Below are 72,089 nucleotides of genomic sequence, written 5' to 3' on the forward strand. Positions count from 1 at the left end.
AGATTTTTGGTTGTAGCAAGGTATATGGCTATAGCAAATGGGATAGCCGGAAATGGACGTAGAGTATCCCGTATGTGGAGCATAAAAATGAAATAGACTTCATATTATGCGATAACCCTGTCGTTGTGCAGGATGTGGAAGTGCTCGGATGGTTTAGGTGTAGTGGTCATCGTAAGCGAAGATCTCGAATTAGACTAGATTAGAGGGGGGGAGCATAAAAAGCCAGTACAAAAGAAGTCGATCAAAGAGCTAACAAGGAGACGGAAATTTCAACAATTCAGGATCGCGCAGCAAAACTGATATTCAGCTCTAACCGAGAAAGCAGCCTTTACGACACAGGAAGCCAGCGACAATCTTACACGAATTTCCACGGAGAGTGCAGTAGAAGTCGGAGGTTAGACAGAATACCGGTAACTTTCCCCGGAGACGAAAAATTTAATTAGGAAACGCCAAATCATGACATTATCCACCCCAGCTGACAGAACAGAACTAGCGGAGCTTTTGAAGTTAATCAATAAGTGTTACAGAGCTGACATACGCAAGTATTTTCGAATGCATATCTGTCACCTCCTTATATGGTTTTCACCAAGAACAGCTTAAGCTTCCAAACACAAAATTCATTTACCGCAGACAATAATTAGAATACCAAATTTCCTTTCTTTTAAATATGGTAGGGATGCAAGCAGATTTTAAAGAGACGATATCGAATCACACATTTAAAGCTTTAATAATAAAAGATAACGTTCAGTGTACCTAATTTGTCTCTACGCCTTGTATCTACTTCACATAGGCCGACTAGTTCCTGTGCTCGCAAGTAAAACTGGTATTTTTGTGGTCATAATTTCGTGCGCTTATCCTGATCTTACCTAATAATTAAAATGACGTTTTGTTATGTGCCTTTATTTTCAATATGCAGCGGTGTAGTTTTGTCCTGTTTAGAGTGTGGCTGTAATTAAATCAATTTTCTTGAAATAAATTTGCCTAACACGTTCTGCTTTGAGAATTCATTGCCATGTTTTGTTTTGTTTGTATAAAAATGTACCTGCGTGACAACTGTACACCGAGAAAAGGCCTCTCTCAGGGTAGCCGCCTTTTGCCTTCCTCTGGTTTTTTATTCAAAAATTAAAGTTCAAATAAATTCAATTCAATTCAATTAAAGTAAATTTCGATAGCAGTAACTCGAATATGCATTACGGTATGCCTATTTTTACGAATCAAGATGTTGGACGTGGCCGTCTGATACAAATCTTGATTTCAAATTTATTTAAGGCCTGGAATGCCTCTCTGATTTGGCATTTGAACCGTCGTATTATTCTACTTTCTAATTGCCTCATTTGCAAGAGTTGGCGTGTTGTCGTGAACACGCTTTCAAAATGCACAACCGAATACAATTTTCGACCGAAATCCACTTTTGCTTATTATAAAGCTGGTCCCAGTGGAAAGATAGCTCGTGTTTTGGTGTTCTCAGGGGTATAGAGTTGACGAATGATTTGCAGAATAAAAGTCCAATACTAGGTCTACAAAATTCCGAATATTTTATTTTGTGTTCCAATACTAGCCATGTACAAAAGTACTTCGAGGCTCAGTAGTGGTCGTCAAAAACCCCTCGTAAATACAAAGAATATTGTGTGCCGTGAAAGCACGTTGTTATAGACATCAAAGATCGTAGTGTCGCATTTAACAACCTTAGAACGTCAATTACTTTATTATACAATCAACGCTTTTGATACACAGCTATTTGATGTGTTAAACCTTTTGAACAATGCCTCTGATTCGCTTCTAAACCACTTTTTTATAGAAAATATGTGGATTCATTTGGGATGTCTATTTATATTTTTAAACCACAAGAAAGCCTTGAAGCTCCCGCTAAAAAGTTTTCAAGTTTCCAGCGTTGGCGCGAAAGCTTTGATACGATTCCTCTGAAACAGTTTCTGCACTATCGGTCATGGCATATCTGCATAACGTTTTCTGAACAAACACCTTCAAAAAGAACGCAAGTATTTTTACTGATGGAGCAGAAGGAGGAATATTGCGGTGAATACGACAAACCAGAAATTAAAATACTGAATTGATTCTTTTTAAAACTGGTTAGGCAATGTAGTTTTTGGTGAAAACTGTCTAAAATGTCGTTTTATTTTACTGCCTAAAAGGCGCAGATGTGGGCCTACACGTTAGGACTTTAAGATACAGGGTGTTGGGTTACTGGCCACTGTGGCGCTGGAGGTAACAGCGCCGAGGACCGAAGTTTCGCCGCGACTGTCGCGGAAGGCTCAACAGAAGTAGATAACTTCCAGTACCTAATGTCGTTGGCCCTTTCAAACGTAACAGCTTCGACGAAACTAAACGTATGAGACAAGCTAAGAACAAATCGCCCGCAATAAAACCCATCTTATGGGAACACACATCAAGAAAAAATTCCCTCGCACTTCCCCGAGGGGGAGAGTGTATAAGTGCGAATGCATGGTTGTTGATTGCGCGGTTACGGTGGACATCGTGATCTTGGAGTTGAGAGGAGGCGCCCAACACCCGCAGTCACTGAGCGGAGAGAGGAGGAGGAGAGCCGCGCCCGCCGTTACGGCGAGGGCTACACGAGCGCCCTCACGCGTCGGAAAGCGGAGCGCCCGCTACGCGAGCGAGAGCTCTCCCGCCCGAAGTGGAGAGGAGGCGCCCAACACCCGCAGTCACTGAGCGGAGAGAGGAGGAGGAGAGTAGCGCGCGCCCATCTCCCCCCGTTGCTAGGGAAGACGAGGAGGAAGACGAGGAGCGCGCGTACCCGCAGCTGTTGCTATGCGGACGACGGCGGCGGTCGATTCAGGCTCGCTTAAGAAGTGCATTCGCACTTAAAAAAACATGTGTGCAAGAAGTTATTGGCAGATTCTAAATAAGGCGCATAGGTGCGTCGCAGTCGAATATTCTCACTGGTATGCAGGAACGAGTACTCCGAAGACCTGTGGTACAACCACGCAATTGCATAATGATCTTAAGCCGTAGTAGCTTATTGTAGCATCATGCCGAAGTAACCATGCGGAGAGATTGAGCACCAACTGTCTTTAAACCTATTATATGGTACGACTTTCGACACTCTTTTTTTGAAAACCAGCCATTCTTGTAGTCGGAAAGGTATGCTAAATTGTGTTCGGCGATGTTAAACTTTTTCGTAAGACTAAATGACCCTCATTACTTCAGCCTGTTTCACTATGTTCAGGGTGGCGTAATGGTTATCGCGTCGGCGCAAAAGGCAGGCGGTCATTGCTTTTAGATTTCGTTGGGTCAATAATGTCACCCCTAAACCACTGGCTTCCGATAACACGTGGCCATATGAACGCATGAGTTTTCGTTTTGAGAGACCCGAATAATTTATTTGAGGTGTTTAACGCTACTCTTGTGCCTTAAAATGAATATCCGCATCATCATCATACGTGTTGTCATTCTGGACTCATGGCTGCTCGGCGGTGTTTCTTTTCACAGCGAAGCTGTTTAGAAAATCCCTATTTTACGTGTCCGCAGTTAAAAGTACAAAAAAATTTCCGATCGCGAGCACGTGTGCGCGGTCTTCAGCGAGAGCTCCCGGAAGCTAACAAAACTAAGAAAATGGGCACCAGTAATGCCTGCGTATTTCGCGACGGCCTCCAGCGTCCTCTGCACACTTTTATCAACTCAAGCATACCCACTTAGGGAGATTGCTCATGATTGGCCAAAATAAACTCTAGCGTTCGCCGTAATCGTGGCAACCTTTGCTCGGAATCAGAAAGACTTCAGCGTTAGCCACAATCGTAGCAATACTTGCTCGGAACAAGGACGACACGTCATAGCTAGCGTACGCCCCTCCAAGTTGATGAACAATATTATCACTTCCATAAAATGAAGGAAGCTCACACTTACACCAGCAATGATGGAGTAACAGTTGTTGCGCCAGTGGAAGCCATCGTTCACATAAATTGTCCTGATGGCCGTTAAAGGAGCAGTGACACAAAAATTTTATATTCCACTATTATTGTTTTTATCGGTGCTTATCGTCTCGCGAACTCAAAACGCCACTTTAAATATATCAGCGCGCAATAATTAATTACATTTACCGGCCTCAAAATTGTTTGTTTCGACTTCCCGCGCTTTCATCCAGAAAGGCGCATATGACAGAATCTGGGTATTACGTCACCGCTTTGTGCGTACGTCAAAACACTGCGGAGACCGGTGGGGGCGTCGCTTCGACCGCGCCGCCGCCGGAGCTGAACGGCTGAGCTGCCTGAAGGTGCTAGGCCTACCACTGCGGCAGAAACTCGATGACCGCTTTCAATAAAAGTCCTGATAGTGACTTCTGTTGCGATTCCAGGCTATATTAACGCTTCCTTTCCCGTGTGTGGAACTTTATTTTTGCCAACAGTGCCTTTCTGGGCAGCGGTTATGCATGTAGCTCTGGCTACGTGCACTCGTTTGTGAATGCGCCGGCGCCCGCTCGCCGCTCGCGGGGCTGCCCGCGTGAAGTGACGTCACGAGTATTTGACGAGCGCTGTCTGGGTCAGTTCTTTTGGCTATCACGGGATAATGTCACGGTGATGTCCATTTGCTGAGTGCCGCTCCGCGTGCTGTTTTGTCGGCGCGATAAATGAGATCCAATTAAAGTATGTTCTTCACGTCGTATGCCGCTCATATTTCAGCCAGGGTATTCTCTTAAGTAAAGGAAGCGAACTGTGCAATATTATTAACGCCGAAAATGGTGTGAATACTCCTTTAAGGTTTCGTACACCTTGACTACTTTCAATGCGCGACCACCCTCAGTTGCTCGCTTCGGGAATACCCTCTGTGTCAAAAGAATACGGTTGAAGGTTATTTTTATAATTAAAAAGAAACACGGACAGCTGCAGCCGGTACGTCTTCATCAAAACGAGAATTCTAGGAGGCATTTATTTGATAATATTGTCACGAAGGCAAGGACGACGCAGTTGTCTTGAAGGCGAAACAAGTTTATTGGAGCGACCTTGTGCTCCCCTAACAACTCAAAAGAATACAGAGGCGGCGAAGCAGCGGTCAACAAAGTGACTTGCGTCGGCGAGCATTGCAGAATCGAATGCCGCGGCGTCTGCTGGGCAGGCGCAAGAGTTTCTGGAACCGTCGATTCGCATCCAGAACATTGTAGATCACAGAAGATTATGCTGGGCTAGCGGCGTTAGGGCGAAACACTCTGCTTATCTGAATGAGATAGCCCGTGCGGCATAAAAATAAAGAATGGAACACGCGCTTCGCATGGGACACAGATAACAGAGCCGGGCGCGGCCGGGCATTAAAAACAAACAATAAATAAACCAGTACATGGTTCGCGGCAATATTGTTGAACAACCTTTTTTTGCGCTGGCATTGAATAGTCGCTTTCTGTGCAAGTACGCGCGTAAATGAGGGTAAGCAAAAAAAACTTTTACCGTTCTTGAGATCATCCAAGCTTCTTCCGCTCGAGTACACGGTAACAGCCGCGCCCGCAAGGTCGTGCCAAGTTACCTTGGACCTTGCTTTTCTACACGACATGACCGTTTTTATAGTGAGTCCTGCAACTAAATGCATTAAACAATTTTATAAATCAAGATACGCAACGAACGCGTTACAACACATTACAGCCTTCACAAAGTTTGTATCCAAAATACCGATCGAGTTTTGGCACCAAATAGTTATGCATACATTACTAGCTTTCCTTTATAAAAGAAACGTAAACGATGTTCAGGTTAGGACTCAACATTAGAATAGCAAGGTACCTTCAGCTTTACGAGTGTGACCGCAGCTTTAAACACCAAAAAATGCCTTTCTTTTCCCATGCGATAGAAAACAACTGGTGTGGCACCACATACAGCGCGAATAAATAATTTTGAAATTGTAATGTTCACCGACTGCCACAATGTTAGGGTGATGGTGATGGAGGGCAAGGAACGGAACGTGGACGGGAGGGTGGGAGGACGTCTGGAGAGCCCCACCTTCTGTATGCGTCACGTTCGCAGAGCCTAATACAAGACACATGAAAACTTTGAACGTTTCTCTCGCATTCTTCATATGGCCTAACAAAAAATCAGCAACAATACCAAGTACAATAACAAAAAAATGCCACAAGCCCCCAGATCGTTTTAACCGACGTATGTCGCGACAAAAACTTCGCGTTGTGTAGGTTCCCAACCTACGAGTGGTATGCGCCAATTTACCTTTTTTAAGCAGTCAAACATATTTTGTGTGCCATGCTCCGACCACGTTTTGCACCACCAATCTACACTTTAATGTCCCCTATACATGCCACATTTTCCACTAACACAGATAATAGGGCACTTGCATAAAACATGTAACATCGCCTGCTCTTTTGCACAAGAGTTTCGTAAGTACATAATGACTTTTGAAAAGGCTTTAAGCAGTGTAGTATCCTTCATCCCAGTCATTGTGTTTGATTGGCAATACCCCGAGTTTCCTGCAGTTGTCTAGTCGTCCACAGAAATGGGAATGGCTGTAATCATGAATGATGCAGAGATTCAAATGTACAGTATAATATATGGCAATTTGCAGTCCTGCTCTGACTTTTGTACACCCTTGAAAACTTCTAGTTTCTTTGTACCGGCAGCACCAGGTGTTCATTCCTTACACCCACCACCAAGATATGCACGACATAAATATTGGCCACCATTTCAATACACGCCTTACCCATGTGTCTGGACACGATTGCACCATGTAGCTTCAATAAAACGTTTTCGGGAGGGTTTACTTCAAGACATAACTTTAACGATGAAAGTCTTGTCTATGAAGCATTTTTACCCGATACTTATTTCAGAGTTGGGCTGGGCTTAAGTTATCTCTAAAACCGCTAAATCTCCGCTATCAACAGCAACTTACCAATTGTGAGGACGAAAAGAAAAGTAAACCTCATACTGCTCGCTGTGCAACTTCGTCGGTTTCAGAAGCAGCAAATCAAGTGTTAAGAATCTTGGAACATGCGGCCTTTTTATTTCTAATGGAAGTTATTTTGCAGTCGTAACAGCTTTATAGGCTTCATGCAAGGAACGTACTCGAGCGTTCTACAATTCTTCACTTGAACCCTAGCAATGACGTTTTTATTTTTCGAGTTCCGAGAACAGCTTTGATGATATTCACCCGTTTGGCTGAAAATAAGCAAACAATTTAAGGGCTGCGGGCCAATAACTTGGTCGCCGGTATGAAATGCATTATACTCTGTCTTCTTTTTTTGAGCTTCGTGTTCACAGCCCACAGATGAATAACCACCAAAAAGAACAAGGCACGGGTGCTTTGGCAAACCGCTTGTTACAGAGAGAGCGCAACAATAGAGCCTCAGCTTTTCAATAATGAACAAGCCAGAGAACGAGTCAGCGCTATGTATTTTTTTTTCCTTTTTTTGGACTATTGGACATGTTTTCTCATACTACTTGAATTTTCATGTTTTGTTTACCTGTTTGCAAGGCTTCAAAAAGGAATATCATTACCTCAAAAAGGTGTCTCAGCATTCGCATGGTAACCTGGGGAAGGGCAACACCACGCTACGTTTTGATATAAAATATACCTGTGCGACGAAGAAGAACGTGTACACAGAGAAGGAACAGTACAAGGAACCGGACGGTGAAAAACGTTTAGAGGTATAGAAGGGAATTGAGGGAAAGACATCGTAAACCGGGAGGCGAAGATAAAGTGAAAATTCGGAAGGGAAAGATATGAGGTAGAGCAGGAATCGGAAAGCGAGAGCATTGAGAATGAAGCGGTGATAAGGTTTGGAGGAGCAAGAAGGAACACAAGGTAATAGGAATCAAGCAGTTCAAGAAGCGGACCAGTAAGTTAACTAGGGGATGTGTGTTGACAACATAAGACGGGACCGGAAGTGGGAGGACAAGATAAGTGGTGCTGAAACGGGAAGAGAAGATGGGGGCAAGCTACCACGTTGAAAAGAGGCACAAATTGACATATAGCTACTGTGGAAGTGAGAAGGTTGGGGAAATTGGGAGGGACCAATAAAGGCCTATTTAAGGAGAAATGGAGCAGCATAACCACAGCCCACAGTTATGTTGTGTAAACGAGGACTTCAGAACCCGAGGGTGAGTAAACGATGGGGAGGGCAGTAAGGGAAGAAAGGAAGAGCGGAAATGTACGATGCAGTTGCGGATAGTACCGGCAGAAGGAAAGAGCAACGAGGAGATAAATTTAGCAGAATTAAAAGTGGAGAAAGGGAGGAGTAGTTATTGCATGAATTAGACGATCTCACATCGCAAAGCTGTTCTGGACGATGTAGGCTTTCTCGTGATGAAAGAAGCACATACGCGACTGGTTTTCCGTGAATTTTTTCTCTTTCATTCAACGTGCAGGCTGTTCTCTTGGTACGATAAACTGCGATGTGCGCAGAGACTAGCCAAAGAATGCTGCAACAGCTCATTGTCCAGGTGACCTCACAGAATTGATTATAGGATTCCGTAGTGCGTAGCAGATGTGGATCGCTTATAAGAATTTTAGCAGTAAAAAAACTTGCAATAGCAGTTTGTATATACGTATGATTACAGGGGTTGCTGCTTTTGTTATGACATTCTTTATTGAGGGGTTTGTCCAGTGACATTTCCTTACGTTGCAACCATTGTCCGTTATTCAATTGGTGGATGAAATTTTGAAAAATTGGGGGGATGAAATTTTGGGGATGAAACTTCCGATGAAATTTGGATGGAAAGTGGTCTGTCATGCAGCAATATTGCTCTCACTAACTTTAAGCGTTTTTGGGGTACGCTCTTAATCATGTATAAATGGTACTGTAATATTATTTACCGTACGTAAAAAATGTATAAATCGCATTTTAGGAGAGGAAAATTAGTGCTTCCAGACCACTTTAAATTCATTATAAACGTTTTTACAAGCTCTAACAGTTTTTACGAGGTAATTAGACTGCATTTTGTAACATTTACCTGATATTTTAGTCACGCTTTCAATGTAAGGTAACGACCCGCTTAAATGTATAATTGCGGCAATTAAAGCCTATTCATTCAAGAAGCCTATTCATGAAAAATATACAGAAAATACAGAGAAGAAATGTATTCTGTGGAGAGTCGCTCAAATTATCAGCAGTAGTAATGAGAGTATGTGGTTCTTGCTAAATTTCTTCGCTTCACAGCTGCATTGTCAAGCTACGCAAAAAATTTATTTTATTTCGCGATTCAGTCGCGCGCTCATGCCACCCATTTTTCTGGGCCTTATTTAACTTAATAACAGTTATTATCACATGTATTTTCGTCCAGTCGACAACATGGTTGCTGCTAGACAATGCCGTTGTGCGGTTTACTCGAAGCAACAGGCTGTGGCCCATCAGCAAACAACAAATATTCAGCGAAGGACTGAAACCAGCCGTCGGCCACGCGAAGAATTTAGCTGAGGCTCTTGTCGGGAAAAAAAGGTGCAGGGTTTGGTTTTTATTTCAATTCATTTCCTGTCATTTCATTTCTTTTGCTGACCCTTTAAAGGCACCAGCGCATTATATAAAGGGCGACTTGGAACGGTGTTAATCACGCACTAAAAACAAGAAAAGAACGATAAACAATACAAACCTACACATGATTAATGGGAAAAAAGTGCACTTGTTCCGGGGAACGCATAACCGGATGTTTATCAAATAAAGACAGAGCTATGACAATCATGCAACACAATCACCACAGAAGCTTAGTTGTTGTGTGTTCCCGTGGTGCAGTGCATGCGCTTGCTAACCAGGAAAAACGCGCGCTCTCCGTGTTTTTTTCAACTTCTGTGAATTGCGACGGCAGGTGTCACTGCGCTCCTCCCTCGGCTTTCATTCGGACGGAGACCATTTTACAGCAAAATTGACGGCGGTATTATCCGTTATCTGAAGACGGCGGCTGTGGCGACGCCTGCCAGCTCTCTCTCTTTCGTAATTACTAGGGTTAAAATAAGCTTTACTTTAAAATCAGTGCGTCGATCCGGAAAACATATCGGTTGGGTTAAGGGTCTGGTTTGGGGGAATTCGTTTCGTACCGGTTCCGTTCGAGCTCGAATAAATCACCACCCGCATCGGTTCCCAAACCGTTTCGCATGCTTGAACTGGTCCGCGGACACGTTCGATGAGTGAAAATAATAAAGAAGTTCCAAAAAAATGTTTTGAGGTTTCAGGCCACCGTGAAAACTGGGTACATTTCTGGTGAATTCAAAATATTGATTGTTACCAATAAACGTAGTGCAATTTTATGAGCAAAGTGAGGAATTAGCACAGGCATTTAAAATAATACATGAAGTAGTGACAATGCACCAGCTACTTTGTCGCTCGGCCCTTAAGATATCGCATGGACATCTTAAATCCAACAAAAGTCAGTCATATCTCTCTGTGGGATACACGTTCGCTGTCTTCCTACTTTTTGTTGAAATCGCGATCTCCTCTCGGCAATCCCCCGTCACTGTGAACGTCGCACCCCTAAAGCCAGTCTCGGGTACCACCGAGCCACTGTCGTACATTGGCAGTGGAGATGTTGAAACCCCAGGGGCTTACTTTTTTCATCAGCTGTAGCGTAACAAAATTAATCCTACAGCATCCAGGTAAGTGCTACCTAAGAATTCCATTGTTTGGCCAGCTAGGATAATTTGTAGCTGCCCCATACTGAACGGAGTGAGCCCAATTTAGTTAAAGGTAAGTTCTACTTACCATGAGTCCGTCACTAATATTTTGATCACTGTGATGCATTTTGGGAGAGCTATTACGGATGTGTGCGTCTGTACGAATACGTTTTCGTTACACCTGACTATTACCCCCGTCCGGTCCACAAAGCTGCAGAATATTATAACTTATTATGTGATTACAAACAAAAGCGCGATTAACCTCTCGATGTTGTGGTGCCTTAAGGTAATGGAAACGGAAAGGAAGTGAACTGGGGATATTACGGAGCTCCCCAGCGAATTTACCAGCATACTACCTAGGCAGTAGAGGAAGCGTAGTGCGAAGGACTCGTAAAGTGCGAGACGGAATTTTTTTGAGGAAGCCCACTTTAATTTGTCGACAACGGTTTTGCCCCTCCTCGGAACCAGTAGTAGCAGCAGCAGAGCACCGAGTTTCACTAGTCAGTGAAGCGCATATCTGAAAAAGGCATCCCAGGAAAGACAACACAGCAGAAAAAGCGCAGAAGAAGTACACCCCTGGCCAATTAAATATTGCGGGACCGGCCTGCTCTTCTGTATGGGTCGTCTGCTTCTTCAGTGCCGTTTTTATCCAAGTCGAAATAGGTAGCGCCTTCTTAGTCGGGGGATAAATTTTCTGCAAAAGCAGAAAGTGTGTGCCGTAAGCTACCAGCTTGCTCTGCTATCATTTTTTGGTTCGGCTAAAAAGCGCCAAGTTACCCGCTCACGCGTCCCGACAAACTGGCTATTATACCAAGCCCCACGGCGCTCGCTGCATTCATCGTAAGGACACATTCGAATATGCTTAAAGGTTGACAAAGGAAGGTAAGTCTTTCACAAAGGAAGGAAAGGAAAAACTAAATTTCTTCCGTTTATGTGATTTACGTCAACGATTGTTCAACGCCGCAATAAAGAGCATACAATTTTCTGTGTGGGAACTCGTCGGGAATGATTTAAAATGAAAACATGGGCTCGTGGTAACACATTTGGGTTATTATATTGGCGCGTTTGATTCCCCGTCGCTACTGCTGTGCTATGAGGGGCACCGTATATTGAGGAACGGCAGAGAAAGTTAGACCACCCGGGGATCGTTACGTGCGTCAAAATCTCCACACATGAAACTTATCCTTTTTATTTAAATAAAAAACGCAGCAGGGTGCGGGGATCAACCCACATCCTTGCGGTCCGTAGCGAACGGCTCGCCCGCCGAGCAAAGTTTCAGGGTCGCCCTTTAATAGAAGTATTTACACTTTCCAGCTGTGCGATCTTTTTAAAAGAAAAGCGTGAAATACCAAAAGTATACACGTTCCAGGTGTTGACCTTCGCCGTTGCCCAGTGCTGCAGTCTTGCGGCCCGATTGCCGCTACTGGAGACCGTAACTTTACGCACGGAAAATAAAGGATATGGGCGCCTATAACAGGCCCCACAAAGTGACATTTAGGCAAATATTGGTATCAAACTTGGTCCTTTAGGCACAGATAGACTCCATTCATAGTCACTTCGGCATCGTATTTTGCGACAAATTTTTTACTTGCAGTAAAAATACCGGAAAAGTGTTGTGCTGTGAGGAAGTAATTTTATTTTATTTGTGAAAGTAAGCCGCACAAGTGTCGCTATTTTAATTGATGAGCATGAAATTCAGGGTGGTTTGACAACAAATAAAAGGCTTAAAAGCCATTACAATTCCGACCCATCTAAATTATTGTCCCCTTGAAGTTGTACCTCATTTGAGTCGGTAATGGTGTGCGCAAAAACAGTGCTCAACGTCCACTGAACTTAGGATGACATGCTTGTTCTTCGGCACAGTCCATGGCCTCATTTCATCTTGAATATCAGTATGTTTGGTGCTCAGAGCCTCCGGCAGGTTTTTTAGCACAGGGAATCCATGAATTTTATATGACACCAGAATGATTCTATCAGCAGCCGCTCCTTCAGGGATGGTGGCGAATCTGACCTGGACCTTCAAAATTAGCGCAGCATTCTTAGTCAGAGTGGCGCCAAAGCCCTCAGCAACGGAACTGCTTTCGGCTAAGAGTGTCAAATAAGCACACAACTGTGCCAAGTCACGTGTAACTGTAGTGTCGTGGAAATAATTTGGCCGGGGACCCTTTTTGTAAACTGTAGAAGTTGTTAATAGCACTGGCGAGTGTTTTAAGTGCGAATGCACTTCTTAAGCGAGCCTGAAGCGTCCGCCGCCGTCCGCATAGCAACAGCTGCGGGTGCGCGCGCTCCTCGTCTTCCTTGGCAACGGGGGGAGATGGGCGCGCGCTGCCTGCCCGCTGACATGGCACATACCCACGTGGGGGATTGGCCAAGAATCTCCTCGTCTTCCTTGGCAACGGGGGGAGATGGGCGCGCGCTGCCTGGCCGCTGACATGGCACATACCCACGTGGGGGATTGGCCAAGAATCGGGCGTGAGAAGGGCTAATGCACCTGCTTAAAGGAGTACTGACACGAAATTTCAAAGCTGAAATCCGCTCTAGCAATCAAGTACAACGACAACACAAATAGGTGTCTGTGAATAAATGCATCTTTCTTTCTTTGTAGTTGTGTGTGTGTGTGTGATCTCTCTTTCGCGAACATTACCGAACCGCGCAAATTCAACTCGTGCATTCGCACTTTCACATTCTTCCCCTCGGGGAAATGCAGGGAATTTTTTTGTAGGAGTCTTCCGCCTTAGCCAGGGTTTAAAGGTTTAAAGCGGGCTCTGGTTAAAGAGGGAAAATCGGTAACTGTTGGTTGAAGGCACAAGTGCAAGTTCTTAACTGGAGGTATTTATTCCTTGCTAGAGCAGAGCGACGTCATCAGCCCTTCACAACACCGAAGACTCCCACTGATAGTACGGGGAAGTGCAATAATTCGGTACGAATCACTGAGCTATTCTTTTCTGCAGGAAATGACTAGTGAAGCTGCGGGAATAACACCGTTCAGCAATTATCCGCTATATACATATTAACATATTCGACAGCACGCAAGGTTCATTGCAACTAATTTCCATATTGCTAGGTTTATAAATGCCCTTGGAGGCTACCCGGGACACAAATAACGGCTGCCATAATCAGATTACTTGACATGTGCCGAGATACTCAATCCTATTAGCTCTGTTTCTCGTTCCTTCTTTGTCCTGCACGGGCTGCATCTTGCCGGGCGGCGGTGTACCCGTGGTTGGGGAATGTCTGTGCACGGGTTCGGAGCGCCACCTTAAAACGTTGCTGCGTAATATTTGCACGTTGTTTCCCTCTGATATACGTCTGTTGTGTTGAGTGGTATGTACAGTGCTCAGCGATTGAAACGCGATACTCGGAGCGCGTGGCTGCCGGTGCTTGTTGCGCCACAGGTGAGCGCTTGTGAAAGCGAGCTGACGCATTGTGGTATACGGTGAGGGTGAGAGCGTTCGTGACGCATGCTTAGTGCATCCGGGAGACAGCCCTTCAGTGTGTGGTTCTTGGCGGCGCCAGAGGGGTGCTACATGCCATGGCTTCAAAATGCTGCGCCTGCGTGCCGCGCCGCTCCGCGCAAAGCTGGGCGAGCTGGCACCGCGCGCGTTATGAAGAATTTGAATGCGCGTTTATCGCGATGTGTTATCGTGGCGCGAACAGCACGCAGGCGCAGCGTTTTGAAGCGATGACATGTAGCACCCCTCTGGCGCCGCCAAGAACCACACACTGAAGGGCTGTCTCCCGGATGCACTAAGCATGCGTCACGAACGCTCTCACCCTCACCGTATACCACAATGCGTCAGCTCGCTTTCACAAGCGCTCACCCGTGGCGCAACAAGCACCGGCAGCCACGCGCTCCGAGTATCGCGTTTCAATCGCTGAGCACTGTACATGCTTGGACCGCGTCCGTATTTTTTTTTTTGCTTGTTCTTATTGCGTTAGCATTGGTTTACGCCCATGGGTGAAGTTTTCACCGTTGGTACGCGGACACAGCGCGTAAGGAGGTGATAGAACAGAACAGCTCGTGTGGACAGGGGTGACGTCGGTAAGGTTGCCTGTGATATTGCTGCGTGCGGGGCTGTAATGGATCGGCAGGAAGTGGCGAGGTCATTGTGGCAGCGGCTCGAGCACGGTTGGCATTTCTCAGCGTGTTTGGCACGGCTCGTGGGTTTGTCTCCTAAACCACGTGCGACAAGCAACCAACTCCTGTTTTTTTTCGCTAGAAACGTCCTTGCAAATTATCGACTCGAAGGAAAAAAACAGAAAAGGTATATACAACACAAAAAGCCTGTTTAGCTGCACAAACACGCCATATAGGTTCATACAGTCTGAATAGGCCTTAAAAAGCCTATATAGGTAAAATATTCACGTATAGGCACAGTAAACTATTGCTTAAAATGCTCTCTTCACTTATTTCATGCTTATGTGTTAAACATGCTTATACGGACTCAAGAGGAAAATAGCCATTTTGCCTTAAAGGAGCCATGAAGACAAAATACAAGTTGGGTTTATTGGAAAGACTGCTTAGTGCAGATAACAATGATACCAATATCATCGCAATCTTCGAACAAATAACGGAGATAATAAAGAAAACGTGTGAAGCAGTCGCGACCCCCTAGCCAATTTCCCGCAACTTTTCTATGACGTCACGGAACCTTGTTTGTGGGATTGGCGGCCGCCTAACTGACCTGTCGCGACGACACATGACTGGACGTCTGTTATGGGGCCTCTAGTTCCATTTGACCGCATCACTTGAATGCTAACGTGCTGTCAACGCACTAAAAATTATGTTTTATTGTTGGCCCGTATGACGTAATTCTTGCTCATAACACGTCACTATGGCGCAAAATTTGAAAGTTTTTAAATACTTCTTGCTTTTTTTTTTGTTAAAAAAACATCTTTGGTGGCTGCAATGGAGCTGAGTGAGATACTGAATCCCAGTTCTTTCAAATTAAACGAAGTTGTATTTTCTCTTCATGGCTCCTTTAAGTTCCGGTCTCTAGTCATTACACAGTCACAGCGAGAAAAGGGCAAAGTCGACTTTCATTTTGCCTGCAGGCTAGCGAGAGTATAAAATTTCGTTTTTCTTTTTTAGCCATACACTATGCTCACACTACCAGGAGCAGAGCACCGCTGCAACATTGGCACCTGGACCTTTCGTCATGTTGTGAAGACGGAATGCCGAACCAGTTCGTCGTTTCTTTGGCGCTCTTTGCTCTTGTTGGCCTTGCGGCATTAAATACTAACCATCATCATCATCAACCAGTTCGTCGTGAACCGATAACCGTTGTTTAGTTTCAGTTCAGTTGCAGTTCGGGTGAGAGTGCTTAAAGGGTAACGGTACGCGCGCGGGTTCACTTCCAGCAAAAAGACCGGTTCAGTTACTGTCTTCAGTTCGGCAAGGTTGCGGTTCAACCCCCTGCATAAAATACGTTTTTAAATGCGAATGCATTTATTAGTCGTGGGTTGTCTTGCGTCCATCGAGCGGCGTGCGCCTGCATTCCTCCAGCGCGAGCGCACGTGAGCGCGCGCCTCGTATTTCTGCCTTCGTCGTCGTCGTAAATGCGAATGCATTTCTTAGTCGGGGGTTCTCGTGCTCCGTCGGCGTGCGCCCGCAGGTGTTATCTCTCCGCGCTCAATGCCGAACGCATGCGCTTGAAGCGAGCTGTACTAGTTTGCTCGAAGCGGCAAGGACGGCGAGTACTGCGGTGTTAGTCTCGTGTCTAACGTGTATGGGAACTTGATATCGCACGCCGTTGCCACGTCTCCCGTTCGAGACACGTCACCGTACAAGGACTTGTACACCCTTGCCTACACCGGAGACGGAGTCTTTGTGGTGACCGTGTACCTCGCGCCCAACCTCGCTCGACACGCCGTTGCCGCGCAGCTGGACGCGGCTATGAAAAGTGTGCGCGTGCGCTCCAAACCCTCTGACCCCATAGTCTTGGTTCGCGACTTCAACGTTGACGTGCGCAAGAAGAGTGGCGAGTGGCTGGTCGAGTACATGCAGACCAGGCACTCTATTCATTGTCTCTCTGCCGGCTTCGACACGTGCCCCACTACCATTCACGGGAGTTGCATTGATCTGGTCTTTACACGAAACTGTGACGCGCGTATGCTTCTCAAAGACCCTTTGACCGTGCACTTTAGCGATCACAAGGCAGTGATTGTGGCTGTCAGGTACAACGATAACACAAACAGGTGCTGATGAATAAATGATTACGTTCACACTCTCGTCATTAATTACGCCATTACTCGCAACACACTCATCGGTGCACCCAATGCATTCGCATTTCTGCACGATTCCCTTCGGGGAGGTGCGGGGGAATTTTTTTATTCTTCGGAATTCATTAAGTTTCACTAGAATAAAAAACCTAGATGTAGAAATAATTACTACCTCTAGTTTACACTTGCCCAGTTTTTGTTCCAGAATCAAGAGGTCGATAATGTAAATCCCACCAGAGCCTGAACTTTTTCTTCGTTGAATGGAGTTGTGCTCCCTACTAAAGGCGTAGGAGCTAATGAAATATGGCTCAGATATATTTTCATTATCGTAGGTTTCGGATTAGGTCACACAAATAAAAAAACATGCGAAATACATTTGCCTCCATGAGCCCCAGTAAAGATATGATTCTCACGAACAGCATGCCGCGTACAGCTTTCTGTTTACGCGTGAGGCCTAAATAGAATCCACCTGTGAGGAATCGGCCAACTTGAACGTAATAGACTACAGTACGTTACAAACAGTACGGTTTCGGTTGGCACGGAAAGCGCACCTAATAGTTCTAAAGTACACAGCGCAGTCTCACAGTTCGGAAAGTCCGAGAACAATGGCCGATACGCAAATGGACCCACGTTTCGCGGGATGTATGTGAAGTTGTCCAGACGAGTAGACAAACGGTGAATCGCTTGTAGCTCGTGCAAGCCTCGAGTGCGGTCATGCTGGACCAGGAACGGCAGCACCCAGCAGCAGGAACTCAGCAGTCGGCGCACCAGCGCCACGAAGACAGCGCCCAAACGGGCTTTCGAACCATGGCAGCGGGTACCGACTATCTTGTTCAAGATGGCCCGCTGACCAGGCGCGCGTTGGTGTCGTTTCCACTGCACCGTGCTCTATTCCGCCGCTTGTCTTCTACCCGTGTTCCCTCGCGCTCCGGTCATAACTCCAGGCACATCACCTCTTCTTTTGTGTTTTACGGGACTCACTTGCATGGCCGATCTCTCGTGTGGCCGTTCATCAGAGCACCGCAATATTGCCAGCTTGTTCTTTTGTTCCCAGCCATGCGTAAAACATTACGATGGCCGCGAACGATTGGTTGCGTTAGTTGCCACTTCAGCTAACTCTTATTTCGTGCACCACATCAACTGATACAGTGCAGCATAGAAAAATCAGTATGTAAATGCACAAACTACTAGCTTTGCATTTGGCTGTAATAATTTGAATTGGCAAGCAACAACAACGTCGAAAAACGCAATCCAAGCTTGGCCCCGCTGACCCGCTGCACAATCACCGAGTTTTGATTCGTGTTATTCAAGCCGCGCCGATGTACCGGTACGTTTAGCCCATACAACAAGGTGCTTACCAACGCCTGAACAACAGTTTGTTAAGATTTATGGGAATCCTAGTTTTGGAGCTTCGTCGAACACGCTAAAATAATTGTGAATTCGGATCGAATTGAATGTCTCTTTAACGCAAGGCACCTATTCAATTGTTTTACTGCAATGATTAACGCATATAATAAAACGTGTCATTAACTTATCAGCTGTTTACACAGTGGAACGCAGAACCCCTACGAGTGCGTTGCAGTGATAGCGCTGTCTGACGTAGCACACTACTTTAAAAAAATCTTTGAAAACACTACCTCAAACTAACTGTTTCAAAACATTGACAGTTTTTCCAGAGTCACCAATTTGTGATCTCAATGGGGTTTGTCAGTTTGTCCAGTATTCCCTTTCGTAGTTGACAGTGGCGAGAATTTTAAAGACTGCATGTAAACACAGTTTTTTTCGACTGTCACCCTCTCCATTACGCCCAGAAAAGGTCATTTTTAAACGCCTTAAAATTTGTGTAAGTGCGGCCAGCCCTTTCTACCAGCATTTTAAGGTATGGTGTGGATCATTTATTTTCAACATGTTTTGCACTTCCGATTTGGAAGACTGCTTTGGCTACTCTTTTTCAAAGCGCTGCTGCCTTCGGCCTGATAGGTAAAATGCGAGAAATCACTCAAGGAAGTATTTCGCTTCACTGATAAGTGCGAAAGTTGGTTCTTTGCAAAAAGCATCGCCCATGCATGCTACTGTGGCAGCGTTCAGCGCCCCATGACTGTAGCAGCACGCGTTTCAAGTAAGCAAGACTTTGGCAAAAATTTGGCCTTCGTCCCATTCTGTAACACTGTATATGTGAAGCAGGTGAATATCTGGGTTTATTTGAAAATATAGCCATGGGTAATAAACGTACCCAAGATTTTCAAAAATGCAACGTCATTCAAAGGTGAGCCTGAAGCAGTGATTGAAGAACTAACGGACACAATTTTTTCAAGGTGACTTCGGCTCCACGCTATCACTTCCTTCGCCATAATAGTTATGCTCCCAATTTGTAATCCCAGTGAAGGAATGGATAGTGCGAGGATCTTGCGGGCGGCAAAAATAGAGAGAAAGGTTTTTGGGTGCAGAAGACATACAGGAGTTGTCGCGGAGTAGATGGGTAGGAAAGAAAGTCAAAAAGCAGGTGTTGGCTTGAGTTTTCAGAGTGGGAAGAGTGAATTTAGTTCGTCAAGAATAATGTCTTACACGCGCATCTCCAGCATCGTAATGCCCCTGCCGAACGAAATGCTCACCAAGGGCGAGCTAGAGGAGGCTACACCTGAGTATGCTGAAGCTTTCCTTTGCCAAAATGGTGCTCCGATGCATGAAGGTTCAATAGCGGTTTTCATTAACGCTGAACAGTATGCGTTATTGAAAACCATCTGCATAGAGCGCAAAAAATGAGTTCTCTGCTCAAAAAACCGCGTCAAAGACTCGCGGAGCAGCGGGCAGTCGGCCGCAGAGCCGCTGGTCTTCTTGTCTTGGCAATCAAACTCTTCGACAATAATTTCCATACCGACCAGAGTATAACACAGTGTATTCTGTCTGAAAGCCCCAAATTTTGTTTGGACGACTATTATAAAATGGCATCTATGGGCGCTATTCCAGAAGGTCCGAGTTCCGCCTACCCCCGAGTTTCTAGCTGTTTGGGTTATGAAAGAGAGATAGCGGAGCATTCGATACACTTCGAGCGAAACCGCCGGAATTGCGCGCAGCACGCCTGGCATAATCGGCGCGCTGTATTGGGGCCCCTTACGTTGATAGAGCACGGCTTGTGCTATCTTCCACATGCAGCACCATCTGTTATCGAACAGCAATACTCATTCCCTAGCATAAACTAGATAAACAAACTGCTACTTTGAAATCCCGAGCCTGGTTGTTGGCCACGCCCGTCGCGGGGCGGTCCGTTTTTCTCGGCGTTCTGTTCTTCCGCTGAATTATGTTTGCTACTTGGCTTGAGGTTAGTCCCAGTGCAGCTCTGCGCAAGCACAAACCAAGTAACCAAGGGGTCCACTGTAGCGAACGGAACGCGCCCTCCTCCCGACCATCAAATATGGATTTTGTTTACGGCCTTCTTGAGTGTGCACGGTGGGTGATAATCAGAAATCGTCACGTGTCAAGAGCGTGTTTGAGCGTTGGTGAGTGCGTTTTAAAAGTTGAAGTTGTTTCATTTGTCATCGGCTGTGTTTTCGCGGGGTATGAAGAAGGCTCCCGTGGTGAAATCGTGTCGTCTTGGCCTCTCCTATCGGCTCGTACCATAGGAAACTCCAGTTCGGACCGAACACACCCGCGACTGTTGCGCCATTGCCTGAAGGTGACCTGGGCACTTCATTTTTGCGCTGTAAGTTCTTCTAGCTGTTAGCGGGCATCAAAAAACGACTTCGTGGATACGGCGCTACGCCCACACAAAGTGGACGCCCACACAAAGTCCCCGCTCTCTTCGGTGTCTGAGTCTTCCTCTTCGTTTGATTTCTCTTCGGAGTGCTTTTTCATCTGTTCCCAGTCCGTTACCTTGGCCTTGCCCAGCGTTGCCCGGTAACTCGGTCCTCGAATTTCAATGTCGATGAGGTAGTGATCGGATCAGAAGTCTTAGTCCTCGCACTGCCAGGTCGCCAGTGTCGTTCCCCAGGGCCACGATAGGTCCGGCGTGGTGTCTCGGCAGGCGCTGTTGCCTCTCCGGGTGACCGTCCCCGGCTCGTCCAGGAGTGCCATGTCTTGGTCTTCCATTACTTGCGCTTATGTCGTCCCTCTCTTGGTCTGATTCTTGTAGCCTCATTTCAAGTGACGATCGTTAAAGTCGCCGAGAATCAGGAGCGTCCTCTTCCCGGCAATCTTTTGCGCTTCCCGCACCATCATTTCGACATCGTACCGTTTTTGCTATGGTCTGCAGTACGCGCTCATAGTAAACATGTTTCCGGCATTGCCAATCGTTCTCGAATGTACCTACACCAGCGTGTGCTGGCAGCCGCAATGGGCAGTTACTTAGTTCGCTGTTGCCACGTTATTACGTACAAGCACCGCCGTGCCGCGCTTCGTCGGGTCCTTGTAGGTCACGTACCCCGGCAGGCGCTGTTTGGCGTGCTTTTCTTGTAACGCAATCATGTCTGGTTTCTGGTCTACGCTTTCAATGTGTAGTAACAGTTCGCTGTCTTTGTTGCGAATTTCTCTGCAGTTCCATTGGTACACTATCGCGGTGTCTCCCCGCCGATTATTCTTTACTTTATTTGTTCTCTTCTTCTTCGTCGGGCGTTTCTACGGGGCCACGTCAGTTCGCGACCAATTCTTTGAGCCTTTCGTTTCGTTACTGGCGTACAGCGTCGAGCCTGCACTGCGCTGTGTTGTTGGCGGCCATGGCGTTCACGCGCGCCGCCAGTTGTTCGTGCTTTACGGGTAGTGCTTCAACCTTTACTTCAATGTTGTCTAACCTGACGCTAACTTGTGGACTGCTTCGATGATCGCTTCGAGATTCTCCTGATCGTCTTCCCTACCTACGGCGCTGGGGCTGCGGCTTTGCCGGCCTCGCTGGCTGGGGTCGTCTCGGCGTCCATTGCCTCTTGGCTACCCGATGCTTCCTGTGCGGGCAAAAACGACTGTGGAGAGCTTCGTCAAACAAGTGCGGTGAAGAGCAAAATGACATAAAGCAAACAAATCTCAGAAGTTTATGCACTACAAAATGCCGCATAGGCCAGTCTCAGAAAGAAATTCCAAGAACTGCGTGTAAAAAGAACCATGCGCCCACCGATAAATATCGGGAGGGTGACCTGGTCAATGTGCTCGGGCTACCACGTGACAGGTTCGAACTGATTAAAGTCCTGGATATCTCCCCAGGCGGCGGTCTAATGTCGCTTTCGCAGCGGAAACAGAGCAGCAGGGTCAGGTCGCATAGGTAACCTCAAGGCTAGAACTCTATGTTGCATGAACAGCAGGCATCAGTGCAACGCCCAGGCGAATTCTCCGGAGCGTGACCTCCTCACGATGGGTTAGGCCGCCAGGAAGGTCAGTCCCAAGCTGAGAAAGCAGGGCGCGCGTAGAGCGCCGAAGAGACCCCGTCACTTCGTTTTTTATCTTACAATTCATTTGGTACCCTGAGGTAAAATGGCGGAATTAAAAAATCTGAAAAGTTGTTGTTGCTATGCCTTCCTTCGTAGCACATAGCCGCTTGTTGGATTGACCCGCCATTGAGAGCATTGAAGAGCTCATGTGCCCGGTTCGCAAAATTCATAACACTGTCAATTTGAAAAGTAGAGATTGTGGAATAGTGCGTGCCGCGTTTCGCCTGGGTGTGATCTCACGGGATTAGGACAGGTGCACACCACCCTCGTAGAACCCGGATCCTAGGGAGGCTTCGGCGTGTTGCAGTAGGCTTGCTTACGTAATTCACACACTAAGGCGAGCAAATCAAAGAGAAGAGACTGGCGCAAAGAGGTTATAGAATAAAAGAAGCCGGTCGAACTAATCGGTGCCAGCAGACAAAGAAACGAAAGCGAGGAAAAAAGCGTAGGCACAATGTAGCAGTAAAGAAGTAGTTTTACGTATTGCCAGGTGTTCGCTTTAGAAGCACAAACAGAGTGCCCCTAGGAAATTTCCTATCAAAAATGCGAAGGGTTTCGATAAGGCCATGCACGCAGCAAGTGATTTGAAAGTGGCGCGCTTTCATCACCCGCTATGTTTTTTGGACAGTCGGCCACAGTCACATGATCCCCTTGTAAGCCACCGATGGCAGAAACTACTGCTTAGGACGAAACACTTCACATAAAAACCTCATACGAACGCCTGGAATAACAAATAAATGAACTTTGAAGTGAAACACAGTTTTATACCGTAAAAGTGTCATAAAATAAAGTAGTTAGATTTGCTTTCCCCAGTAGCCACTGGTGCAGCAGTGGAGCGATTGAACGCTTTGAAGGATGTGCCACGCCCTAGTCACGCATCCTTAGAGCGCGCTGCTCTGGTGGACCCTTTACGCCTCCTCAATAATAAGCAAATACATGAATTGCATTTTTAAAACTTTTTAACCCTTCCTCGCACTAATATTATCGTCTTATTATTATGACCACAGCTCCGCATCGCCAGAGCTTCACTCAAACTCGGGTCTTCTGGAATAGCACCCCTGATAGTTTCTTTCTATAAGAATCACAAAAAGCGTGGCACAGTGTAAGCGAAGAAGGTTCACTCTCGCACCCTATGACGTCATTTATTTTATTCATTGAAATATACTAACCGACCTCTAAATTCAGGCCTTACGCGCGATGCGAATGTGCACTTGATGTACCAAGGAGCTCCACGCTGAGTAAGGTGTCATTTAGTGAACTTTTCAAAGAAGCACTGAGCTAGAGAGCTCACACAAAACAATCTCTCTTGTTTTATTTCAATTGCCAGAAAAAACAGTTGTCAGCTACCTAAACATAGTACACGAACTTCTTTTTCCAGGGCCGTGTTCAAGGAATTCTGACACGTTGATAAAGAGGCTGTTGAACTGCTTGGATTTCTTTATCAATAGACCGTTTTTGAATGTTTTGTGCATTTGCAGACCCGGCCACTGCAAGAGATGATTAGAACGTAAGGAATGCTTTTCGGTCGGTGACCTTCTAATGGCCTAAAAAAATCATAAGTATCTACGCACGTTACGAGTGCCTTCGGGACCAGGATAATTAGGCATCTTACTAAAAGCATATGCCGTGGAAAATGGACCTATTTCAAGACATTTAAACCTTATCTGTGTTCCCGTAATAAGATGACTTTATACAAAGTACTGCGGTGCACATACCCCTCGTATAAACCAGAGACTTCGGAATCGATGCGAACTAACTTGGTGATCAAAAAACGCCATTTTGCAGGAACGTCTGTCTACATGTACTCTCATGGTTGTGAGATTCCCTATACAATATTGAAATTGTCCATACTGTGATGGTGTATCACATTGTAAATTTTCGCCTTACCCGCGTTGTCGAGGGTGAAGCACTTTGGAAGAACGGTTCTTGATCTGATGGCCTGATATTTTTTTCACCGGGCATATAGGCGAAATTCCCAAACCAACGTTTTCCCACACACCTCTTTAATGGTGCCTATTTTGCTAACCAACCAGGCCATTGTGGTGTGTCGAGTTCATGACGCATAATACCTATCACGCCACCTCATCTGCTGCCGCGATTAGCTACCGCTTCTATGGGAAAGCGTCTGAATGGTCATACCAGTTGTCGTTATATTTTTACAAGTTTGTTTGAAATACTTTTACTGTATCCAATTTCTTGCACTCTGCGTTTAACGCTCAAGTGATCGCATACATACCTGTTTTACAAATTACGAGTGAAGCACAGCTTCTCACAAATAGGCTTTGAAATACGCAAGGGAAACAGTTTTAAGTGCGAATGCACTTCTTAAACGAGCCTGAAGCGTCCGCCGCCGTCCGCATAGCAAGAGCTGCGGGTGCGCGCGCTCCTCGTCTTCCTTGGCAACGGGGGGAGATGGGCGCGCGCTGCCTGGCCGCTGACATGGCACATACCCACGTGGGGGATTGGCCAGGAATCTCCTCGTCTTTCTTGGCAACGGGGGGAGATGGGCGCGCGCTGCCTGGCCGCTGACATGGCACATACCCACGTGGGGGATTGGCCAGGAATCGGGCGTGAGAAGGGCTAATGCACCCGCTTAAAGGAGTACTGACACGAAATTTCAAAGCTGAGATCCGCTCTAGCAATCAAGTACAACGACAACACAAATAGGTGTCTGTGAATAAATGCATCTTTCTTTCTTTGTAGTTGTGTGTGTGTGTGTGATCTCTCTTTCGCGAACATTACCGAACCGCGCAAATTCAACTCCTGAATTCGCAATTTAACATTCTTCCCCTCGGGGAAGAGCGGGGAATTTTTTTTATGTGATAACTGAAATAGAACGTGTGATTTTTAAACGGCGGGACATTCAAACGAATGCTTGTTTCATACCCGGTAGAAACCCTATCCAAGTCCAAAAAAGCAGGCCAAAAAGTGGCTTTTATTTTGTGCAATAAACAGTGAATTAAAACTCGTAAATCACATTGGATTTCCTACATTTATTTTCTTAAACTGTGGGGAAAGAACAAGTCGACTAATATGAATTCGAGAGGGCTTATTGAATCAGGGAAAGCGCACGTTAGTCTCCTTTAGTACTAAGTTCGAATAGCAGTCCTTGTATTGGCAGATCGAGTGCATCAATTCATATAGTACGACAAAACAGTGACATCGGCCCACAGGCTGCGACACACGAAAAAGGTGAAGCAGCTCCACTGAACGTTAAGGCTGTCAAGGGCGGATCAGTGATTGGCCAGTTGGGCTGTATACCACCCTTCACGCTCTTTCTCTTTAACTAAAAATAATTGCGCAAAAAAGGGAGACACGGAGGAAGCAAAGACGGACACACGCGGCGCAAACTCTCAAATAAATTTATTGTGCCTCTTTGTGAACTTTATAAACTTCACAAAGGAACCAATGCGCATGCGCAAGCATAAACAGAGATTAAACGCTCAGCGAAGCGGCGGCCAAGAACCCCAATTCCCTTTCGGTGAGCGCAAGCGAGGGCGTGCTCGCACATTTATCTGCGAATCTTGCTATCGCCTCAGCTTCTGTAATTTCTCGCAAATGTTTCGTCCGGCCACGGGATAAAATCGTACACTTCTCAAATATAGTTTCACAGCCGCATCTAAATGCGCAGCCAACAACCCACCAGCACCAGACATTATGTCATTACTGTGTTCGTTTAACCGGTCATTCAAGCAACGCCCCATCTGGCCAGTGTACTTCCTGTTCCAGTTGAGCGGCAGGGAGTACACCACCCGGCTCGCACAGGCAACAAACCTCTTCAGGAGAAATTACAGAACCTGAGGCGATAGCAAGATTCGGAGATAAATGCGTCAGCACGCCCTCGCTTGCACTCACCGAAACTGAACTGGGGTTCTTGGCCGCCGCTTCTCTGGGCGTTTAAACTCTCTTTAGGCTTACACATGCCCGTTCGTTCCTTTGTGAAGTTTATAAAGTTTACACATTGGCACAGTACATTTAGTTGGAATGTTTCGCCGTACGTGTTTGTCTTGACTTCGTACGTGTCTCCCCTTTTTGGCGCAATTATTTTTAGTTATGTAGCACCAACATGCCCAGGGTGATACCCTTATTAAGTTCTCTTCCTCTTTCCAGTCAATTGAATTGAGGTTTGTACACTGAAATTCAGTTTTTTTCGCCTTCGCAGCGCTCGAACATTTTCTGCTGGGACAGCTTGCATCCTTTTCTTTATGTTTTGTTGCTATTTCTGCCTGGAAGAGCACGAGCGAAGAACTGTCCGGTTTGTGCTTGCATTCATCTCGCACTTGTTGAAGCCTGCATGGGCCATTTTGAACGCGTCGTATTTTCCTTCGGCGACCAATTTTTTTTTTTTCGGCTACGATAGTAAAACCAACCGATCGAGCATTCCTAACTAACGGGACTCCGGGACTGCCGGTTAAGTACACATATTTTGCCTTCATTGTACGTGCAGTTTTCCTTGCTCGAAATAATGGGGTCTTGTATGACCAGTGCCAGCGGTTCCCGGAGGTTCGAGCGGTAGTGCCTATATAAACCTCTGTTTATTATCCCCTTTATTTCTGGGTGGAACTTGAATAGAGACACAAGTGGGTTTATTTTGAAAGCATCTGTTTAGGTGCGTTACTCGTTCGGTTACGCGTTAAGCGTTACTACGGTTACTAGATACCGTCGCCCCAGACGAGCTTCGACGGCAACCCGGGCTCCTAAAGTGATGCGCACCTGATATTGTATTTTGAGGCGCATGCGGGGCAATTCGTGCGCCGGTCTGCTTTCCCTGGAATATTATCCACCCTAAGAGCAACATTAACTTACGCACGTCCACATAACCCCAAATCATGCCAGCTTTAGTTTAAGCGCATTTCCTAAATGTCAAGCACTGTCCTTCCAAACACAAGACCCGTAAGTACGGGACCACGAAAGGTTGTAGTTTCAGTTATCGAAACTTTTCGGCCAGTCAGCTACTGCTTTACCCCCTGGTATTACACACCATCACCTACGATGTTGAAGCATGGTGATTTCCTAGACAATCCCCATGCCTTATGCTATGTAGTTTCTTTTTCTGCACAGTAACTAACGGCGAGCTTAATCTTACTATGGCACCTAGAGAGCAGCTTTTGCATTACGGGATGCACTACAATTACTTTGCATGTGAAAGCCTTAGAAAACGCAAACATTTTCGCTTGAAAAGTGTATAGCATTGGACGAAAGATAACCTAAAACACAGAACTGAGTCACCCAAGATTTTTAAAGCACCGCAATCTCCTCGTGTTCACGCCAACTACGTAAAATCTAGGTTCCACCGCTTATTGACACTGATGTCACTTCTCACTTTCACAGAATCTATTCACTGGGATCGCGGCCACTGCTTCGTTAAATGTAATTAAGTGGCGTATCGAAATTCTGTCACGCCTCCCTTTCAATAAGAGATAAATGTATACGAATTCTCGTGCCAAGATCTTGAGCCGCATTTAAAAACAATAGCCTAGCTTCACTGATAAAGTTAAAGATATACACAACACTCGTCACAATTTCCCATCCGTGCTCCGAAATGAACACGAAAGCGGTCAGAACCTGAACTGAAAATATCCAAAGCGATGTTTTTTACCATTGTCTGGGTAATCCAAGCTTCTTCCAGAGTTTTGCCGTAGTCTCATCCCAACTCTTGCATAGTCGTGCCAAGTTGACTGAGTTCGCCTTCTACGACATGATGTTGCTGTCTGGAAGGTGAATGCTGCAACTAAATGGAGTGCATTGCGTTAATGAAATCTGATACGCAACGAAAGCTTAATACCACCCTGCAAAGTACAAGGTAACGACAGCGCAAGCGTAGCTCAATAAGGTTTAGCGGCGCTTGCATTATCCACTAAATATTAAATACGTAGTTCACGCAGACAACATTTATTTGTTATGTTACTGCAACAAACGTAAATATTCATGTCAATCGCTATTGACCTTTCCGTCAAACTCACTCACGGTCCTGGCAAAATTTTGTAAAGCTGATGGCTTTTATACCTAGGCTTTACGCGGGATACCCAAATTGAAGGGACTGTAGAGGACGGGTCTGAACAGTTTTGATATCAAACTTCTGCATACTGCGAGAAATATACCTGTTATCCGTTATCAACCTACGTTAATTTATTCCCACGTGGCACGGTTGTCTACAATCAGATGTACAGCCGTGAGCTCGTTTGGAGGTGTCTGTCTTGTATTTTGTCCCTTGATCCCAGTTTTCCCCTATGCTCCCACCAGTTCTTATTAGCTTCCGTCATTCAGAAATGAAACTAGATGTGGGCGCTCCACAAATGTATCGCAAGTTTAAAATTATTTTTTTACGATGCCAGCTCTGGTCTTGTTATTATTCAGAAATGGGCATAAATAGTGTAAATCTAGGAGTTTGAACCATTGACAGCTAAAGGTTTTATTGAGTTCCACCATAAATGCGCGAAAGTGACGCATCTCCGGCTCCTCGCGACTCAGAGCATCAGGTGAACAAGTTTGGTGCGCCAAATGTACTCAACTGGTTCAAACTTACAGAATAACACTGAAATTTTGTTTCTGGGATGGACTTCTTGAACATGTTCGACTAATTCTTGATTAGCATATACAAACTTTACGTTGCGTTGGTATACCAGTCACAGTTTACTTAGGGTATTTTTTCCCTCCCCAGTACACCATCTCCAAAATTACCCCGCATGCGAAATAGTTCAAGAGCGATGTCTGGCCCGCCGAGTTATAACTTCGGAGCGCCGTGGAGCGGGATTAATAACTTGATTTTAAAGGACGTACACTGCCATTTAATGTTTCACCAGATGGAACACAAGAATAGGCGTCATTTGTGACTTTACTTCGGCTATTTTAGTCAAGCATTCGCCAAGCGGAAGAAAATCTGCACACGAAACTCTTGTGATCAGAGAAGCACAGCCAATAGTAGATCCAGGTTTGTATAAATAGCAATAAACACCTCGTTTCGCTCATTTTAAGGTTGGTTTTTCGGTGCCATTAGCCGACCGTGTGCTTGAACATCTAATCATTGCAACAAGTACGCAAGTATTCACCACGTCATTCCCGCTTCCGGGATGACAAGAAATAGTCGAAACGAGCTGGTGATAATAAATACCTTAATAAAAAATATCAATAAAAAATCAAGACTGGTAATAATAAAAAATTTCATGCAATAAAAGAAGCATATATATTTAAGCCTGCAAAAGCAAGGAAGGACTGGAGGGCCTGCGCCGGCACGGGTTACAATCGAAGCAATGAAGTACTGCTCAGAAAAAAAAAAACGTAAAGCCATTTCTAGGCCTGTCAAACCTGCTGAAACAGGATAGCTCAATTTGTAACGCTAGCGCCCCCCTACCACAAAGGCAGGGGGCGCTCACTACGCAACTCGTCGCTGTAGGTTCGCACCCGAAACTGACCCACACAGTTCTCGCTTATTGGTGCAAATATGTTAGGTGGTTCTGCGCCGCGTGCCCAACAGGGTACGTTCGCCTGGCTTACCAGCATCAACGGATACAGCGAACACCCAAAACAGCTCCTCTGTGAACAAACTGCAGTAGAAATGCCATCAAGTGAGCATGGCGAAGACGCCCTCATGCAGCCCTGTCAAATACGTCTCCACGTTTGACGAGGGAACTGGCTGCCCTCGAGTAGATGATGAGGAGATCTCACGAAAAAGTTCGCATTGCCGACAAATGTTGACTAGGTAATTTTTGAAACTGTGTACTCTACTAGAGCAGGGAAAATTTTTTAATTGCCTGACACGGTTTTCCTGGCTTCCCGATCGTAAATAGTACGGTGTCAATTGTTTACTCACAATTTCACACTTACGGGCGATTTTGCTCATTTAATATTACCTGGCTTCTATAACCCTGCAGTACTTTAAGTGAATAATAACGATGATTTGTGATTATTTAAAACCAGCGCCAGAACGGATACAGCTCCCATAAAGAATACACATCAGTGATGTTGCAGTAGAACAATTCAAGACCCAATTCAAGTTCCCACTGGATATGAAGAAATCGTCTGACAATTTCGATACTCCCTAATACAAATCTTGTGCGCAGCATAAAGTGCAGTCTTCACGGCCTAGGCATAATAACGTGCCCAGCACACTGCCGCCATTATTTCTTCCTCCGCTCTTCTTGATTGATTGTAGGGTTTAACGCGCTGACGCGGAGCAGGCGATGAGGCACACCGTAGTGGAGATCTCCGGATTAATTTTGACCACCTGGCAATCTTTAACGTACACCGAAATCTCGAACACACGGGCATTTTTGCTTTTCGCCTCCACCAAAAAATCGCCCGCCTTAAATTTGACCCGCGACCTCGTGCTCAGCAGCGCAACGCCTTAGCCACTAAGCCACCGCGGCGGGTAAAAATCGCCTCCGCACTTCAGCGGCCTCAGTAGTAGTAAAGTCTTTTATTTGGTAGGGAAGGCCGGTTGGCCATAGCGGGAAATGGGAAAAGCAAGGAGGGGGGAATAAGGCTTCTTGAATACTCATCGGTGGTGCAAGCAGCTTCCACTTGAGGATCTGATTGTCCAGTTTGAGGGACCGAGTGCGCTCTGGGCCCGGGCTTCCACTACTCGAGCCAGACCACTCTCAAGGGAAAAAGTGTCTAGCCCGCCGAGGAATCGGGGGTCATGGTATGTGGGATTATCTGATGAAGGGGAGTTCGGCAAGCGCCCGAAAGCCAGCCAACGTGTCTCGTTTCGGCTCCCTGTTTACTTCGTGCAACCGTGAGTCTTGATCAAATGACCTGTCTTTACGAGTGATCGAGCAATTTTTTCAGCTACCAGCTACATGTGTATACCAGTTTCGACCACCATGGATTAGAGACTGGGCAAGTATAATGGCTTTTGTGCAACGCTGCTGCTAAGCCTGCGTGCATCGGCGCGGCGCCAGCGGGCCAGCTACTCCGTGGTGCTCTCGGGCTAACTCTCTCATGGCGTTCGTTTTGCGGCAGGGCTCATGTCGCACACCGGCCATATATTCCGGCCTCCATTTCCTCAAATTCACACCAAAGAACTCGTGATGATTTCGCCACCAGTGGGAATCCAGACAAGTAATTAATACGTCGAAGTAGGAGGCTGTTCCACCCAAATGAACCACAAAGAAGCTGACGACGATCGAACCAGCGGCTGAAAAATCTGGACACCTGACAAGCCAAACAAGAAAACGGCCAGCACGAGACTGGATGGGGTAAGAAGGCCCGGCTGCATGGTCTCGCTAAGACCGCTCTCAAAAATAAGTGTTGAAGACATTGATTGATTGTAGGGTTTAACGCGCCGACGCAACGCGGGCGATGAGGCGCGCCGTAGTGGAGGGCTCCGGGTTAATTTCGACCACCTGGGGATCTTCAACGTGCGCCGAAATCTCGTACACACGGGCGTTTTTGCTTTTCGCCTCCATCAGAAAAGCGGCCGCCGCGGCCGGGAATCGAACCCACGACCTCGTGCTCAGCAGCACAACGCCTTAGGCACTGAGCCACCACGGCGGGTTGTTGAAGATATTCCTAAAAACGCACTAGCAGTGCTTATCGGCGCATCAGCTCCTTCATCGAAACTAGCTGAGCTCGCAGATCATCGATAGGATATAGCCAGTAACAGCATCCAACTGACGGTGTACAATCATCTACATGCCTCGAAGCTAACAGCCACTACTCATGTCCGCTTTATGCATCACTCCAAAGATATCGTCGTCCCTGGTGAAATGAAGGCGTCTACAAATCAGCCCAACACGTCACGCGGTGCTATCACAGTTGAAGCAGGTGACTCGAATGAAACAATCCTTCAGTTGCTTCGCTGCGCGCAAGCGTGCAGTTTGGCTGCCTAACGCATTGGAAAGACCTTTGTAGAGCTCAAGGCTGCCCTCCACCCCGCAAACCACGTTAGGCTGCGGCCCATGATGACTCACTTGGCAGAACCTTGTGAACCTGTGCGAAGCTACTCACATAGCTCTTCAGGACGTTATCAATGACCTTTGGGCTACAGGAACTGTTCCGGACAACCTCAAGCTTACGCTCGTCCATCCCATCCCAAAACCTAACGAAGACCTCTCCAATGTGTCTAACCGTCGGTCTATTTCCTCGACACCAACAATCTGGATACGGGACACATGATTAAGGACAAACCAAGCACTCCGAAGCAAGGGAGAGCCTCCTCATAACCTCTCAGCTGGTTCCCCAATCCCCTGCTGCTGATTCTCCCACCACCTTTCGCCTGCAACTGGACCACGGTCGCCATGCACGCCGATGCCGCCTAGCATCAAGCACTCCGCTTGGCGACCTCAACGGCGTCCCTGCTCAAAAACGCCCAGCCGAAATCATCATTAATAATGGACTCTTGCCAACGCTTCTATCACTCCTCACATCATATTTATACGAATCCACCTTGTAAAGTCCCCACCCCCCGGTTGCCCGCACTGTTCAGCGACTGCTATCGCGCACCTAAACCATTTATTCTGGCACTGCGCTGCATTCTCAGACCGTCGATATGTTCTCAAAAGTGCACTCCCATATGGTTCTGCGGGCTATATTCCCGTGGCCTCTTCGTTCTCTCGGTTATATCATAACGCATTACTTGCGGGGAGCGTCTCGCGCCGCCTCGGCACTCCGCCCTCCCGCTCACACTTTCGTCACACTTTCCTGTTGCGTTTTCTTTCTGCCTTCGTTTCCCCTTCGTTCGCTCGGTTGTGAGTCACGGCGGCGGCGTAAAACCTCAGTAGCGGTGATGTCCACGAAAAGAAAGCACCTCCGACGAAAACGCTGCTGAGCACGAGGTAACGGGTTCGATTCCCGGCCGTGGCGGCCGCTTTTCTGATAAAGGCGAGAAGCAAAAACACCCGTGTGTACGAGATTTCGGCGCACGATAACGATCCCCAGGAGGTCAAAATTAATCCGTAGCCCTCCATTATGGCATGCCTCATCGTCTGCATTGAGTCGGCGCGTTAAACCCTTCAATCAACCACCTCAGAAGAAAAAGAAGCGGTGGCGTCACTGACCCTGACACAGATATCCCACAACGACTGGTCGCTCTTAAAATGAAGGCTCTACTCAGCGGCCACTGCGCCAGTTCAACCGCTACTTCTACTGCCATCACGACAGACACCACTCAAATCGACAAGGCCACAGACGGCTGCTATAGAGAAACTCCGTGGTTGAGGAGTAGCCTCTTTACCTATAGTCTCTCCGAATAAGCTGCAATAATCAGGGCCGAAGTCGCAACATTTGCCGTCCTCACTTTATGTGGAGATCAGGCAGTAGGTTCATGATATCCTCCTTGAATGGGAAGCACAAGTGGCTATCCAGCACGAATACACCCTGATTGTTGAGAGCACTGCAGATACTGCACGTGTGCCCTGGAGTAAGTTCATTCAGGCCGGCAGTACGCAACTACGATTACCGAGTTACATATTTCACTTAATTGGGAAGTAAGCCAAGCTCTGGGTGTTGCATCGAACGGCATAGGCTTCATGCTGTGCACTCTTTTCCAACTTGTAATTAAGCAAATCCCAGTTCTTATCTGCTGCGAACCAGTCCAGGCTTAAGTTTCTCAAGATCTGTCTTTCAAAGTTTCAACTTAGCCACACGTGGGACGCCGGGAAAGTCTCTTGGCTCACGAGGTGCCATCATAACCACGTTCGCAGTTCTCTGCTTCCTTACTGTAATAATCAGCACGACCCACTTCACAATTTCAAAGCGGAAGCTCATCTTCGCACTTGTGGGAGTGCCTCCACCCGAAACCTCGCATTCACTGCAAGAATCTGGGTACTCATTTAAAAGCAGGGCTTTTTGGTATAATAAAGTGTCATTTATGCAAACAACGTTCATCGAGGAACCTTGTGCGTCAGAATGAGAAGCCAAATTCGGATGTATTTTGCCTCAGGCTATTCATTGGCTGGGCTTTCTGCATGAAGGAGTCAGTCAGTGCACAACACAAATGCATAAATATGCTGGTTTGTCATTTCTGCAATGAAACTAAACAAAATATACCAAGAAATAATGATTAATAGATTGTTTAAGCCCGTAGAGCCGCAAGCTTAAAGCTGCTCGGCCCATTGCAATCAGGTGTCCTTCGCCTTCTTGCCCCGACGCGTGAGCTGTCACTGACAGTGTTCCGAAATGGAAAGGGGAGGATCCTTGGGTGGTAGAGATATTCCTATATGATGTGTTAAAAGTCCCCTATCAATCACATGAGTAGGAATGGTAGCTGGCTTCGTGGCAGTATGAAATAAATCAGCATCTGTTGACCCTTGCAATGACCAATCTGCTGCCAACTGCAACCACGAACTCATTTTCGGCTTCCCGATGCGCAGGTGTCTTGGAACCTCGGGAATGTAATACTATCTGATCCTATAATTATGCAAACAAGACGTAATATATGCCAACGAGAGTCTACCTGACCCAATATTTATGCCAACGACATGTACTCATATTATTGCCAACGTCACAGTTGGTGTATTAGTATCTGTGTTAAGTTATCACCTCCCCATATTTACAGCCATTCAGCGGCTATTTAAATTACCCAAACCCTAACACAACACGAAACGTTTCCCCTGACAGCCTATTTTTCACAATTGAGTAATAACAACTTCATGCGCTGATATTCTCTCCACTGACAATGATGGCATTGCTTTTGACGCTTTCCTTACCAATTTAAAACTCTCATGACAAAACATTTGCGTACTACGTTCACAGGTGCAAACAACAATTGTTTCTCTGTCATTATTAGCGAGATAAAAAGCAAAGCAAGACAAAGTGTTCGATTACAACAAGTTTTTTACACGGCGGGATCTCGAGGACTTTAAACCCTTCAGAAGTTTTGCTCCCGCCTTAAACAGAGTAGACAAGCAATAATTATCTCCACTAGCGATATATATTTTGAAAATATATCGACCGACCCGCTATGTGGAAAAAGCTAATTCTGCGTTTACCCCGGGTATATCTTGTAACATTCTCACTGTATTTGTCGTTCGTAGACCAACTATATTACTGAAACCGACCTATCGATAGCATTTAATGGTTACTCAGGTAACCCGTTTTTTAACTGCCGCTGGGTATATTTAAATTCGTATGAGAAATGTATACTCCTACACACTTTTTCCCGCTCTAACAGATCCGGATGTTGACACAACCATTACTCATTGAAAAGGGTACTTTTTTGGATTCATTCGATAGTAAAATACGCTCATCAAAATTTGTCGTATACGTCATCCCATACACACGGCTAGGTACACTTACATTTCGGTCATTCCACGCCAAATTTTTCAGTTAGTGCACTCGGCCATCTTCGATTCTTCTATAAAAATTATGGTGCAAAGCATGTTATATGTAGTCGTAACCAATTTCTGGAGGGAAAACTTTTTGTTTCTTTCTTTGAGCAATGGACCTTTTCCACGCCAAAAAAGCGCTAGTAGGGGCGAATACAAAGATAAAAATTGGTGTATATTTCCTACACCAGTGCCGGTTACTCTCGTGTCTAGTATAGCCAATCGCGGGGAGCTCCTGTGGTGATAGCCAAGAGGCTTGCTTCGTATGCACACCGGGCTTTGATTATTCAACCGAATCCGCAGAGGTCGCAGTATCGGTGTGCCGTTAACGAAGGTCCGCCCGTTTCCCAATGCCATTAATTGGTCGTACAATCACTTGGCCCTTTCGCAGTGTCCACCCAATGCCAACGACAACCTGTTTGTAATTGGACCCAGCCTACCCCCGGCATCCGTCAGAAGTGGCAATTGTGATAAGAGCGAGAAGCAAAAGTAATAGCGTAGCCTGCAAGCAAATGGGCTGACAGAGGTCCTCGAAATGGTCTATTTGAATATCGTAGCGGTGACCTGTGTCTGTAACCAAAATCTTGGTAGCAAAAAAATCAGAAAGAAAATAAAATACGAGCACGTAAGAAAAATTGTTAGTAGAGGAACCGCGCTCTCTTGCTACACACACATCATAGCTACAACACACAGCATAGCATCGCATAGCATAGCATAGCAACACATAGCCCAAAGTTTGATTTGATACACACATATTTCTGCTGGTGTGTATTAAATTATGCTTTTCAGTGTGACGCTCAGAAAGGGGGATAGCGTCATGCTACCAACTAGGTGGGTCCACAGTGAGTTGAGCGTAAAAGAGGCAACACATAATGTAATTCACAAAGAAGTTGGGTTGGTGCCGACGCACCCGCCCAGCAAAATGTTGTGAGTCGTAGGAGTGGGTCCGGGAGGCGGCTGGCACTGGTCCCCTGGAACGGCACCTCTCGTCGGTGTCCAAAGTGCGCGGCGTGCGCTTGTTCTATTGGCTCGAAAAGTCTAGACTCTCGCTCAAGGGGCGCGGTGATGTCCACGCCAGCGGCAGGGCCGTGGGGTGGACTCAACGTGCTGCTAAAACCTCGCTGGTCAACGTAGCTGGGACACTCAGAAGGCGGCTAAACCACCGTCTCATCTCGGCCGGGATGCGGGAGCAGCGCACTTTGGGATGGCTTCTACGGCGGCTTGTGTCTGCTGTGGGTGGAGAGAGCGACCAAGCGGCGCGCCGGCCTTCGTATTCTCTCCGTGGCCTGCTTCGGCGACGCGCGGAGCGGACGTGTTTTTCGGAGCTCCCCGCCAGCCCGTCCCTGTGCCGTGCTGGACCCGCATCGCACGCTCGGCTAGCCCTAGCCGGGGCACTGGACCATCGACATGTGCGACGGTTCCTCTCCACTCGGGCGTGTGATGACTGGCCTACTCATCAGTCGCAGCCCACACCGTTTCCCCGCCGGAGAGCTGCAGCAGTCCCATGCGGCCGTACTTGCGTTGATGACGCTTCGTGGCTACCTGAAGTCACGGAGGAGCACGGCAGCGAGCGACCTTCGACAGCGAGTCCGAGATTCCCTTGCTGACCTCGCAGCAGAGGCACGGGATGAACTCCTGCGCGACGCGGGACGGAGCGTGGGGCACACGCTTCCAAACATGACCTCGTACGGGAGACTCAACCACGATCCCAACCGACCCAGCGAGGAAGCTACCGCGGGCGACAAAGAAGGAAAAATCGGGCCGGAAACCGGTGTGGCGACGGACAACACCCCCGAGGAAGAAAGCCCCTCACGCCTCGCCACAAACGCGCGCCTCACCACCCAGCCAGAAGGTACGCGGCCCAGCTACGCCGCCATTGCGGTGCGCGGGGGGAGTGACGCAGGGGCCCTAGCAAAAACGGCGGAGAGCAGACGACGATACTTGTCAGCGGAATGATGCACTAACCGGTGGAAAGTGACGCCCAATTCCTTGGGTACCGATCGCGACTTGCAGCCTGGCACCGAGCATTGCGGCATTGTTAGAGCGAGCCGCTTCGCAAACCTGCTGCGGCCACACTGAAGACGTGTAACAGTGTAACCGCGCGTTTAGGTTCACGGTCACGCGCTGCAAAACGGCCTTCTACCTGCCTATCAGCTGATTTCCGCCGGCTCGGCGCTGGCAGATGCAGACGACAAGAGAGGCGATACAGGACGGGGGAGGCGGAGAAGGTGCACCGAGAGAGAGAGGCAAAAAGAGTCCGCCAATGGCATGGAGCAATGGTCCGCCATTCGACTTACAGAAATGGCGTTTCCGGCTGCGCTGGGTGTGACGTCAGGGCCTCTCCTAAGCTTTTCTTTCCTCCATGAGACGACGCGAGGAAGCACATGAGCATGGAGGAAGAAAAATGTTAGGAGGGAGCATGACGTCAGGCGGCCCAGCTTCGGCAAGCCAACCTCCTCTGACGCCGCTTTCTCCTCTCCTCGGGCTCCTCCTGCGCAATGCATTATGGAAAATCCACCACGCTCAGGCCCGCGGTAGCATTTAGTGGCTCCGGCTGGCTGCCGGTGGAGATGGACATGGAGGCGGGCGCCGTCGCCGAAGGCGCCGTACAAGATTGTTCGCCAGCGTTGCGCTCCAAGCTTCGTATCGTGGAAGTACTGCCGCTGTCGCTGTTCAAAGCAAGGCGAGACTTCGATCGCATTCTTAAGAAGCACCCACATGAGCTGCAAGCCGAATTTCACTTCTGACGTTGGATCGCTCGAACGCGCCGCCGTAAACATTCACAAGCATGGAGCGGCCTACAGCTGCGCGGTGTTTGCCAGGTGTGCTGTGACGTTTGCGTTTGGCATTCTGCTGAGTTATCGCGCGTAACGAGTGTCGTGTCGGCGGGGAGGTGGTGAGATTAGCTTTGGTTTCGCTCGCGCGCGCTTTTGCATACGTTCGCCTTTTCGGTGCTCCGGCGTGGTGGTGCGTTTTTATCTACTTCAGTGCACTGAAAAACAAAGGGTTCAGAACCCTTATGTTGGGTGTGACCACTTCGCGTCGCAAGCAGTACGCCGGCTGTTTGTCCGCTGAGGACCGCTCGATCGGTGCGATACGTATATGAAAAAAAAAAACAAATGCTAGATTACGTCTGGGAGGGACCTTGCTGAATTTTGGACTGACTGCGCCTTGGTAATAAATGGTTAAAGAAAGGGTTGAAATGGTTGATATTTTCAACTTTGCCTGAGCGGCAAAGTTGAAAAGATAATCTCCACTTGTGCACGCGGCGGCGGCACACAACTCTCCGACTGCGGCGTGAACTTCGACGGGTCCGAAAGCTCGAGTAAACAAAGATGTTTTCTGCCTCTCCCGTCCGACCACTTTGCCCGCACGATCAGGCCGCTGCGCGTTTCGGGTTGCAGGCAGAGCTGCGAGCAACGACTCGTCGCCGAAACTCGAATACGCGGACGTCCCGGCAACCAAACGGATAGGCGCACGCACGCAGCGTCGACGAAGGGCCACATGAGGCGCAAAGAACTACCGCTTGCCTGTCACGTGAATAGAACACCTCCCATCAGTCTTTCTTTTTTATTTTTTATGACTAGGCTTCACTATTGTCACGTGACGCTCCCTCCTAAACTTTTCTTTCCTCCATGCACATGTGGCCCGAGCTCGCCGACAGCAGCGCCGCTCCGAGCTGCGCCGTGGTCTTGAAGCAATCGAGATGGCGCGGGCTGCCGCTGCTCCCCTCGAGCATACTGCGACCGGGCGTACGCCGACACAAGTGCTGCCGGCTGTCGACGGCACCGAACCCCACCCTGCACGACAGAAGGAAAGCAACATGGCTGCGCCCAGGCCTGACGCCACTCCTACCCCACCACCCCCGGCTCCCCAATCCATCGCCGTAGATTCCAACGAAGACGACGCCACGGCAGGCCCCTGGCAGATTCAGAGCAAGCGACGGCGGCGCCGTCAACGGCAGACACCGCTTTTGTTACCGGCCAGGGAAACTGCGGGGACCGTCTTGTTCCGCCCTGCGGGAGGTATCTCTTTCCTCTCCGCATTCCCAGACGCGATTTCGCGTCAACTTGCAGCGATAGCGGGAGTGCTCGAGGTGCGGGGGAACGTGCAGCGAAATATGGTGGCTGCCAACGCCTCATCTCCGGAGTGCCTCGCCAGACTCCTGGATGTGACCTCGCTGTGTAGCTTGACAGTCCGCGGACGAGAACCCATCGGCCGCAACTTCAGCCGCGGGATCATCTACGGCGTTGATGTGAACATATCCACAGCGGATCTCCTTGCTAGGATTGGGACGACAGTCCCTTTCATCTCCGCCGGGAGAGCCGGACGGAGTAATCTTTGCCTGCACTTCGTCGGGCCGACCCCTCCACAGCAAGTGAGACTGTTCAAGAGGCCTGTCTGGGTGAGAGCTTGTCGCCCTCGGCCACTGCAGTGCAAACGTTGCGGGCGGTTGGACCATGCGACGGCCTCCTGCCTAGGCCCCGCTAGGTGTGCGCTCTGCGGGGGACTGCATCGGCCCGTCGACTGCGGTGCCAGAGCAGCGCGGCAGCAGCGTCAGAATGCCGCCTAACAATCCGTTCCTGTTTTGTATCCAGACGATCCTGAATCTGCTGCTTGCACCAATGACGTCAACGGGATCTCTACCGACCACAGATGCGCAGCAGTGTTGGCTCCGGGATATCGACGACGCATCTTGTCAATTGACCATCAACTTCTCGGCCCTGGAAATTATCGTCGGCGGCGCTGGAACTGCGTCAGCCCTTCTGGAGGACCTGGCTGCGACACCAGCGCCGACACCTTTGCCTCCTATAAAGTTGGCCCGCAACGGCTCGCTCGGCAGTGGGCACGGCAGCAGCGTCAGAATGCCGCCTAACAATCCGTTCCTGTTTTGTATCCAGGTGAGAAAAAATTTTGGAAAATGTTTTCGCAGTAATGATGTATTTCTTATTTTGCTGCCGTGCCCCCGGCCTCTATGCGACTTGGTTGGCAATTTTTGTGCATCTATGCGGTCCTTGTTGATTCTTGCTGGAGATGTCGAGTCTAACCCGGGACCTACTCTCGAAGAACTCGCCACTCATCTGAAGCTAATCGCGAAAGACGTACAAGAAATAAAATGTGGCCGAACAGAAACAAACGAAAAACTCAATGCGATTGATAATAAGTTAGAGAAAATTGCTAGCCTTGAGACTAAAGTGACTGACTGTGTCAACAGAGTAGTTGAACTGGAATGTACTATGAAAACTATGGCCAAAAAGCTGGATGACCTCGAAAATAGAAGCCGTCGTTCGAATTTGATCGTTTATGGTGTCCAGGAGCAAGAAAATGAGTCGACTGAAGTACTTGAAACAGCTGTAATTAAGAAAATTTTCGGGGATATTCTTGGCGTGATGATATCGGGAGTTGAACGTATCCATCGTCTTGGTAGGCCAAATCAGGGGGATGACCGAAAGTCTAGGCCTGTCATACTAAAGCTTGCAGACTACCGAGACAAAGAGAACATTATGAAAAACTGCCCAAAACTGAAAGGCTCCGAAATTTCCGTCGGTGAGGATTTTTCCCAGCCTATTCGAGAAATTAGAAGGAAACTGTGGGCTCACACCAAGGAAAATCGAGACCGAAAGGAAAAAGTTTATCTAATGTATGATAAGGTTAAAATTGACGGAAGACTTTTTTTCTTGGGATGAAAACAGCAACAAAATGGTAGAAGTATCAAAAAACGTCAAGGAAACGGCGAAGAAAAAAAATATTCCAAGCGAACCTTGTATCACGAGAAGCAGAAATCAGCAACATAAATCAATGTAAATGCTCGCAGTCTCATCAACAAAGTTGACCAACTCGAAGCGGTCCTCCTGGCACATGCGCCTGATATCGTTAGCATCACAGAAACGTGGCTGCATTCCGGTATATCTGATCACGAAGTTGTGCCCCCAGGATACGCGATAGTGCGTAAAGACAGGGAATCACGTGGTGGGGGCGTTGCGCTACTTTTTAAGGAAGGAATTCATTTTTCTACCATGCCCGACGTAAAAGATACTGAGGCGCTGTGGTGCGACGTGTATCTTCATGATAGGATCGCTAAAGTGGGCGTATTTTACAGGCCTCCGAATGCGCAAAGTGTGCATCTTGAGTCATTATTTGATTACATGCAATCGCATGTGCACGGGGGCTCGATTGTACTGGCCGCTGATTTCAACCTTCCTGAGATTGACTGGTGTTCCATTGCCCCTGAAACAAAAGCTCAAAGCATCCTGCTGGACATCATGCTTGGTTTTAATCTTGAGCAGCTTGTCTCCATCCCTACTCGTGTACAGGGAACGTCATCTTCAATCTTAGGCCTTGTCTTTGTTAGTAACAGTCTTTCTTTAAATGAGTCGCGAGTAGATATTCTTGAAGGATTATCTGACCACAAAATGGTCTTGTGCACATTGCCATTCACTAGTCCACCCACATCCCGTGGTCAATCAAAGCAAATACCCGCCTTTAACAAAGCCAACGATGCTGCTATAATGACGTACCTTGCACACGAGTACTCTGAATTCCATGATTTTTGTAGTGATGATTGTTCTAGTATTGAAGCAGTTTGGTTGAAATTCAAGTTTCATGTCATGCACTGTATGCGTTATTTTGTCCCAACTACGTCCAAAACAATTCAAAAACGCAATCCGTGGATTACGCGTGAAATAAATCAAACCAAGCGTAAAATGAAGATGTTACGAAAAACTAACAAGCAAAGGAATGTTTCAGGCTATCGTTCTCAACTTAATTTCCTTACTAGATCACTTAACGAACAAGTGCGTAACGCTAAAAAGAAGTATTGTGGCTCTACATTGCATGAGTTCATCAAGAACGCGCCCCGTAAATTCTGGCAGTATATGAAAAAAAAAGCAGACTAACCCAGTTTCACCAGATGGTTTAGATCAGGCTAGAGCCGAAGACTTCAATGTCTATTTTCGGTCGGTTTACACAACTGACAATGGGTTTGCGAAAATTAATCCTTCCCTTTACAATCAGGACATGCGATTGATAGGCACGCCTACCTTATCAGAGGCTGGTATCCTTTCGCTTCTTTTAGGTATCAATGAAAAGAAAAGTAGCGGTCCAGACCTGATTCCCAACGGTTTTTTGAAACGGTACGCTGAACCAGTCAGCAAATATCTTTATCTCATATATTCCAAATCTTTGAAAGATTGCTGTCTTCCTGCAGATTTGAAAATTGCTAAAATTACTCCCGTACGAAAATCAGGTAACGCTGCGTCTCCTTTTAATTACCGGCCAATTTCTATCACCTGTACTTGCAGCAAAATTCTCGAACATATCGTATTGAAATTTTTAATAGGTTTTATTGAGTCGAACAATATTCTGCACAAAAATCAGCATGGCTTTAGATCAGGACTGTCTACAGTTACACAACTTGTCGAAACACTGCATGACCTGGCCCTCGGCATAAATGAGCGCATTCAAACCGATGTCATTTTCCTAGATTTTTCGAAGGCATTCGACCGTGTCTCGCATACTAAACTACTCCTTAAGCTTAAATACATGTTAGGTGATGGCCCAATTTACCAATGGATTAAGAATTACTTAACTGGCCGCCTCCAATTCGTGCAGTAAGGCTGTCACTCTTCCGACCTTGCTCCAGTGCTCTCAGGCGTTCCCCAGGGATCCGTATTAGCTCTAGTTTTGTTCCTAATCTTCATAAATGACATACGTAACTATCCTGACGTAAAACTTAGGCTTTTTGCAGATGATTGCATTCTCTATAATAAAGTACAAAACCGTGATGACCAGGTGAAATTAAATAATGCCTTAAATAAAATAGCTCAATTGTGCGCAGATTGGCAAATGACAATCAACGTAGACAAAACCGTATTCATGTCCGTTACAAATAAAGCGTCTAAACTAGATTTTCCATACCATTTTAACAATGTGCCACTTCGAAGTGTCACCCAATATAAATACTTAGGACTTATAATATCTTCTGACCTCAGCTGGTCAGAGCACGTGCGTAAAGTGTCAAATCAAGCAATGAACAAACTATTCTTCATTAAACGGGCCTTGTCCTATTCTACACATGAAACGAAGCTTCTCGCATACGTCACTTTTGTCCGCCCAGTTTTAGAATACGCGAATATTGTGTGGTTCCCGCACACTGCAAACAATATCGCAATATTGGAAAGGGTACAGCGCAAAGCCGTCCGCTTTATCTTCAATAGATACGGACGCACTGACTCCCCTACCGCTCTGCTACAGCGTGCTGGTCTAGCTACCCTCGAAAGTCGCGCAAAGCTTTTTCGGCTCAAATTTTTATATAAACTTTTGCACAGATCGTTGCGCATAAACCCTGACCATTACTTGACATTTCGTGATACTAGACCGACTAGAAGAAGGCATGCTTGGGAGCTTGTTGAATATGCATTTATTAATAATACTTTTCGCTATTCTTTCTTCCCGCGTGCAATTCGTGAATGGAATGCACTGGACGCAGTCGTAACACAGCAACCAACACTAGTAAAATATATGGAACTAATTGAACATGCTGTATTAGCCTAGAATAAGATATGATTACCAGTAATTAAATTCTTTTTGCCATGCAATCCTGCCGGTTCCGTTTGTTCCTGGAAAGCATTTGCCTAGACTTTTTTTCTGTGTTTTGAGTCCAACTTGATGCTTTGTACACCGTGTGTGTGTTTTCTTATCTTGAGATCTCCTGATGGTTGACGTACATTGGCGTTCTTTTATGTATTATGTAAGAATTTACTAATGCTATGCTTCTATTGTTTACATTATGTGCTCTCTTTGTGTAATTTTTTTTATATAGATATTTATAGGACGTTGATGAGTGATGACATTTTGCCCACCCCTGTAATACTCCCCTTGGGGGAGTGACAGTATTCTGTAAATAAATAAAAATAAAAAAACTGCCGTGGCCCCCACTCTGTCAATGACCCTCAGTGCCCCCGTTGGCAACATGCATGACGAGTGACGACAGAGCTGGTGCGTGCTACACAACCTGTTTCATGAGTGGCCCTCCAGACCTCACTCCGCCAAACTACACCTCCTCAACCAGGTTCACAATCCGTCGGCCTGCAACCCTCCTCAGCCCCCCAGGCAGAGCCAGGCTCCTCCACCCTGACACATGGCCAGCTCTAACGGACCATGACCACGCGTTCTCCAGTGGAACGTTCACTCACTGCGGAGACGCAGTGCAGAGTTGGCCGACCGCCTCCTACGGGCTGACTTCGATGTACTGGCCCTGCAGGAGGTTACGGTGAGGGGGGAGCCACCCCGGCTTCTTGGATACGTAGGCTACCTCAGCCGCACCTCGTGCGAGCTAGAGTCCTGCACCACGACCCCCTGCCTGGATCTCAGTCACCCACAAGGACCGTCACGGGCGGCCCTGTACGTGAGACGGGACCTATCAAGCCTGGCTTTGAACCTGGATGAATCAGCTGGTGGCCCTATGGAGTGCGTCGGCGCTACAGTACGTATGGGCGGCACAGACACCTCGGTTGTCAGTATTTACATCAGGCCAGGAGAACCTTGGTACGCCAGCCAACTGGGCCGACTGCGGAGCCTCCTGGGTCGTGACTGCCTTATCTGCGGGGACTTCAACGCCCACCACCGACACTGGGGAAGTCGCAGGAGCAACAGACGGGTCGTCGGTCGCTGCAGGACTGCTGATAATCAACACTGGCAGCCCAACTTTTGTCCGCCGAGCCTGCCAGACGTGCATTGACCTCACACTGGTGTCCGAGCGCTGTACCTACAACTGGGAGACGGCCAACGATGCCTGGGGCTCCGACCATTTCCCAGTACTCCTCACCCCATCCTCCCTGTACCGGCGTTTTGACACCAGACGCTGCAGCGTGATCAACTGGACCATCTTCAGGCAAAAACTGAGCGAACGACTGGAAACAGCAGACGACAGCACCCTCCTAAAGGAACTTGTTCCCTGCACTGAAGCTGCCACTACCTACACCGAAGTCACCCGGGGAAAGCCGGTGCCTGATATTAAGGCACTCAACCTTCGGGCCGCCAGGACCAGAGCCCAGAAGCAGGCCATCCGCCACAACACCCCCGCCCTTTGGACGGCCTTCGGACGACTGGACGCAGCAGCCAGGCGGCACGCCAGGCAGCAGCGCAAGAGATGCTGGCAAAGCCTTTGCAGCTCCCTTGACAGCAGCCGGGACCCTGCCCGGGCGTGGAAGCTGCTCAATTCCATCACACAGCCGGTCTGCGCTCTGCGCCAAATCCACTCAGTGGCCATAGGGGCAGGGATACGGGAGCAGGAGCTGGCTGAGCTCCTTGCAGAGCAGTTTGCCACTTGCGTCAACCTGATACACCCACCTCCAACGCCGGTTCCTATGACCACTATCTTCGGGCTGGCCCACACGAGTGCAGGCTGCTACCTGCTACCATACAGAGTCCCCCTCGCCGAGCCGCCACAGAGACCAGCTGACCCTCGGGTAGAAGCGGCCTGCAACGCAGACATCACACTGGCTGAGCTCCTGACGCCTGTGCGGCGCTGCCCCCGGGGGCACAGCACCCCCGGCGCCGACGGCATCACCTATGCCATGCTACGAAACCTGGACACCGACCAGCAACTGCGTCTACTGGACCTTTTCAACCATGTCTGGAGGACCGGCACCATCCCTGAGGACTGGAGGACGGCTATTGTGACAGCGGTGCTGAAGACTGGCAAGCCACCTAGCGAGCCTTCCTCGTATCGCCCCATCTCTCTAACCTCAGCGGTGGGGAAACTCATGGAGACGGTGGTCCTGGGCAGACTAGAATGGCTTACAGACCTACGAAATGCCCTTGATGAAAAGCGGAGTGGCTTCCGAAGGTCTCGCTGCACCGCTGACCCCTCGCGGATGTGGTGTCGTTTCTAGAGCAGGCTCGACACGAGAAAGAGGGGGCGTACCTCCTGCTCCTGCACGTCAAGTCAGCTTTTGACGCGCTACCGCACCAGACCATCCACGATGCACTTGACCGCCTGGTAGCGGAGGGAAGGCTTAGAAGGTACGTAAGTGGCTTTCTGAGAGACCGCACACTGCGTGTACGCGTCGGCAAGACCCTGAGCGGCCCTCGCGGAGTGTGGACTGGTGTCCCGCAGGGCAGCGTCTTGAGCCCACTCCTCTTCAACCTTGCCATGGCGGACCTACCCAGCTGTCTACAGGAATCCCTGGAGTACCCGGTAGAGATGGCCATTTATGCCAACGACGTGGCACTCTGGACCTGGGGCCCCACCAAACACGGAAGGCGGGTTCGCGCGACCCTACAGGTGGCCCTCGACGCAGTGGCGAATCACCTGACAAGAAAGGGACTAAGACTCTCCGAGGCCAAAACAGAGGCCATCGCCATCCATCCGCGCCCAGCTCAAGTCCGACGCACTGCTCCACTGTATCTCAACAGACGACCCCTCCCCTGGCGACGCAAAGTCGTCTACCTCGGCCTGGCCATCGACGAAACCCTCTCATGGAAGTCTGCCGTTGGGGCACAGCTGGACCAGATGGCCCGCGCCGTTAGGGGCATCAACCAGCTCGTGGCACAGGGTAGAGGGTGCTCGCACCAGTGGGCGCTCCGGATCTACAGAGCCTGTGCTATCTCGCGTGTTCTTTACGCACTCCCCCTGGTGAACCTCAGGGACGCCCAATGGAAGACCCTGGAGCTGGCCCATCGAAAGGCCCTTCGGCGCTGCATCGGCCTCCCAAGAGACTCTCCAGTGGCCAGCACCCTGACGGAAACTGGAAGCTGGCCCATCCAGCTGTTCGCCACGCAGACAGCGCTGCGACATGTGGAGCACCTGCACCGAGCACCTTGAGGTGACCACCTCCTCGCCAGGCTCCGCTCGAGGGGCCAATCCCGCATGGGCAGCATGGCAGCTCTATTCGAGGACTATGTCGAAGTCCCTCAGAGGGCGTGGCTTCTGCCCCCACCGCCGCCGGCAGCCGCACCCCTAGACATAACTACCACGCTGCCAGGAGTTAGGGCCCGGGCGAGACTGCTGGAGGTTAGGATTCGTCAGGAAGCGGCTGCCCTCATAGACCTGGAACCGCCGGGACAACTGCTGGTGTACACAGATGGCTCGGTCCTTCCAAGCGAGTGCCGAGGAGCTGCTGCCTGCACTGCCCCGGCCAGAGGAGCTCATAGGCAATGCCGGCTGCCGTTCCCCACCAGCTCCACAGCGGCCGAGCTGGCAGGCCTACACTTGGCCGCGGACATGCTGCGAGAAGACCCACCGCCAGCGGCCACCATCTTCTGCGACTCCCGGCCGGCGCTACTTCGCCTGAGGGAGGCATCTACACCACGGGGGCGAGGTGGCCACCTCGAGATGTCCCTGGTTGCCAAGCTGCGCGACCTGCAGGGACAAGGCAGCAACCTCCGGCTGCAGTGGCTTCCTGCCCACGTCGGTATACCGGGGAACGAGGCTGCAGACGAATTAGCCAAAGCAGCCCACCACTCCCCAACGGCCCCAGTTTCTGCGTCCCTGGTCCGCTACGATGTTGCCAGGGGCGTCATCGGGCGTGAGGTGACCGCCCGCCACCCCTGCAAACGAGTGGCCACCGGCGAGGCCCGGCGGCTCCTTCCCACCAGAGGGATAACCCAGACAGAGCGGTCCCTCCTCCTCCGGATCCGCACCGGCTGCTACAACACAGCAGCACGCCTCCACAGGCAGGGCCGCAAGGCCACGCCCACCTGTGCCCACTGCCCCGACCCCGAGACACTGGATCACGTCCTCTGCTCCTGCCCTGCGTACGCTGGTGCCCGGAACAAACTGGTGTCTGGGTACCGGCGGCTGGGGCTACCATCAAGCACCGCACAGGACATCCTGCGTCCTAGGGGGCCCTTCATGCTGAACCGGGAGGCCTTCAGGCTGCTTCTCTCGTACCTCGACGAGCCAGGCCTCAACACCCGCCCATGAACTGTTAACACCAGAACCCACGGGCCATCCACCCAGTGATAGCACTCTTGTGTGCGTGGCTGTGTATGTGTGAGTGCGAGTGTGTGTAAATAGGCTGCAGGTAACCTGAGAGCGTATGTATATAGTCTGTACATAGCCTTTTATACATAGTCTGCACATAGCCTGCTATCATACTTATCAACAATTCCCTCTCACTCCTTCTTCCTCCGGCGAGACCTGTGCCCTCTACCGAGAGGCAAAACTTCGCCCTGTAAATATTTTCAAGTTAATAAACACTTTCTCTCTCCGTGGTTGCGTAGAGGGAAGGCAGGGCTGGTGCGGGGAACAAGAGGGCTCGGCCTGTCATTGCCCGCTCCACGCTTTTACGTGACGGCTACACAGGGCGCCTGAGGGTCAGCACGGGGACGTTTTCTATGGACGGATATTGTTCGGGCACGGGGTGGTACGGACGTCTGCTCTTCTGTGACTCTGGGTACAGAGCCCGGTGAGTGTTAACCTCCGATCGTCACAGCATGGAAGCAATGCGGGATTTCTGGACTGTATATAGACATCTTTTTACACCTGTTCAAACTTTTCAAACTACAAGTGTTCAGAGCTGCAAACCTTGTTTATATTGTTGTCGGTAACTCCGGAAAAAAATTGTAAGTGGAGAGGCGAGTAGTTTCCGAGCGCTAAACATAAAAACTTCTAAAAAAATTTCAATGGTGCTTATGTCAAGGAGCATATCACTCTCTGGGGCAGCGTATGTAAAAATACAGACTTGGCCGCATTTGAAAGAGTTAGTAAAGGTAATTTATTTCTGAAGGAAATCATCACAGTACTTCTTGCTTTAATCGAGACAACATCTTTATATTCAGCAGCCCCCAAGCCCGAAGAGGGCATGTCGTAAGTTCGCTTCACTGCACAGAGTGCTCTCCCCCGGAAGCGCGTAGGTGCGGCGGCCGCGCAGTTCCAGCGACCGCATGCTTCGTTCGGGCCTAACTATGTTTTCCGCTTGGAAAAAGTGATTGCACATGCATGTTTCTGTCATCTTCGGAGCCGCAGAGGAAGCGAGTTACTAAAGCAGGAAGCCAGAAAGATTTTGAAGGTCGGCGCCATCTGTCAATCATTGGGCATAGGAAATGGCGCAGTGTGGAAGGGAGGGAATAGATTCGTTTGAGGTATCGCAGGCGTTCGCTGCAAACTAGAAATAATAATTGTAGGTTCGGCTGAATTTTCGGAAACGTTTTGAAAGGAAATAGAAGAGATAAAAACGGTCAAGCAGCGCTGGTTCATAAGGTAACAACAAGAAAAGTATCAGAGAGACCTGAAGAGCAGCCAGAAGGATGGTGAGAAGATTTTTTATTAGACTTGGAGGAGAACTGTATATTTTTGTGGCAAGATGCTCCCTAATCGGTACCACTTGGTAATTGCGCAAGCCATATTACACCCCTTCATGGTACCATAAGGTTCAGAAAATACTTGGTAGTTTGTGTAAAATCACGTGCTGTAGTTTTTACTGCCTTGACCACACAACAGCGGCCCCGCCAACTTTTCAAGCTGAGGGGCTAAAGGTTCCGTCAAAAATTTCTTCCGCAAAATTTCTTCCGTCTTGAAAATTCATTGTTTTTTCGGAGGTGCATCATTGCAGTGCAAGAAGGAGACAAAACTTCTGAATTTTGCTGTAGTTAAAATTACTTCAATTTGTCGGTGGGGTGGAACCTAATTTAACGTTACGTTTACAGAGGCCCTGAGAAGATGTTGGCTGCACCATTGAGCGATTGGAAGTCAGGGCCATCGTTCACGGTGCTTTCGAGGGATAGATACACCCATAAGGTTCATACTTGAGCAGCAAAGTAAGCGAAAGGTATACGCCGGCTACCCAGATTTTACATGTGGCAAAACACTTACATGGGCGACCACGGCGACAACGTCAGAGGGTGCCATGGACACCTATACTCTAATACGCCTGTCTGCGTGAACGCAACTCGTAGAAGTTATAATCTGCCGATGACGCTGTCATGAAATCAAGTACCAGTGAGCTGAGATTATCAAAACGTTTGGCCACATGACACGACAAGCCGAACGTGGCCACCATAGCTCTCGCTGCCATATGGAACCCTTGGTGCAGCGAAGCTAACTTCAGGACCGCCGTCTGATGCCTCGAGGGCCACAAAATACAAGTAAATATTTCCCCCTCGTAATATACTTCCAGAAATACATTTTGTTCCTGACCCCTTGAAAATGAGCCGAGGGTGAATTTTGACATGTGAGGCCAGGCACTACGATAACAGCGAGAACATGAGCAATATTGTAATTTTTTAGAGTCAATGGGGTTAGTGCTCCGAAAGTACTCGCTTCCTGTCTCCCAATCTTGTCTGCACTTACCATCAACAACTAAAAAATGCGTAGCTGCGTTGTCTCTGGAAAAATGTGAACAGCTGTAAAAAATGTCAAAATATCGCTACGAAACTGCCATGTTTCTTTCCCAGTTATGCCCTTCATACCCACTAGCAGATCTCAATTTGTGCTGTAGCAAGGATTTGCAGTGCTTTTTCTGCCGACGGAAAGCTTTTGCACCTCGGCTTGTATAATATTTTATTCTTGCGAACATTTTTCGCCACATAGGTTCGGCGAATTCCACAATATTCAAACTCCCACGGGAGAGAAAAAAAAATTGTTCAAAAAGTGGTCAACAAATGAATATTGTGTGAAGACGTCGACCATGATTTTCATAGTGTAATCGGAGATGATCGAACGCAGTGTCTGGTACGCTTGGCCTGGAATTACTCATTTGTCTTTCTACTTTTACCTTTCCGGTGGCACTGAAAACAACCAAAGTGATGGTGGTATATAAAAAAAGTGGCAGGAACATTTCCGAAAATAGTATCCTCATTTAATTTTTAATTGTTCGCTAGAGGGATTTAAAAATTATAAATTTACGTTTTCGGAGCGGAATACCTCGCTCCCAATATATATCTGCACAAACGTCTTCCCCATAGGGAATGATAATTCAATGCTGACTGTAAAATAAACGACTGCAATTATTGCTTACTTTCTGCCAGATCATCCATTTAGTCGCCCGATGGATCCTTTCCCTTTAATTGGTATAGGCAATCTTTATACTGCCGTTTGTAGAGAGCGCTGAGGAAGAAAAGAGGTGAAATCGTAGTTACCTATAATAGGCATGTTTATGAGCACCGTCGGGTGGACAATTCTAAGGTAGGTGTAGGCAGAACACGTAATAGAGATAAATACTTAGAAACAGTAACTACAGAAGTTCTCAACGACTTCTACGAAAAAGTAGTATATTTCTATAATGTTACTTCTTAGAAATCTCCCAACTGTTTTTTGTAATTTCCAGGGCTTGTATTGTCCCTATGTCTTTTTGCGACGTAAAGCCCTTCGAATTTTTTTAAGGTTTTGGTACAGTTCTCGCTTGTCTGGCTGTGTGTAAATGTACTGTTTTTCCAACTTGCCTAATGATCGAGTGCGCTCATATAGATAATTCTACAACAATTGAGTTCCAACACCTAATGTATGTGATTTTTTGCACAATTACTTAGGAACGTGTCTGAAAAAGTGATTTGTAATATTAGCTACCTTTTCACCATTTGTTAATTGTGAAACTGCAACATCCATGACCATTTGATCTTTCCTTGCATTCATGCGTTGCTGTATGCTGTTCTTGTCGACAGGGGACGAGAGCTGGTCTAGCTACCAAGAACAGATTTTTTATTCCCCCTCAATTTCTTCCTAAGAAAATAAAATAATCATTATCATAACTATTATTTAAAAGGCAGCACCCACAACCGGCATGCCAACCAAATAAGCAAACTGTGCAAAGCCACTCCTCCCGTTTTGCTGTAGGATACCGCCTCGTGTGTGCCTTGGCGTAGGAAGTGCAGAGAAAAAACGAGATCTCTCAAAAGCGGCCCCGCAGCAGCTAACTAGAATTTACCTGCCTGAGTCAAACAGTCACTGTCCGAGTACTTACACCAACTCCTCGGTAGAACACCCGGTTCTCTGAGCGCTGGTCATATATTACAAAACGTCGGCTCCCTAATTCTACAGCTGCCATCCACCTCTTCCTCGTATACTAAATTAATGAACAATATTTCCTCCCTACGCACCATTGAGGCCATAATTTCAAAAGCGAAGTGGTGTTCTGGAATTGAAAGACCGAAGGACCGCCGCTTCTGCCAGACCTGTGTCGTTGACCCAAAACACTGCTTCACACCCTAATAAGCACATTTTACGGCCATTTTGCTGCCTACACTTTTGCTCTTGAAAACAGGTGCGATCATATACATTTCATTGCGTAGAATAGACGCAGCTTGTGATTCCTGTATCCTTGCCTGGGAGGAAACATTGCCCGAAGAACTACCCAAGAAATACCTATTGCGTGAATCAATGCCATTTTAAAACTTTCCTGCTGCGCCCTTCTCAATTACGTCTCTCAACATATGACGCAACCGTCTCTGCCTCTGACTCGAGGTGGGAATAAACAAGGTTACTCTGTCTAATTACAGTGGCAGCAAGTTAAGCACAGAAAGTTTTTTCGCGGGGGGTACCGTAGTGCCCCTTTCGGAACACAACAAACGGCCTTCCCCCAAAAAAGGAACATCTTTCTCCAAATTTGGGCAACAAATACTTTTGGTAGCCATTTCATGAAGAATATGTCTCCCGTCCCTAAAATTCTTGCTCATCAGCTGGCATGGTAACAAATGCACCGATACCTTTCATGCGAACTTGTGCTGCGGACAGCAGCCCGAAAGCCTCTCTGAGCAATCACTTAACGCGAACACTGGCAGCGCCAACGCTGGTAATACCTTCGTCCGTCTCCTCTTATTTTCACGTATTTTTCTAGTCTGTACATGGTGGCCGTTTTTCCTTCCAAAAACTTTCAGGATTTTAAACTAGGGCATACCCTGCATAAAGATCCTGCCTTTCTTTCACCTCCATATTTTATTTTTTACTATTTCACTCGCTTCGCATGCCCCTGCTCGCTATTTATCCAAGGTTCAGCCTCCCAAAGTGATAAGATTCGGCGTATGTCACTGCACTAAGAACACTTGTGAGGCAGTACATGCCTCGTCTGTTTCGCCTCTAAGACGGTATTTGTCCTGTTCTTTTGTAAAGGGGTTATGAATAAGTGCTAATTTCAGTTCCCAAAGAAAGATAATTGACGCAATAATAGCGGTGTCATTCTAACGGAAATGACGACTGATGTATATGTTGAGGGAAATAGATGAAGCAGTAGCCACTCTCCAGCCACCTTCTTGCTCAGTTCCAGTGAAAGGCACCTTCTTGCTCAGTCCCACGCCGTTCCTCCTTCGTTCCCCCCGACCAACAATGCCTTACTTGAACGATGGGAGACTTCGCTGCTCAGCCCCGCCCTGGAGAACCACACCCTACTGATCGCCAGGGGCCTGGAGGCCTGAACAGTATATGGAGACCGTGAAGAGGCCCCACTCCATCTGGCGCCTAACGGCGCCAGCATTGTTAGCTTAATAAAGTATATTCTCTCTCTCAGTGAAAGGATTGATATTTGTTCGTGTATTGCTACCAACCAGAGCCATCACCAAAAAGTGTGAGCACGAGTTTAGCGGTTAAATTGTTTCGCTTGATCGCACCACTTTATAGCTAACGTGCATTCCCCCACCCCTCTACTAATAGCTGCATATTTACTATCCTTGTTCTTATATTTGTGCGGACGACGTGGAAAGCTGAGTTAAATTGTTCTCATTATTTATTTTTCTTTGGTTTAAGCAGTTTGGCACACAAATTTATTTCAGGTAATTAGAGAGAGCTTGACAGGCACCATTCTTTTTCAAATACAACACAGTTGAATGTTGTCTTTATTGTCCGTTTAAAGAACCCAACGCCGCCTGTATTAACATTGCCTGACGCGTCGCGCGCTTTTCAATGGGAAGGGTAGGGACGCTTAGTTCAGGCACTGATCCGCTATGTGGCGCGTGCCGGCGGACATCTCGCCTTACGTCACTGCTCGCGAGTCGCGGACGCTGCACCCACTTCTACGACGTGTGTCTGTCAGCTTGCCTGTTGGGCTTCAAGGGCCGTTTCGCTTACATCTTAGCCGCGACGGGGCGCTAGTTCTGTGGCGCACTGGGGGATCTCCTTCAACGTGTTGCTCGCTTCATACTTGCTGCATTTTTCCAAAGATAAAGACGGAGGCGGACTGAAATAGTCTAAGAACATTCTGATTGTCGGGTAGACACATAGCTAACAGAAAAACGATATTTTCGGATGGGGCAGCCATTATTTTACTGATATTTTTCTTTCTCGAGTATTTAGAGAAGAAAAAATTGCGTGCACGTTTTTTGTTCAGGCGCTCACTTCTACGTTCCAATAATATCACGTGCTTGTAAACTTCAGAAAATTATAGGAAACAAAAGGATAAGCAGCTGCGATCCCGCCACGCTGTCCGGGCGCTTCTACAGTACAGTCCTCAATTTTAGAAGTGCGTACCGATGCGGAGTGAGAACAGGGGGGTCAAAACAACACCTAAATGCGGAGGGGATAGAGGGGGGATGCCCCCCTCAGAAAATATCAGGGCCTGTGATCCGAGTAGATAAGCGCGCAAAGCCGGCATCAGCCTGCGGCAGCGCAAGGGATTTTGCTTCATGACAAAGGAAGTTTTATCAGTGACAGACCAAGACCGTACAGGCATGGTGAAAAACAAGAAGGCGTAGGAGCGCAGCTTCGGGAACGCTAAACAAACTTTCCACTATTTTGCATAGTTTCCGAGAAGCGGCGCTGGCTGGCGGACACGAAAGCACGCTGGAAGGCTACGGAGCGGGGAAGGGTAGGAGAGAGCAACAGGAGAGTGGCTGTTTGGCCATTTTTCGCTCACACGTTAGGCACTGTTTATACAGGCGGCGTTGAAAGAACCTATGACAAGAGGTACGTAAGCACCTTATATAAGACATCTAACTTTATAACTCCCACATGCTATTTTGCACCCGTGCGAAGCTGACTTCATAAAAATAGAGATGGCTTATGTATACAAGAATTGCAGCTTTTTCCCGCGAAACATTCACAGGGAGGGTCATTGTGTGCACCAAAGGCAAATTTCCACTCAAATTGTCATGCTACCATTTATACGCGGCGATCAAAGAGATCCGCAGCACCCGGTATAGGATAGCACAATTGCGTTTCTAGTTGCTGGTTCCGCAATCGCGAATCACACGAACAATTCGCTTTGACATTATCGGGGCGCCGCATTACCGGATATGAGTATTCGCACACATGTATTCGTGTATATAACCTTGTTGAACACTTTGACATTTGCGTACAATTGGAAATATTACTATTGAGGCGCTGCATTTTGCGGTATTGCCGCAACCTGCATAACCTCTTCGCTGTCCATTTGCATAAGAATGCGAGCAAAAGCAGGAAATCGCGGAGGGATATACAAAGAAACTGTGAAGCAGCGCATATGTTGAAACTGGCAGTCGAGTGGCCTGATGAAAAGAGATTTTTTGGTCAGTAATTTAAAATATTCAATGCGAGCGATTACTACTGCGCACGCGAGAAGATCGCTAAAGACAAGCAAACAACTAGCCTCGCGCGCTGAGTGAAGCTTTCCATTAGGACGGACATCAGTAATCTTATTCCACTCATTACCTGTTCGGTGTATATGTGTACTTCTGTCTCAGTTATTTGGCTTCCTCGAATAACCGGAACGGCCTAAACCACATTAGTAATCGCTGATGTGAATTGTACAGAATACACCACGAATTCTTAATGTAGTTTCAACTAATGCATTTTGTTTATTCGCAAACAGGTTTTAAAGACATTACCACTGGCAGCAAGGCATTTTCTCATTTGTGTTTCTTACGTCGACGAACAAGATGTCTTATTGCAAATAATGGCTGCCATTTCGCCGTGCGGTTTTCGGAAATATCATGACAGCATATTACTACCCCTTCAGTTACAAAGTTTTCGGAAAAAACGGCATTTTTAGAAACGAATAAATTTAGGTCCGGACGTCACAAACCCGACATGGTAACATATTTACGGTTAGTGCCACGAAAGAAAAAAACCATTGAAGCTGCGGCAACAGGGTCTAATGGCAACGACTTACCAAGTACTGAGAAAAAAAGTAGCGAAGGAAGCTTCATGATGGCCGCGGCTGAATATAGCTCCGGTTGAAAAAGTGAAAAAACTTTCGAACGAAGAACGAACACATGTGCTTTTATAATGCCTCGAGAATACCTTGCAGCCGGTACGCTATATACAAGGTTCAAAGAACATAAACCACCTGCCAGAGAGTATAAAAATAGCCGCATTTTTCTCGAATGACTGCTTAGATTTTGAACATTCCATGAACGTAGAGATCATTGACTACGTCTTGCTAGGATTTCAATAGAAATAGACAACCTGTCTGGGTAATTACTTGTTTATTGGTATGACTGTCTTCGTACTCCTTTCTGGTTCGTGTTTACTTGTTTATGTTCAGTGCTTACAATTTCTAAAACGCAAAAGATCCACACGTATGGTACGTTCTGCTATATATTATATAAAAACCTGCATATAACACCTGGACCTTTAGTTGTGACAGGTTAACAGAAAGGGCGTGTGGTGTATCCCTTCTGTTTTGTCTTTGAGGCATATTGTACATCTAGCTCAATTTTATATTTTTTAAATGTTTAAGTATGCGCCGACCCTAGGCCAGGCGCCGCTGCTGAACATAGAAGATGTAGCTCAATTTTTTTATTTGATATGCTAGAATAGAGATCCTAACATTAGACAAGCCATGGAAGAAATAAAAGCTTAGGAAAGGCCCTTACGTCCCCCCTACTGAAGCCAGAAACGCTATTTTTGGAGGCCTCTTTTTTTGCTTCTACTGTATCGTGAGCTACACTAGCCGAGGTTCAGCAATTTTGCATGGCTCTTGGACAGCCCTGACGCGCAAGCGCGGCCCGTAGCGGCCGGGTCAACTTTATCATGCAACGGGTGGCCGGATGTGGAACCGATGGCTCGTGCGTCGCAGAAACACCGGTGTGCGCCTGTCGAACCACACCCCACGCGTCCAGCGTCTTCGCCGACCCCGGTTCCGCACGTGGTGGCCCGGTCCACTTGATGGTCATGCGAGGGGTGGCCGGGTGTGGAACCAATGGCTCGTGCGTCGCAGCAACACCGGCTTGCGCCTGTGGAACCAGCGTAGCTTTGGGGCGATTGGTGACGCTGCGGCGAAGCCGCTTGATAAATTTGCATCCGTCACCTAATGCGTATACCGTGTGTGTGTGTCATTGAAGCAGCAGTAAGAATGGTAATCAAGCTAACCCTAGACCACCAGGAAATCTAAGAAAATCCCACTGAACCTTAACTCGCGCTACGTATATCCTGGCATAGCCGAGATAACCCAGTGCTAATTTTTTTAGCCCACTCGTCACTTCCTCGCCCTACGTTTGCTCCGCTGTCGTCTGCTTCGTTTCCACGCGCAGCCAATGGCGACCGGATAGGCCGCGAAGTGACGTCGGCCCGCGGCGGGCCACCCTTCGGCCCCGTTGTTACGACGCAGTTTTCAGTGGCCTCAGATGAGCGCGAAAAAATCATGTCACTTCCTCCACACTTTTCCCAGTGCACCGGTTCCCACCGGAGCCTCTCCTTAGCCGTCTTTCCTCCATTACCACGGCAAGGTGTCATTGCTGCTGATGGTGATTAGAAGCTCTCCCTTTGTGTCGGGGCGCCGGTTTTCAACATCCAACTACCCGGTTTCATTCAAGTCATTTTTATCGGTTTCGTTGCGAGTTGATCACTTGTATTCCTTTGTGGAGGCAAAATCCCCAGTTGAGAAGAGCTTGTCCCAAATGAGCGATATATTGTGATTTATCCCTCCCCCTCAGTTCTAAACTTTCATAGCTAACTATCACCTTTCATGCCATTGCACGTTTTTTTTTTTCCTTCCTCCCCTCCCCTGTTGTAAATTCCAATCTGTTAGATTACTTCTCCGACACCGTCACTCCTTCCCTACTTTTCCAACCAGTCGAGCCGCTTGTTCGTCCTCTCTATGTCCCTAAAGTTTAAGCTTACGCTCCCCCCTCCCCCCCCCCCGCAATTCGAAAGCCTCCGTTAAAGGGGTCCTGAAATACCTTCCGCCGACGCATGGATGTACATGTAACCAAATAAGACAATGTATTAGCAATCTCCTCCCGCAAGAATTTTGTTAAAGCGATGAGTATTAGCTGAGAAATCGTAAATCAAAAACCGCGCATTATCGTCGCGCCGCCTTTCCTCCTCTTTTCAACTGTTGACGGAGCGCCAGCACTCCCTCCCATGATGCTGCGCTAGTCAGCGGTGACGTACTTCCGCATTACGCTCCTCCGACTGCCGTCTGCTACGGGCATGTTTTGTTGACCCCATGAATTCCGCACTCCGCTCAAGGATGGATAAGCGAACGAAAAATCCGGCCGCATGTGTGCGGTGGCCTGGCATTGCCCTTTCGCGGTGTGCGTTGCTGCAGTGCAGCATGTGACTTTTAATCGGCGGCGAACTCGCAGCCGCTGGGGAGGATCTTGCCCTCGGTCCCTTTCATGCACCGCGCACTGTTTATCCAAAAAGCGCCGTATGAGATGTGGCCCCGCTGGTGCCGGGTCTTATTTTGCGGTGGTGGTAATTCCTGCCGGCGCCATGTGAAAAAGACATTTTAAACCGATGCAGAACCCGTGCACAAAACGCTTCAATCATGTGACCAGTTCAGCTTGGGGCGACGCGTGGTGGAGAGCGGCAACGTTGGAAAAACATGCTCCGGCGCGGCTCTGAGCTTTCTAGCGCTGGAGCGAGCGCCTTTCTTTGACGATCTCAAACATCTGTTGCCTTGGCAACAAGGCACGAACCGCCCCAGAGGTCAGTTACGGTTGCGTGATCCCGGTTCAGCTCGGGGCCCCACCTCGCGACATGTGGGCACTGCAGACGTACCACTCACTCTCATTAGGAAGTGTGAGATGCGTTTGGCATTACAGGAGGCGACGGTGTGTGTGTTGTGGACGCCTTTGTTTCGCGATGAAATGCGACGTTGTGCTTCTGCGGGTGGATAGTGCTTCCCATGTCCTGGATTATCTTTCTCGAGCGACGTACGACTCAACCTCGCATGGGGTATGTGCAGTGTGCGTGGCTAAAAGCCATCTCGGCTTGCGCGCCAGAGTTAAGTGACTTGCTGTTCGTCCCCGCAAACCGCGCGCGAGGTGAGTGCCGAATTTACGACGGGCAGGAGGAGGCAACCCACCGTCTGTCAATCGCGGTTCAGACTTGCAACGCATGTTGTGACGTTGTGTTCGTTCGAAACGCATCTCTGGATTGTTTTGAAGTGGAAAAAAATGTATCCGTCAAACCCGGGCATTCGGCTCAGGGCGTTCTCTGCGATTGCACGAAAGAAGTGCCACGGGGCTTCGACGCTTTCTTTATGGAACGTACTCCGGTAAGAGAATATCCATGTAGTGTTATGGCCGTGTTGCATTCAATACGAACGGTTAAGCGTTTGTTTAGACTTGTTTCGTTTGTCGTGAAATGTCCAAGCACTCGGGCACCACGCTGGCAGATCAGCCGGCGAGTCGACGCTGAGCAGACGACTCATCTCTTTGTCGGAAGTGCGTGAAAAAGCCGTCCAATAGCAGGATGTCTAGCTCATGACGAACATCTGGGAATCGATGATGTAGACATGTGAAGATGGCGGCGTCCAAAAACACGAAGGAAAGGGTGAGAAAAAAGCGACAAACTTTGCAACAAATGTGTGAGCTTTCCGCTGCGCGTAAAAGAGTAATACTTGGCCCAGATGACCTTGACGGCCCAATCTAACGATTGCGCTACTTCATTTAGTGTGCTCAAAATGCCTTTCAGGGCCCCTTTAACACCGCTTCCTCATCGTCGAACTGCGGTTGCATATCTGTGCAATCCATTGCATAATTCCCACTGGTTTCCAGATCCCTGCCACAGTATGCACAGATAGTATCCTGCTGCCTGTAGTTGCCCACGTATGTCCGTGTTCTAAGACACGCCGCCCGTGCTTCAAAGAGCAATGCACTGCCTCTGATGTTGCCATAAAAACCTTTCTTTCTGATTTCTAGTTCCTCTTTACTGTACGTCCCCACAATGTTTTTCGCTTCTATTCTCTGTGCCGATTTCTTCATCGCTGCCACGGCATTCTTTCTGACAGTTGCGTAGACCTTCTTTCTGATCCCACGGGCTGAAGCAGCAACAACAGTTTCCGTCTTTTGGTTGTGAAAAGAGGCCCGCCTTTGTTTTTTGTTCTCTTTTTCACTACAGCTCCAACCAACGTATTACTCAGCCATTTCACACTTTTGAGCATATCTCCTAAGTTAATCAAGTCAGTCCTTTGGCGTACATTGTTCATTTTAGTTTTCGTCTTAAAAAGTGTACGCCGTGGTCACAAAACATTTTAAATTGTGGCGCTATATTAGATATTATACATTTATAAAAATGATAACAGTCCCATGTGTGATCCCTGTGAAAAATCTGGGCTACATGCTATAAGGGCCACTTTCAATTTGTATAGAGTTAAAGGGAAGGTGAAGCGGTTTTAGAATTAAAAGAAAAGTTGACTAGCAGCAAGTACACATTGAATAGTTCATGTGTACGAAATATTTTCGCAATACATGCAATAGAAGCGGCGCAATGAGCAAACAAAAGTGGCCCGATGCCCCGCCCCCATCTCGCCGCGCGATGCCGGAAGACCGAAGAGCGCGGGCGAAAACCGGCTGAAAAACGTCATACCTGGACTTCCGGCCGGATCGGCCGCCTCGGCCATCCTCTTTTCGCCGTGTTTCCTTGTGAATGATACTTGTTGTTGTGGTTGATAGCACTCATTTGTACAATTTTCGTGTTCAAAAAGTATGCACGAACGCCAAACGAGGCATACGTTATCATGCCGTATTCCTAAGCAGAATAATGCCACGCCGGGATGCTTTAACATACGGAAGCGACAGCCGAGGTGGCTGTGCTTGATGACAGAGAATATACTACACTACGTTAAATACTTTGTAAACCACTCCAATGCGGTTTTTTTTTTTTTTTTTTGATGCGACGGACGTGAATGTTCACATTAGATTCTAGATTTAGGAAGGATGGGAAATACTGCTGTACTTTGGCCGGGGATGCTTCGTTCCATTCCAGAAACCAAGTCACATTTGTTCAGGAAATACTTGTTTCGTTAAACGCGTCGGTTTTCTTTCCCTATGGGCTCAGGACAGTGTTCAAAAAAACAATTTTTTGGTAAACAGTATTCCTACAAAGAGGTAAAGAGGTAAACAGTATTCCTACAAAGTAAAAGAACCAAGACAACCAGATTACTTATTTTGCAAGTATACATGTCACGATAAGGTGATGTTTGTCTGGAATTAAAAAAAAAAAAAAACACCACTCCGAACCACCAGCGTGCCATAATTTGTGTTGACTGCGGGGGCCTACTTTTTTGCCCAAGATTCCGTGTGGCTGCATATTATAACCTGGCAAGCACTTGTTGTCACTGAACTTCAAGTGTGCTCCAGTGATAGTCGGTGATATATATAATGACGATACTAAAAAAATTAGGAGCGAAGAGTAAATATGCGGCCTCTGTCCGACTAGCGCGGTAAGTGCTAAAATCTAGAAATGCTGAATCAGGCCAACAATTCATTATCACAAACGTTTGGTGATTGTTACCTAAAGTAACGTAACTACAACGTAACTGCCTTGTCCGACTGGTCTGGTAATTATAACGAGGTGGCCGTAATATTGTAGCAGAATGCGCAACGCACAAGCGAAAATCAAGCCCTACTACAGCCAATAATGCTGAGCAGGCAGTAGCATGCTGCAGTGTTTTCAGAATAAATGCATGTGAAGCAGTAAGACGCCACTAATCGAAGTGCAGCTAGCAATCGCGGAGGTGCCGTAGCGCCGCTGCCGAAATGGCGCACGCGTGTGGGTCTGTGTACGGGGATGAGTAACGGGGCTGGGGTGGGCGACAACGAACAAAGGAAATGCGGAAGCAGAGTCTGCTTGTTGGTTTATGCGTGTACCGGTAAGATGTGTCTCGCATATACGTTTACAGCGCATGAACGCTATTTTTTCGCGCAGTGCACGTACGTGCTTTTCGCTGGTAGATTGTTTATAAAACGCCCATTAACCTTCGGCATAAATGGTTTTGTGTATAATAAGAAACAGTTAAGGCAGTACCTAATATTAACATAAGGTATAAAATCCCCCTATGCTGGTTGCCTAATTCAAAAATATTTTGATGGAACCCACTAGTCGACGTCACAGTCACTGCTTTGGGGTTCTCTGTCGTGTAAAGCAAATTTAAGCTCCAAGATAATTTAACCAACAGCACGGGAAATTATAAAACAAACTTCCAGTCATGTGCAAAAATTAAACTGCAAGCTAAATTGCCGCAAAGGCAACCGTGCGATCGTTCGCAATGCTTCCGACAACCCGCGCGGCCGAAGGGTGTCCTCCTTTGACGTCATGACGGGCGCAACCAATCAGGGGCGTCAAAAGACGAAAAGCGCGCGTCTTTCAAACGGGGCCGCGCTTTTTGCAAGATAAATGCCACTTGGACTCATGTACGATAAATTTCAATGTGATATTCGGAATCAGCGCGCAAGAAACTATATAACTGTTAATCTAACTCAAATTTTTTGGAAAGCGCTTCAGCTTCCCTTTAAGAAAGAACGCTACGCAGATTCATAACTCTGACATCCAGTACGCAATAAGGCTTCGGCACCTACAACACTCAGTCGTCGAATAATTAGGAAGACGATATTCTGAAGAATATCTTGAGGAAAACTAAAATGTATGAATTAGTTAGGCAATGGTTATCTAAGTTTGTGCACAAAGCAGTTGCGTTTGGCCCAGAAGAGATAGATGGAGTAATTGGCTGATGACTTTTAAGAAGTCAGCAATCAGGTGAGCATTTTGCTACTATTACTGTATATGCGACGTAGATAAGAGCTATTTCCCTTTAATGATTCTGGATGTGCGTGCCCTTAGGCTTGTTTAATCTAAAAGGTTCGCTGTTTTTTAATCAAGAGGCAGAGTAACAATTTACTGTGACTGCATGGACATTAACTACGAGATTGCAGAGCATTCTATTGCACTTTAAATCCTTCGACTGTTTTCTTCGGCATCAGATGAAAATGTTAGCTTTAATTTGTGAATAACTCTTGAATTACGGTAGCACTACAGATAAGATTATCTATGTAAGGTTGGTTAGCTTGTTGAACTAATGGGCGAAAAGGGCGAAATTAGTGGTTGAGACCGAACGAACATATGCGGCATTATAACCACAGCAGAAGTGTAATCATATGCATACTGCTGGTTTTATTTAAATAGCAGATTCATTGCGACTGGTTTTGTTTCGGAATGCTGCAAATACGTAAATAATGCTTGGCTTTGCTAGCTCATGAATAAAAAAGAAAACGTCTCGCGGCATTCACGACTCCTTACGTGCTTTGAACATGGCATCTCTTTGTGTTAGTTTTTTTTTTCTCTTTTCGCGCGAATTACTTCAACGCGTTTTTTTTCTGCTTCAACGTGTATCCCTCTCCGCGTTCGTTTCTCTGTCTTACTGCGCGAATGACGTCAGCAAGCATTCGGGCACACGCCACAGGTTGCTCGGCTGGTGTGCACCTGTGCTTTTTGTATTCTGCAAGCAGCTTTTCTATTCTGCGCCAACTGCTTTCTTTTATTTCAGTGATCTTACAAATACAGCCTACGCGATAACGCAAACATTATTCTATCGCCTGGTATCCTCCTCAGGGTACTTTGTACTAAAAAGTGTGAGAATGTTCACGAACCCTGGCCCTTAATCCCATTAATACCACATCCAACGAGAGTTGGATGTCTTGCCTGTCCAGCTTGGACCTGGGATCCAGCAAGACTTGGTGACGAGAGACCGGACAGTCAGCCGTAGTTTGGGTATCTTCGGCTAATGGTGCCCTCAACGAGGCGAGTGCCCTCACTCCGGTGCGTGGTGCTAGTTGAACAAAGTTTAGTTACGTAATCACTCACTTACTCCTCTGACCGGACACAAGACCACCTTTTCGCAGTTATGGAGCAAGGAACCCTAACCAGACAATAACGTTTCTTTTACCGAAATGACCACACGTTTTCAAGCTGTCTGGATTTTTGTGCGGAGGACAGAAATGCCTTCTAACCAAGTAAGTAATGAAAGCTGGCATTTTTGTGTGCCCTTTCTCTTCTATCTTTTCTTGACGTTTCAGAACACGTCACAGAGCACGCAACACGAGCCGAACCCAACTTCACACGATCGTCTCCATCTTCCCCAAAGCCTGATCTCAATAGCTTCAACTTCCATATAGACCAATCTGTAACGATGTTCTTGGGTCATCCTGGTATGGTGACGTACGAGCTAATTCGGTCCGGAGTGTATTCATGCCGGCGGAGATTTCTCGAGAATACCAAGTTAGTGCCACCTAAGAGCAAGTGTTCAAAATACACTGACAGTTCGTGAGGGAGGTTGACGACAATTTTGTTTCAAGTTTATTGCGCAAAAGCTACTTCTTTTTCACACTTACGGTTCTATATACAGTCGCCTACCCGTTTGTCGGAGTTGACCACAACATAAGTCTGAATAATCGGGAGTGCGACAAAAAGGATTTCTTGAAAAAAAAAACCTTCATCGACCCAACGGCTGGAAAAACGTATGTATGCGCGTCTGCACACACGCACGACTACGCGCCAGTAAGTAAGTCCGCCGGCATTTCCGCGAGCGTTTGCTCGTAACTGTAGGCAGACAGTAGTAAGGGCTCGCGCTACATCAGCGTTTGATGCCTGTGGCTTTGGTTGCACGTCATTATCGGAGTCGCTGTCCACCTGCGCCGGTTCGAGTACCTGGCGTACGATTTCGTCATCATCCAACTCTGCACACGCATGGGCGGTACTACCCATGTTAGTGAAATCTTCATATCTAGCCGCTATAACATCGACACCGCTAGCACAGAGGTCATCGAAAATGTCAGATGTTGCGGCAGGCGGCATCTCAGCTGTGGGATTCCCTAATGTGACACTACCCTAGTCCTAACAGCCATCTGCTAAGCCCGAATGCCGGAAGCAGGAGCGATCGTGTCCTGCGTCACTGCCCTACGAGCATCAGACCGGATGCTGCTAGCCGACAGCACATCCACACCGTAGCTTTTGTCAGTGACCACAAGTTCTTGATGACACCTTCGTCCATGGGCTGCAACACTGTGGTGGTATTTGGCCGCAAAATTTCCAAGAGCACCAAAGCTGGCGTCCAAAAAATTGAATGGCGTGCTGCGCGGTCTTCGAACTATTGGTCATAGATTACATGTATTTCAATGGGCGAGTGCTCGTGCAGCGAAGGTGTCCGGATAAACGAGCCTGTCCGAATTTTCGGCGTCCGAATAACCGGTCGACGACTGTAAATGCCTTAATTGTCAGTAGGTAGATCGACCTCACCCACACAGGGGGACCTTTAAACAGCGCTTTAGTGGCCAAGGAAAACATTTGAACGAAATTGAAACTGAAGCAAAGCTAATCATCTGAGCTGAAATATCATACTTTATGTTTTCTAGCTCTGGTTTGTACCTTTTAGAGAGCACGTGGCGAAGAGCAGACCCTACCAGCACTTATCTTACGTTCATGGGCATCTTGACCAGCATTAAATAATTAACCAGAGAGCGTTGCTCATCTCACTAAGCGATTTTCAGTGGTCGCTAGTTGTCCATTATCAGCCTTGCTCATTTATCGTTCCAAGAAAAACGTCATGATAGCTAAGATGGAACGAATACAAGACGCTGTTGCCATAAGCGCGCATGTCGGAAACAGGAAGCAGGTGCAGCAGCAAGCCGAATGTGGAAGTGAGAAGGTAAGCCCTCAGGCTCTCAGAGCGTAATACTAGTTTTGGGGGGGAGAAGGACAAACCTTATTTATCCCATTCGCTGGGAGTGCAGTCACTCCGGAACAGGGAGGGGTGTCCCCAGACCAGGACTACCTTGCTGTAGCCGGCCTTCCGTACCCTGTTCACCAGCCGCAGCTGGTAGCAGGGGTCCGAGCTGGTCAGCGTTGCCGCCCAGTGGGAAAGGGTAGGGTTGGGATTGGGACGGAGGTCTGGGGTGTTTGGGCATGCTAGGTCTATAGGAAATAAATACGAGATTTTAGCAAACCCCTCACCCCAGCTGTGATGTTTGGTCACTTCCCTGTCGGTGCTAGTTTGAGGCTCACCGCACACGGGAGGTAGCTCAGTGCAGAACTGGGGACACACAAACGCGCTTCTCTCCCAAAAACTGATGAGGGTGGCGGCAAAAAAAGAATTGCAAAAAATGATAGAGAGTTGTGCTGACCCCGAAAAAACACAATGGAAAGCCTGCAATATGCACAGAAGTCGACGAAGATGCGTCATAAATTATTGCGAGTAGGTAGCGTCATATTACAAAAAATGGCAGCATGTCCACTCCGTGGACATAGGTCGGCGTACTCACTCGTGAGTACACTCATTTGTACTCATTTGTACTCAAACTCACGAGTGAGTACGATGATGAGTGATCACACACCAAAAAAAAAACAGTGAGTACGATGACGAGTGAGTACAGGGGTAAGTCCACTACTCGTGAGTACAGTACTCATGAGTACACTACTCATGAGTATGAGTACTCATGAGTACAGTATTCATGAGTATGAGTACTCATGAGTTTGAGTACTCATGAGTATGAGTACTCATGAGTACACAGTACTCATGAGTACACAGCACTCATGAGTACAATACTCATGAATACTGTTTTTGCGAGTGCTCTCTTGAGTATATGCACTCCTGAGTACAGTAGTGCAAACAGTAGTGCAAACAAGAAAACGGACGACAAAAGCTGCCACCCGAAGACACGCAGAAAAACGCAGTTTACGGCCACGGCTGCACCGACAAGCCCCGAGCTCCCCTGAGCCCGACCCGGCCTGAGAACAAGAGGAGACGCCAGACGCAACACGAGTGCTTACGTTCCGTTTCGCTTTCTCACATGTACTTGCCTTCGCGCAGTAAGTCGCCCAACGACAGTGCACCGCGTCAGACGTTTTCTTCCTCTGTCCTGATTTATATGTAACCTGTGTTTTTCTAATCAATTAAACAATTTATTTTTTCTACTTAGTTTTTGATTCGAGCTACGACCTAGCTAACAGTGCAGATAAGTTGATTATTCGTGAGTAATACAAATTGAGTACTCATGAGTACAGATTGAGTACTCATGAGTGCAGAATGAGTAGTACTCATGAGTAGTACTCATGAGCAGTAGTACTGATTGAGTACCCATGAGTACAGATTGAGTACTCATGAGTATAGAGTGAGTACTCATGAGTACAGATTCAGTACTCATGAGTACAGATTGAGTACGAATACTCGTGAGGACAAATGAGTTTGAGTACAAGTGAGTACGATTACAAATGAGTATTTGATGAGTGAGTACGAGTGATTTTGTGAACAGACGAACTTTTTGAGTCTGAGTTTGATTGAGTACAGCGTGAATGAAAAAAATTGTGATTGAGTTTGAGTGAGTTCTTTCTGTTTTGCCGACCTATGTCCGTGGATGATGGCGAGCGTGCGGAGTACGAGGACTCGAAATGACATCCAAGTTCCACCCCGAGTGACAAACACTTTGCGCCCCGACCGTCATTCCATTTGAGCCGTGAGTTCACCTTGGTTATTCCCTAAATGAAACTGCAACTCACGGCTCAAATCGAAATTCTCTTGATTTTCGCTTGATAGTGTTGTGCGCACAGATGGACGCGGACGGGCAGTGGAAGGTCCTGAGGTACTCCACACCGTTACAGGCGAGGGAGTAAGCCGTTTGACTGAGCGCCTCTGCATTTCAAATAGCCTCAGAACCAGATCAGCACCATCTAACACAGAAACTAGGCAGAAAGACAACAAAGAGCAGCGCGGGAATTACGGAGCATGGCGTGAAGTCGGGAAGAGAAGTCGCTGCTGTCGGGAGCATTGCACACCTTATATCTTGATTATATTACGTTCCGCTAGATGGCACGATGCATTGCCTGTCGTATCATCATCATTAAAGTCAGACCCCAGTATAGCCAGCTCGGATAGAGCGAATTTTAATTTATAGCGCACACTGAAAGGTCTTTGGCTATTGAGCACGTAAAATGCATTTTTATAACGAACTAAGCATTGTATATGTAGAGCTCTGAGCGCGCCAGGGCTGTCAACAAACCCCGCCAACGCGCTTCTGTGCCGGCTGCGCCCAGCACCCGTGCAGCCGCTCTGCCAGCCTGCGCTTCCGTGAAACGCAGCATAGAGATAATATACTGACAAACGCAGCAGCGGGAGCAATGTGCACCTGTTGCCAGTCTCGCTTTGCAGCCCTCCTAAGCGGCAGCTGCCTGCCACGTGATCAAGTACGTGCGAGCAGCTCCGGACCTATAGTGCTGCAGGAAAGCGAAAACAAAACGGCCAGAACTTCTGTGCTGCTGCTGTATGGCACTCCGCGAGTACTGCGTGGCCAACGTTTTGGTGCGCATGCGTTCCATCGCTTCGTAGCAGGAATACGACGAAGCAGCGGATAGCCGTGCCCCTTTCAGACAATGCCGTTCTCATTGATGTTGCTAAAAGCAGTGTTTATACGAATACCACTGCCTACGACACATAGGCGATTATTTCTCTGCTATAGGTTTCTTTTGGTGTAGTTACTATTCATGGTGACTGGCATGGTTTTTCAATTGGTATCGCGATTTCAATCCGCTGTTCATACTGATTTTAGGGGATTTGATAGTGAAGTTTGTATACGAGGGTTCGGGTATATCGAAGTACTTCATATAGCGAACAAATCGCGTTGTATCAGGCAGTGGTTATAACCAGGTTTGGCTGTACACGGAGCGGCCACGCCTGGCAGTGACATTTTTGCCACGATCCGACGCTGCCGCAGCATCAGCTTCTACCGACCGTGCCGATCGCGGTTTATTGAAATGCCTTTTGAGCTAGTGCACCGAAGAAAAACATTATATTTTTAGAAATGCCTGTGGATATTTACTTTCAGGATCGTATGTTCCCATTTTTGGAGAAAAATATCTTCGTATTAAACATACAAAAATGCACTATTTCTTGGGAACGTTTACGGGAATGACAAGAAACATGTTCTAGGCAGGAAAACGTATTATGAAGAGTCGTATCAACGAGGTTCCGCTGCAGCCAACTCCAAAATTTAGATTTCCCTGGACTGCATGGTCGTCTACAGGTTTTTCTATGGTTATCCATCAAGGGTAATTTTTAGTTTGTATTTTTTTATGTATTTTCGTAAGAAAACGTGGCTTTAAAATCTTTTCGAAGAAATCACGGCCCCGACTAATATAGAATGCTGCTCCAGCCATTCCACGTCGACCAAGTTTTGTGGGTCAAAATGACAACGCACATACCTTTTACTGTCAGTAATGTTAAAGATGTCACAAACGACCCTGAGCTCTTCACCCCTCACAAAATATCCAGTAGATACCATAGTGAACACATTTATTTGTCGCGCCTAACACATCAGGAAAAAATGAAGCCTGCAAAAATTAACAAATAACTTCAAAATGCAACAAGTGCACAACTTGTGGATGTTTGTGTCCAATCAATGTAATTTTGAAGCTGGAACACGTACGACATTTTATACTTCAATCTCACTCTTTGCCGCGTTACTCTGCCCTTTTTATATACATAGAAGATAAGAGACATTAGACTTTGAAAAACAACACGAGAACATACTTTTATTCCCATTAATCAATACAATGTGCATCGAACGTGGCACCCATTCGCACACACAACATTCGCACACCGAAAACTTACAGACCATTCTTAGAAAAACAACGTTCATCATAGCGGCTTCACCAGTTAATGTTAGCATAATTATTTTACAGCGTACCGTACAAACCGGAATATAGGTCGAGTTTTTTTCCAAAAAAAATCCGCACAAAAGTCACCCCTCGTCTTATATAGCGGTCATTGGCAGAATGCAAATCGTTGTCTGGCAACAATGTGCAAGCGTAGTCGGTCGCCAAACGCCATTTGTGTCGGACGGCTCTCTCGCTCTATCAGGCCTTAATTTGATTTCGCTTTTCTCTAGTTTTTCGTCTTTTACTCGTCTATTACGCGTGCGTGCGTACATTTCTGTACGTCTCTGTTTCGAGATGAATGGCGGCAGTCGACGCCAGTTCACCGCGGCGTTTAAGCTGACGGCGATTGAGTCACCGAGCAGAATGGGAATATGGCGGCGTAACGCCAGTTAGGCGTTTCAGAGAAAAGTGTGCGGTACTGGCGGAGCCAGAAAGCTAAGCTGTGCGCGTGCAACCCCCGAAACCGATCGTTCTGTGGACGTCAAGCGGTGCACCCCGTGTTGGACCTCTGGGTCCTCCAGCTGCGGCGCGATGCTCAGGAAGGGGAGCGACACGTCGTGATAGTATGAGGCTTTTAATGGAACTAGAAGAAGAAGTGGAGCGAGCCGACGCAGCCACGAGAGCATGCGGCAGCTCGTGAAGAGCATGATGAAAATGATGATGATCAGCGTCGTCTGCTGGAAGGGGTGAAGACGAGGAAGTCACAACAGTCTCCCTCGCCGACAGATGACGCTAGGTGGCTTCCAAAGGGTGGAGTAGCTGTATGGATCTCTTCACTGTGGTGTCGCTGGGCAAAAGTTGAGTACACCCTAACGATGCACATTGCATCCACCGATGAGTTTTTGCTCAACGACAGAGCTATGTCGGGTGCTGTCTTCCAACGAATAGCACTGTGTTGTCTTGTTCCCTAAGTTTGGTCGGATGTGCAGCAGCTTGCAACAGTTCCGTAACGTCTAAACAACGTTTTCTTCGCCATCGGTGTTTCCACTGCCTAACCACTCGATCCTTGAAGTCACTCACTCGATGAAGGTAGGAGTCGTAACGGTTTCTGAGGCATGGGAACCTGCTGAGCAGGGTGAACTTTGTTTGCAAGTCTCCATCCTTCGGTGGAGGGAAGTTTTTGCATTCTTTTCTTTTCCTCACTAAACGTCCCGGCATTTTAGTTTCTTCTCCTGTGTTCATTGTCTGCCACCCGTAAATTTGTACTCGACGTTTCACTTTCGGCTCGGTATAGCGTCTTCTGGCTCGTTCCTTGTTTTGGTGCTCGAGTCCTTTTGACTCGGTCTGCTTTACAGACGTTGGCTGAAGAAGGTGTCCTGCATCCTTTGAAGCCTGTTCCTGGTAGTACTGGATTATCTGGGGCGTGAAGGGAAAGATGTCCGACTCTTTGTTGCAATGAAGTCCTACCACTTTTGAGGTTCCAGAAGGCGACCAAATTGATTTTTCCGGTGAAGTCAGTACTTCTTCTGAGGCGTTAGATACAACAGGGTCGTTGCTGGCCAATATACATGTAGTCATTGAAGCTTCTCGGAAGATCATCTCATTATTGAGCATCTCGATGGCTTCTTCAGTAGTGGACTCCGCTTCAACGAGGGGATAGTTCATACACTTGGACTCCGCTTCCACGAGGGGATAGTTCACAGTGGAGTCTTGTGGTAGTGGGGCTGTCGTTGTGTGCCACTTTTCCACGGATTGAAGCTGGTGGTTCAAAGTAGCCGTTAAAATGACAGGACTCGAACTATCTCCAAAGGGTACCCGAGGTAATTTCCATGCGTCCAAGTCCTGTAGTGGATGGTCTGTTTGTGAGGATGTGCACTTGCCCTGTGTTTGTGAATGAACGGTCGC

The 72,089-nt window shown here is 47.6% G+C and overlaps 2 long non-coding RNA genes across 2 annotated transcripts in view; both read right to left on the minus strand.

The window, feature by feature from the left end:
* Positions 1 to 6,972, minus strand: part of LOC144145040 (uncharacterized) — an 8,448-nt gene extending 1,476 nt beyond the window's left edge. The window contains exons 1-2 of the long non-coding RNA XR_013317405.1: positions 6,856 to 6,972; positions 5,415 to 5,543 (exon numbers count right to left, since the gene is read on the minus strand). This is a non-coding gene — a long non-coding RNA (uncharacterized LOC144145040). The remainder of the gene's footprint in view (positions 1 to 5,414; positions 5,544 to 6,855) is intronic.
* A 16,527-nt stretch (positions 6,973 to 23,499) lies between these two features.
* LOC144145039 (uncharacterized) lies at positions 23,500 to 56,590 on the minus strand. The gene is made up of 4 exons (XR_013317404.1): positions 56,482 to 56,590; positions 51,427 to 51,515; positions 27,799 to 27,930; positions 23,500 to 23,686 (listed from the first exon to the last, which is right to left on the minus strand). It is a non-coding gene; the product is annotated as an uncharacterized LOC144145039 (long non-coding RNA).
* Positions 56,591 to 72,089: the final 15,499 nt, after the last annotated feature.

Source organism: Haemaphysalis longicornis, unplaced genomic scaffold (assembly GCF_048455015.1).
Source record: "Haemaphysalis longicornis isolate Haplotype H1 unplaced genomic scaffold, Haemaphysalis longicornis Haplotype H1 scaffold_7, whole genome shotgun sequence".
NCBI lineage: Eukaryota > Metazoa > Arthropoda > Arachnida > Ixodida > Ixodidae > Haemaphysalis > Haemaphysalis longicornis.